Source organism: Rattus norvegicus, chromosome 3, assembly GCF_036323735.1.
Source record: "Rattus norvegicus strain BN/NHsdMcwi chromosome 3, GRCr8, whole genome shotgun sequence".
Taxonomy (NCBI): domain Eukaryota; kingdom Metazoa; phylum Chordata; class Mammalia; order Rodentia; family Muridae; genus Rattus; species Rattus norvegicus.
This window is the reverse complement of record NC_086021.1, coordinates 25,655,745-25,716,692: the sequence shown is the minus strand read 5'-3', so window position 1 is coordinate 25,716,692 and position 60,948 is coordinate 25,655,745. Positions and strand designations below refer to the sequence as shown.

Here is a 60,948-nt window from a genome sequence, read left to right as displayed (position 1 = left end):
CTCAACTGTCAAAGATAATGTAAAGCGGAAAAAGCTACTGGTCCAAAACATACAGGAAATCCAGGACTCAATGAGAAGATCAAACCTAAGGATAATAGGTATAAAAGAGAGTGAAGACTCCCAGCTCAAAGGACCAGTAAATATCTTCAACAAAATCATAGAAGAAAACTTCCCTAACCTAAAAAAAGAGATACCCATAGGCATACAAGAAGCCTACAGAACTCCAAATAGATTGGACCAGAAACGAAACACCTCCAAACACATAATAGTCAAAACACCAAATGCACAAAATAAAGAAAGAATATTAAAAGCAGTAAGGGAAAAAGATCAAGTAACATATAAAGGCAGACCTATCAGAATCACACCAGACTTCTCGCCAGAAACTATGAAGGCCAGAAGATCCTGGACTGATGTCATACAGACCCTAAGAGAACACAAATGCCAGCCCAGGTTACTGTATCCTGCAAAACTCCCAATTAACATAGATGGAGAAACCAAGATATTCCATGACAAAACCAAATTTACACAATATCTTTCAACAAATCCAGCACTACAAAGGATAATAAATGGTAAAGCCCAACATAAGGAGGCAAGCTATACCCTAGAAGAAGCAAGAAACTAATCGTCTTGGCAACAAAACAAAGAGAATGAAAGCACACAAACATAACCTCACATCCAAATATGAATATAACGGGAAGCAATAATCACTATTCCTTAATATCTCTCAACATCAATGGCCTCAACTCCCCAATAAAAAGACATAGATTAACAAACTGGATATGCAACGAGGACCCTGCATTCTGCTGCCTACAGGAAACACACCTCAGAGACAAAGACAGACATTACCTCAGAGTGAAAGGCTGGAAAACAACTTTCCAAGCAAATGGTCAGAAGAAGCAAGCTGGAGTAGCCATTCTAATATCAAATAAAATCAATTTCCAACTAAAAGTCATCAAAAAAGATAAGGAAGGACACTTCATATTCATCAAAGGAAAAATCCACCAAGATGAACTCTCAATCCTAAATATCTATGCCCCAAGTACAAGGGCACCTACATATGTAAAAGAAACCTTACTAAAGCTCAAAACACACATTGCACCTCACACAATAATAGTGGGAGATTTCAACACCCCACTCTCATCAATGGACAGATCATGGAAACAGTAATTAAACAGAGATGTAGACAGACTAAGAGAAGTCATGAGCCAAATGGACTTAACGGATATTTATAGAACATTCTATCCTAAAGCAAAAGGATATACCTTCTTCTCAGCTCCTCATGGTACTTTCTCCAAAATTTATAATATAATTGGTCAAAAAACAGGCCTCAACAGGTACAGAAAGATAGAAATAATCCCATGCGTGCTATCGGACCACCACGGCCTAAAACTGGTCTTCAATAACAATCAAGGAAGAATGCCCACATATACGTGGAAATTGAACATTGCTCTACTCAATGATAACCTGGTCAAGGAAGAAATAAAGAAAGAAATTAAAAACTTTTTAGAATTTAATGAAAATGAAGGTACAACATACCCAAACTTATGGGACACAATGAAAGCTGTGCTAAGAGGAAAACTCATAGCGCTGAGTGCTTGCAGAAAGAAACAGGAAAGAGCATATGTCAGCAGCTTGACAGCACAACTAAAACCTCTAGAACAAAAAGAAGCAAATACACCCAGGAGGAGTAGAAGGCAGGAAATAATCAAGCTCACAGCGGAAATCAAACAAGTAGAAACAAAAAGGACCATAGAAAGAATCAACAGAACCAAAAGTTGGTTCTTTGAGAAAATCAACAAGATAGATAAACCCTTAGCCAGACTAACGAGAGGACACAGAGAGTGCGTCCAAATTAACAATATCAGAAATGAAAAGGGAGACATAACAACAGATTCAGAGGAAATTCAAAAAATCATCAGATCTTACTATAAAAACCTATATTCAACAAAACTTGAAAATCTTCAGGAAATGGACAATTTCCTAGACAGATACCAGGTACCGAAGTTAAATCAGGAACAGATAAACCAGTTAAACAACCCCATAACTCCTAAGGAAATAGAAGCAGTCATTAAAGGTCTCCCAACCAAAAAGAGCCCAGGTCCAGGCGGGTTTAGTGCAGAATTCTATCAAATTTTCATAGAAGACTTCGTACCAATATTATCCAAACTATTCCACAAAATTGAAACGGATGGATCACTACCGAATTCCTTCTACGAAGCCACAATTACTCTTATACCTAAACCACACAAAGACACAACAAAGAAAGAGAACTTCAGACCAATTTCCCTTAGGAATATCGACGCAAAAATACTCAATAAAATTCTGGCAAACCGAATCCAAGAGCACATCAAAACAATCATCCACCATGACCAAGTAGGCTTCATCCCAGGCATGCAGGGATGGTTTAATATACGGAAAACCATCAACGTGATCCATTATATAAACAAACTGAAAGAACAGAACCACATGATCCTTTCATTAGATGCTGAGAAAGCATTTGACAAAATTCAACACCCCTTCATGATAAAAGTCCTGGAAAGAATAGGAACTCAAGGCCCATACCTGAACATAGTAAACGCCATATACAGCAAACCAGTTGCTAACATTAAACTAAATGGAGAGAAACTTGAAACAATCCCACTAAAATCAGGGACTAGACAAGGCTGCCCACTCTCTCCCTACTTATTCAATATAGTTCTTGAGGTTTTAGTCAGAGCAATCAGACAACAAAAGGAGGTCAAGGGTATACAGATCGGAAAAGAGGAAGTCAAAATATCACTATTTGCAGATGATATGATAGTATATTTAAGTGATCCCAAAAGTTCCACCAGAGAACTACTAAAGCTGATAAACAACTTCAGCAAAGTGGCTGGGTATAAAATTAACTCAAATAAATCAGTTGCCTTCCTCTATACAAAAGAGAAAGAAGCTGAGAAAGAAATTAGGGAAACGACACCCTTCATAATAGACCCAAATAATATAAAGTACCTCGGTGTGATTTTAACAAAGCAAGTAAAAGATCTGTACAATAAGAACTTCAAGACACTGAAGAAGGAAATTGAAGAAGACCTCAGAAGATGGAAAGATTTCCCATGCTCATGGATTGGCAGGATTAATATAGTAAAAATGGCCATTTTACCAAAAGCAATCTACAGATTCAATGCAATCCCCATCAAAATACCAATCCAATTCTTCAAAGAGTTAGACAGAACAATTTGCAAATTCATCTGGAATAGCAAAAAACCCAGGATAGCTAAAGCTATCCTCAACAATAAAAGGACTTCAGGGGGAATCATTATCCCTGAACTCAAGCAGTATTACAGAGCAATAGTGATAAAAACTGCATGGTATTGGTACAGAGACAGTCAGATAGACCAATGTAATAGAATTGAAGACCCAGAAATGAACCCACACACCTGTGGTCACTTGATTTTTGACAAAGGAGCCAAACCATCCAATGGAAAAAAGATAGCATTTTCAGGAAATGGTGCTGGTTCAACTGGAGGTCAACATGTAGAAGAATGCAGATCGATCCATGCTTATCACCCTGTACAAAGCTTAAGTCCAAGTGGATCAAGGACCTCCACATCAAACCAGACACACTCAAACTAATAGAAGAAAAACTAGGGAAGCATCTGGAACACATGGGCCTTGGAAAAAATTTCCTAAACAAAACACCAATGGCTTACGCTCTAAGATCAAGAATCGACAAATGGGATCTCATAAAACTGCAAAGCGTCTGTAAGGCAAAGGACACTGTGGTTAGGACAAAATGGCAACCAACAGATTGGGAAAAGATCTTTACCAATCCTACAACAGATAGAGGCCTTATATCCAAAATATACAAAGAACTCAAGAAGTTAGACCGCAGGGAGTCAAATAACCCTATTAAAAATGGGGTTCAGAGCTAAACAAAGAATTCACAGCTGAGGAATGCCGAATGGCTGAGAAACACCTAAAGAAATGTTCAACATCTTTAGTCATAAGGGAAATGCCAATCAAAACAACCCTGAGATTTCACCTCACACCAGTGAGAATGGCTAAGATCAAAAACTCAGGGGACAACAGATCCTGGCGAGGATGTGGAGAAAGAGGAACACTCCTCCATTGTTGGTGGGATTGCATACTGGTACAACCATTCTGGAAATCAGTCTGGAGGATCCTCAGAAAATTGGACATTGAACTGCCTGAGGATCCAGCTATACCTCTCTTGGGCATATACCCAAAAGATGCCCCAAAAAGACACGTGCTCCACTATGTTCATTGCAGCCTTATTTATAATCGCCAGAAGCTGGAAAGAACCCAGATGCCCTTCAACAGAGCAATGGATACAGAAAATGTGGTACATCTACACAATGGAATATTACTCAGCTATCAAAAACAATGACTTTATGAAATTCGTAGGCAAATGGTTGGAACTGGAAAATATCATCCCGAGTGAGCTAACCCAATCACAGAAAGACATACATGGTATGCACTCATTGATAAGTGGCTATTAGCCCAAATGCTTGAATTACCCTAGATGCCTAGAGCAAATTAAACTCAAGACGGATGATCAAAATGTGAATGCTTCACTCCTTCTTTAAAAGGGGAACAAGAATACCCTTGGCAGGGAATAGAGAGGCAAAGATTAAAACAAACACAGGAGAAACACCCATTCAGAGCCTGCCCCACATGTGGCCCATACATATACAGCCACCCAATTAGACAAGATGGATGAAGCAAAGAAGTGCAGATCAACAGGAGCCGGATGTAGATCGCTCCTGAGAGACACAGCCAGAATACAGCAAATACAGAGGCGAATGCCAGCAGGAAACCACTGAACTGAGAATAGGACCCGCATTGAAGGAATCAGAGAAAGAACTGGAAGAGCTTGAAGGGGCTCGAGACCCCATATGTACAACAATGCCAAGCAACCAGAGCTTCCAGGGACTAAGCCACTACCTAAAGACTATACATGGACTGACCCTGGACTCTGACCTCATAATTAGCAATGAATATCCTAGTAAGAGCACCAGTGGAAGGGGTAGCCCTGGGTCCTGCTAAGACTGAACCCCCAGTGAACTAGACTGGTTGGGGGAGGGCGGCAATGGGGGGAGGGTGGGGAGGGGAACACCCATAAGGAAGGGGAAGGGGGAGGGGGATGTTTGCCCGGATACCGGGAAAGGGAATAACACTCGAAGAGTATATAAGAAATACTCAAGTTAAGAAAAAAAAATGTAAAAAAAAAAAGAAATAAAACACGACATCATGCAAAAAAAAATGTGTATGCTGGTCTTGTATTTCTTCTGTTTTTTTTTTTCTTTTTTTTTTTAACTGTGTTTTGTTTTAAAAAAAAAAAAAACTTGACTAAGACCAAACAAATTGGGTATAAGTTCAAATACTTTGAGTTATTTAGTAATAATAATTTAACTAATTTAATAGGTAACAATTTTAATTTACAAATTAATTAGATTAATCTAGGCTTTACTCTATAAAACTTACTATATATTGATAGCTGTGTGTCCTCCTCTGTATCCTTCAAAGATGTCTGGCTTCACAGAAGTGTGTGAAGGTTTCTGATTCTATGTCAGGAAAGCACATTACAATTTAAAGTTCCTTGTGATTTTGTGTCTATTCAGTTCTAAGGTTCTCAGTGTTAAAGAAGTCTCCATGCTACCTTTTTCATAAGGAACCTTATGTTGAAAAAATAAAAATTGACAATTTTTAGAGATTCATATGCATTTCACAATATTTTAAACCAATATCTTCTTATACACATGTCTGTCTATCCATCTATCTGCCTATCTATCTGTCCATCCATCCGTCCATCCATCCATCCCTCTCTATCTATCTTTCTATCGATCTATCTATCTGTCTGTCTGTCTGTCTTCTATCTCATCTATATCATATAGGCATATTTACATCTATATGTATATTTATATTTGTGAAAATGTTATTCAATACAAACACTTGTGGTTCTACCTGTGTACAAAAATTATGTTTTAAAGCCACAAGGAGAGTAAATGAAATGCATGTGTTACTTTGCCAGATGACATGTGCCTTAGAATATTCACATCACAATAGTCCTTCAGCCTGATAACTACAGAATCCTCAGACTTCAGTAGTTTTCTAGCCACTGTAGTCACCAGTTTGGTGTCTAGAGGCAGGAAGGCAAACGAAAATTTCACATTGTTTGATAAGTTCTTCATCACAGGCTCTACTAAAAAGGTATATATTTATATAATTTGATTCTCATGATAGACTTATGGTATCATGAAGTGTTCTGTCTTGATTATTCAAGATCATATGAGATAACTCAACTCATCAGTGGTTTCTTGATAGGGTAATCATTGTAGCAATATTCAGTACCAATCTTCTACAGAAACAAAGTTATCACATGGAGAGGGGTATATTTTGTACTACACAGGAGAATAATTTCTGTAAAGTTTTAAAAACTGTACAAGTTAGAAGTGAGGATTATTTTATGCTCAATCCAATTACTTTCCCCCCATGGCTGTAGATTTTTATTTTAAGAAACTGGTAAATCTAACCCACAATCTAAGAATTCTCTGGTTTTTAAGAAATTGTTATTGTTTCCAACACACATTGTGCCCTTTGGAATCAAATGCTCAGAATTTAACACTGACTCAGATGAGACATGCACAACTTTCATGATATGGTCATTAACTTAAAATTTTGTTCATGAAGCTGAGGTACTACTATTTTTTAAACATATCTTTACAATACTGCTTGATGTGTGTGTGATGGCAACTATTGTCTGCTCTCCTTTTGATTCATGTGAGTCTTAAGTCCTTTCTAAGTGAAAGCTATGACATTTCTGTACATATTCTTTGAAAGATGTAACATATATTGTGGGATGAATTATAGTCACTTGAGTAACTATATATTTTAAATATCCAAACTGAAAGAGCAGGGCACAAAAAAGAAACCACCAAAACAGAAGCCACTCCCTTATTATAGGGAACAATTTTATTATGAATAAGAGAGAAAAATGTTCAGAGGCACATGGAAAATTTCAGAATATAGAAAATAGAAACAGGCCTGACCAAGTCTGGAAAAAACAAGGAAGACTATCAGAAGAGAGAATGGAGATAGCTTGGTCACGGAAAAGGACTCAGAAAGAGAGGAAGGGGATTCTAGCACATGTTAGGAGTTAGTATAATGAAGAAGGGGATGAGGATGTTGGAAAATGTCTGTAACCTAGATGTGGGATTTTAAATTTATACCAAGTATGATTACCCCCTTCAAGGATAAAGGTCAGAATGGAAATTGATATCCTAATATGAGCAAGTCAATGGAGAGCCATATGTCATATTTTGCCACAGTCAGGGGAAATGTCTACCTTTTTCTAGACAAGACCAATTTCACAAAATTTTTGATGAATGCTTGTATTTTTTCATTTTTCCTTTTATTGTTCTTGTTGTTTTTTTGTTTGTAACTATCAGGAATCTTTCTTTCTTGTACCTTGAACTGGACCAAGCCTGGCAATTGAGATAACCTGATTATTTTCAGCACATCTACTGTTGGGAGCTGCTAAAGATGGCACTGACATCTAGTGGTCGTTTGTGGTATACAACCATTATAGCCGTGTCCCTCCCTGGCCTTCCTCTGGCATTTACAAGGCCAGGGTGATATGCATGCTAATAAGGTATCTCATACTCCACCAATCCGAAGAAGGATAAGTTTACAGCCACTGTCTGTCTTGTATTTAAGGCGAGTGCCTTTGTTCCTCGGGGTCTCCATATCAACAATTAGGTGTTCCTGCAATAAAGGCTGCTGAGAAAAATCCGACGGTGTTGCGTCTTCCTTGCTGGTCAGGGTGGGTGCAACAATCTACAATGTTAGCTCACAAAGGTTTAGTTATAGCATTTTCTCAGAGTATCATATCTGATATGTGACATAATATATATCTACATTAGGATTTATAAAAGTTTCAAAAAATCAGTTATAAAGTAGCAATGCAATAATTTTATTGGAGGGTATCACTACAAGTTTAGGAACTGCATTAAAGTGTTGTAGCATTTAGAGTTTGAGAACCATTGCTCTATATCCTACCAACTACACTTCTTCAAACTATTCCCATGACACTTCTGAAAAGGGTCCCACTTCTGAAAAGATCCTGCTTCTTCAATACGTTCCCAATAGTTCCCTTCATCCATGACATAGTTTCTGTTACATTTTAAAGCTGTCTATAGCTTAACAGAATCATGCTTGGAAAACTGAGTCTACATTTTAACTCCGTTCACCCTTTGAAATACAGTATGAACATTGGTTTTTAACTTATCCACTGAACACTTGTTCTCTAGGTGGAGCTCTGCATCAGGAGAATTGTTTCTTTCTTTCTTTTTTTTTCCAATATGGACACGACTAAGGAAGAAGATGGAGGAGAAGAAAATCGAACCGTGGTTTGCCAAGGTGCTGCGGTTATCCGACGAGGGTGGAAAAGAAAGAAACGATATCTCACCTTGTTCAATGACATTTTGGTGGTATCCAGTAAACTGTAAGTATACGCATCATGCTTTCTTTACTGTAAGAGGCTACTCAGTGGAAAGGCCTTAAGGTACAAAACTGTTTATAACTTCCTTTATTTTTGAGATTATAATTACTTTACATTCTCCTTCTTTTTCCTCTTCCATGTCCTTCCACATCCTTCCATATACCCCTCCTTGTTCTCTTTTGAAATCATGGCTTTCTGGTTTTTTTTTTTTTATTACTCATTCTTACTCATTATTTTATATGTAAGCTAACATAAGATACACATATATAATAGATATTCATGGATACATATATATGTACAGTTTCTAAGTACGTAAATATAACCTACTCAGTCAGTATAATATTGCTTGTATTTGTGTTTTCAGGAATGTGTATTTGGTATTAGATAGGCAATCTAATTGACAATCCTAGGGGAGATTTCTCTTACTCTCGTTTCCTTAGTGGCATATACTTCTTTGAGTAGGGTTGATGCTTACTGGGCTACTCCTATATATTTCTCAATTTGTTTTGACACATTCTTTGGGCACATTTAAAAAATTAATTAATTAAGGTACCACTCTGCTGTTTGAATCTGGTGAAAGATTAGCGACAAGCTACCAAGGACATAGTTATGCAGGCATGTGCCCACATTTCTAGCATTTTTTTAAAACTAACTTAGGAGTATTACAACTGGTAATGAGAGCCCTGTGAACTATATAGTGACACATTTCTCTAAATAAAATATTAAACTCCTGATAAGCAGGAGCCTTCTTGATTGGTATTTACAAATAGATTACAGAAGCAAGATTGTTGGTCATAAGGAGCTACACATGTAAGCCTCCTGACCTCATAGCTTCCAGATTAGCTGAAGAGACAGGAAGCATCTTCTATCTCTCCACTATCAAGGGAAACTGCTGGCACTAAGTCTTCCTTGGTGATTCTGCATACACTAGAGAAAACTGTTGTGATTGAATGAAACTGTGTACTTGGTTATATTAGAATTTAAGGCCATAGAGATGTTTTCTGGGACCACATCATATATAATCTCCACTACTTATGATCACAGCCTTCTAGAATATGTGATGCTGGTATTGATACTATCAAGTAAATATCTTAAGTGGTGTTCTCATTAGTACATAAATTTATCAGACAGACATCAATAAAATAGTCTATTCCATTTTTTGGGGGGCAGGGGTTAAATTTTTCTGATCATCAGTGAATCATTTTCCAGAAGATCCATCACAGATTGTGAGAAAAATAAAATATTCAGGTGAGAGTTCTTCTATACATTATAAACACACCAACTGGGTATGTTTTTCTTGCAACCCTGATCAGTCATGTAAGCTCCTTCACAGAAAATGGTAATTAGTGTCTGAGGCAGGCTGAAAATAAAAGAATGGACTGGGTGTCTGTCAATCTGTCCATCTTTCTTGTTTTTTTTTTTTTTTGGTACAGAGCTCCCTTTCTTTTCACAGTGGGAAATCTTCACATTTTATATTAAAAGATAGTAATCAACTCATCAGAAATGTAAAAAGAAATAAACTGATCATTTGCCATATAAGTGTAGTTGATGGAAGGAAGTAAACTTAACTTTGTGCTGAGAATAAAGGAAACGGAAATGGTTGGTTTCTTAAAGGCAGTACATATGGTCCCTTCTGTCATGTTGCAATTGTAATTAAAACTATTTTTAGATTCTCATTCACATTATGGAAAGAAGTTTATCAAGTTTATAAGGAGTGATTATTGTTATTTCCATTTTCAAGGAAGATTATCTGTTATCAGACATTGGAATTAGAAGTTTCAGGTTCAAGCATTTCTAGGGAATTTTATATATATGTTTAAATGGTGAATATAAAATGTAAATATAAATATCTCATTATTGAGACATGTGTGTATGTATATCTTGAAGTACATGTTGCATGATGGCTTGTATTTTAACTATAGTATGTTACATTAGATTATATGAGGACTTTTTCTTTGTAGTGCAATTAGTCTTCCCATGTTTTAAATATTAAAGGTTTACATACAGGATTTTTGAACCATGATTTATTCTTGTGATATTCTGTCCCCTGAATTTGAGAGGGAGTCATTATCTTCAGTTATCTAGCCACATATTAGCTTACGAGTATCAGAAGGAAAGTCCAATACCTAGGTTTACACAGCAAATGCATCATCCATCATTAAAAAAATACAAAAAAAAATCATGAGTGTGGGGAGGAGATCTGTCAGGAGATAGAATGGAAGGAGAAAGTGACAAAAACAATCATCAAATGCATTGTATTTTAATGTAGAATTCTCGAAGAGCAAATTACTCAGAAAAAGAATGACAAAAGGAGAAAATTTATGCTTCAAAGATTATTGTTTCTTAAAAACACTTCTAATAATACCAGAATGCTTGATAGGAAGACATTATTCTAATTATTTGGCTAAATTATTGGAAAAAAGGATCGCCTTTTTGGTTACTTGTGTGATATATAATTTGCGGGTTTTCTACAGGAGCTACTAGAATGAGGTTATTGAATATTTTAGTACAGGGAGATAGACAACAGAAAATTTTACTAAGTCAAACAATATTTTTGTTTATATTCTGGAAAGATTTTTCCATGTAATTAATTAAAATAAAAAATCTTGAAATAATTTCCTTTGTGTATTATGGGAAAAAAACAAAGCAAAATAGTTACTCCTTAACTAAATCCAGGTAAGAATTATTGATACAGGTGGCTTTCTGTAAGTGCCGCTGTGCTTAGATTTAGCAATGGATGTGTCCTTTTTTGCTCTGGGGCAGGAAGAACTTGGTTTTACCACAACACTAACTACAATGCAAATTAAACTAACAGATATTTGATTCTTTATAAAAATAAGAAATTTAAGATAAAACATGTCATTCCATTGGCTACCCTGTGGATTGGTGATGAACTGGACGCATTCAGGTCAGACAACACTGCTGCTTCCAAGTCCATTTACCTATACTGGCCGATGGGACATGTTGTTGCCACCTTTCGGTAAGACCTAGAGTTCGGACCTGTGATCACAAGATGATAACTTCAGAAATTGTGGGTCAAATTAATGGAGTGTAATTCACTTCCCAGTGAATGAGTATACTCATTCTAATATTCTCCAATTAGAAAACAAAAATCAGGCTATGGTTATTGGTGACCATTGAAGAGTGTGTATCTATCTAGTAACTCCTTTCACCAAATGCTTTCATCATCCCAAAATGTTTGCAAAAATAGAGTCAATTTTAGTCTAATTGTACACAGGATGCCAACTCAAATTTCCCCCTTCTATGATGATCCTAGATTTTTCTATACTCTTCATTATATCTATTTCCACATGTACGTAGGTGCTTTATGGTTTTTTGTTTTGTTTTTGTTTTTTGTTTTGTTGTTTGTTTGGGGTTTTTTCTTCTCCTTATATTTTTATTTGTTCAGGTTAGAGATTGCAGTTTAATTTCTGCTTGTCATTTCCTTAAGATCTACAAATTCTGCTCCCATATTAGTCCAGAACCTATCATCGTCTCCCACCAGATAAGAGAGCATTCTTCTTCAAAAGGAGGGAGGGCAAGGCCAGGCAGTTCCCCAGAAAGCAAGAGCGGATAACTTCCCACAAGGGAGAGGGCATGAGGACTAGCTTGATGGTTCTACTCCAAGGAAAACCCAGATAAACACTGGCAAATGCAGGACGCTGGGGTATTCTCAAGTTGTCCCCACTTCCTGTTTAGCATTCTAGGGTTTGGAAACCTGCAGGATATACAGAACCAGTACAGCACTGAACAGAATCTGATGGCAGCATGAAGAAGCCAAGGAAGGCGCTGCCTGGCAGTCCTCAGGCCTCCTTGACTCCCGCACAACAGGTTCTGTGTCCAGGTGTGCCTCCATGATCACACAGGTTATGCAGAAGGTTGCTAAGCATCAAAAGGAGAGCCATTTGCATCACAGGACTGCAGAACAAGGTTCCCAAGAACAATATGACTAAAATACGAGGACCTGTTGTGCTCAAGCAGGTCCTAAGAGGCGGACCCCAAGGTCTGCAAGCTGTCTTGGACATCAGTGCTATCTTTGCCATCACTGCCACTGTCACCTCTAGCCAGGTTCTCCTGCTGATAGGCCTCTTCGGAACCAGGAAGTGTGCTATCCTGATTCTCCTTGGAACCAAAAACGACATATCCGCCTTTCTTCAGCTCCAGTTGCCTTCTCAGCTCATCTGCCATCTGTGAGAGATCTCGCTTCAGAGCATATGCATCTTCGCCATCTGCATAGTACTTGGGCTCCACCTCACTAACCTGGAAGTTCAGGGTGCTGGAACAGAGGTGCAAGGCTGCTCAGTTGCTCTTCCTGGCATGCAGGGAGACATACTTTGCACTGAAGTTCTCTATCATGGCCTGAGAGGCCTGGTCCATTAGCTTCTTAGCCAGGGCAAAGCGTAGGTGGGAGCGCTTCACAGCCAGTGGGGTGATGTGTCCATGAGGGACGCTATCAGGATCCTCTTCCATTTTGGCCAGAACATAACCCACAATCTTCCCAACCTCATCCTCAGCAATGTAGGAGAGCTGGGCCACGAGAAGCCATGATAGTAGTACTTCATCTGGTAGTTCTCGGGCAGGCAGAGCAGGTTGCAGTGTTGTATGTTTATCAGGTCATATGGCCGAGCCCAGCAGATGCTCATATTGGCGGCAGAAAAGCCTATCAGACTCGGGAGAATCAGAGAGGATGCCACAGAGCACAAGCGACACCAGCACCATTTGCTTTAAGACACCTGGGTTATCCAAACGGAACTCATACGAGATGAGGAAGATCTCTCACTATCTTCCATTTCGTTTCGGCGATGCTGTACAGAACTTTGTATATCTTCATGCAAGTCCTAGTCGTGTCCGAAGTAAATGATGACCACGCAGTCCTCCTCTGAAAGGATTGGCCGGTCTACCTGCCAGCCATTGTGTAGATGCGGAAGCATGTACAACATTTTGGACGCGCTTGCACAGCATGACCTCGCGAGCTACCTCTAACCTCGTGTGAGCCCACAGGGCCGGACCAATGGGCCCTCCATCCAGCACCAGTGTGCTTTGTGTTTTGATCTGCGATGTTCAAGACTCCACAAGATCCATGGGGCAGGACAGAGGTGCATTGTCCTAGAAGAATGTGGACAAGACAAGATCTTATTTATCCTAGACATTCTTCTTCCCAAAATGATCTGATTTTATCTGTGTCTTAAAAGTACACAGATCTATCTCTTCCCAATAATATTGTGTAGTATAATTAAATTTGAAAAATACTTTATATACTCCCACATTTTCTTAAAAATTAGTATTTAATTGAATGATGAAAAGTTACTCATGCAATACTCAAGTATTTGAATGTCTCTGTAGAAGAATATCACTGGTTTTTATAGTCAATTAAAAAGGACTGGTGTCATTAGACCATCAGAGTCAGGTATAATTTTCAGAGTTCAGGAAAATTTCAAATTTGCATTCTAATCTTTCATGAGAAGATGTGCTCATGGCATATTGATATTATATTGAGTGTAGTTGATGGAATCACAGGGATTGTGTAGCATGTGCCTTCTGCTCTAATCAAACATACACCAAAATTCAAATTTTTTTCCACATGAAAAGTTCATGCATACTCCATATTTGGGCTCTTTTCATTCTTCTATTCAAATTCTTAGTGTCATCACACAGTTGACTCAAATAACACAAACACAAGTTTTATGAGCATTCTAGGCTCTGTGACTTTGCTCTTTACATGGAAAAGCATTTGTCATAGACTCTGACAAAGAGAAGATCACCTTTTGTTCTCTGAATGTTTTCTATTCCTCCAGTAAAATCTCAAAAGTTTGTTATTTAATACTTAGGGTTTCTCTCTTATCAAATATGAGAAATATTATATTTACGGATGGTAAAGTGTCACATGACAGCACGGCAGTACAAAAATTAGGTCATTTAGAGGTGGAATCATGTAGAGACTGCCAAATATACCTATACCATAATTGATGACCACAGACGTAAGATATTTTTATGCATAATAACCTTAAAAATCTTACCATTTATCATGACTCTAATATTTTTCAATTTCACAGTTCCATGGAACAGACCATTTGGTGGTATTTCTTTGTACAAAGGTATTTTACTTTTGTTAATATTTTAATTCCTTGGTGATATAGGAATGGTAGTATGTGCTTTGATATATATGTATATATATATATATACACATTTGATAATCTGTCTCGAAATCAGTTGTTAATTAGATGGTCAATGGAAAATGCTTTGCATTCTCCTGTCCATTCCTTATTTTATTTAATTTGGTGGAAGTTCTGCATTTATTATTTCCTCTTTGTATTAGAGTACACAGTACTCTCAAGTCTTATTTTAAGTTCCACTAAGTAGATGTCACTCTATCATACACATTCCAACCATCTGCTGCTTCCTCCTTTGAGGTCAAGCAAATTTCTATCCTTCTGTTTGTTTCAGGCACATCATTTTGAGGACTGGCTATACTACTTAGGTCAATGTGTTATTACCTGACTATATCTGTTTCTGAAACATTTTTGACTATTCACCAGTCAAATAATGAATATTGCTGAACTTATTTTCTTATATTGAAAGCTAAGATGATTCTGAAAAAAATATTAGCAGGGATTAGCTTGAAATATGCTCCTAATTAATCTTGCTGTATTGTATATTTTTGTTGCATTTCATAGATCCATTCGTGAAGCCAAGAAACACAACAAAATGGAACTTCCCATGCGGATATTCACTGAGAACATTGCAGGCTGTGACACTGTATGTGAATACAAAACCAAAATAATATTCCATGTTCATGACTAGGAGAGAGACAGTTTGTAAAGTAATGGAAGATGGAGACATAAGAAGAGCATGGATGGGGAGAGCGGGACAGAGGGAGAGAGGACAGAGGGACAGAGAGACTGAGGGAGAGAATTTAGACAGTATTGTGTGGAACTAATTAAATTATTTTACATTAAATTATATTAAATTATATCTGTAGTCAATGCAGACATAGGACTCTCATATGTGATGTGTAGAGAGCAACATGAAACAAGACTGATTCATGTACTAGAGATCCAAAAAGAGGAAATACTTTTTGTTAAATCACTGAAAATTGAACCAAATATTTCCAACAGCATATATTTCCAAGTGGAGTATTATTAGTACAATTAAACTGCCCCCTCCTTAGTCCTTATTGCTTATATATAAACTTGTGTGTTGTTTCCTCTATTCCTTATTCATTTTAAAATATTTATGTCTAGAAAACAATTTTTATTATATAATATTATCATAAAGCATTATTGATATACCTAAGTGTTATAACCATAACACTCCATACCTAAGTGTTCAATGATATATTAGCTCTTTATCTCCATTCTGTGCTCTCTCTCTAAGTCTCTTACTATGCATCCTTATACCTTCCTCTGAATACCAGCTACAAAGTCATGGCTTTCATCCTCATGTTTATTTGAATAATCTAGTCATAAGGGTATCTTTGCATGTGACTTCTGTTCAGAAATTACCTTTATAAATTTAACAGTGGTGTGTGTGTGTGTGTGTGTGTGTGTGTGTGTGTGTGTGTGTGTGTGTGTGTCTGTTCATCTTTGTGTATGGTGTTTAGGATAAAACTCACAACCTCACAATACTATACAGTAGTTCTATCATTGAGATAAACATAAATATCTATTGAATAATTGTCTATTTTTCTCAGGCTTATATTATTGTTCACTTTCCAGTATTGGGTTTAGTGCAGATCAAAAATTTAACTACTATGTAACATGTAGAGCATTGCAGACATTTCCTACTGTAAAGCAGAATAGACTGTGACTCAGGGATCACCACCTCTCTGCCTTTCATAAATGCTAATGGGTACACCTAGAGTCAGTGTTCTAACATGTCACTGTGGACACTGCACTAGACTTACAAAGGGCACTATAATGAAGATATTTTAGATCACCAAACAATTTCTTACTCATACCAGGTCCACGTTACACAAAACAGTAACTAAAAATAGTATAAAATAGATTTTGAGTCAGTGACATAAATCAGGGAACACTCATTAGCTTGGCTGAACCATATATGTCCTCAGGACAGAGAAGAGCAGAAGAGCAGAACGTCCCATAGGGAAATGGTCTCTTGCCTCTGCTGTTTGACTTCAGCTGTGGCAAATGCTCAGCGTTGTACACTTTTGTGACTTAGATCCATTTGCTTTAACATGAACATTTTTACTAATTCTCTCCCATAACTCTAGTGCTTTAATATTTTATCCTACCATAATTATTAAAAACCTTTTGTGTAGTTCAGAAGATTGGTAATAGATAATTATAACTTTTATTCACGTTATATGTTTATATCCTTTTTGTCTTTGAAGAGATATTATCAGATCATCAAAACATTCTTCTACCTTTCTTAGATATCTTCCCTTATTTTCTTTCTTCATATTCTCTAGTCAGTATTCAGAAATAATTCTTCATATATATATTTTATATATATACATCAATTTTTTAGTAGTTTTCATTGATTTTTTTGTTTATACTTTAGCCTCTTCTTTTATCGTTTGAAAATTCTTTGAATCATCAATGTATTTCATTACACTTAAGATAAACCTGTAAAGTTTTTCTATGGATAAATTAGGAAAATGTTTTAATCCTATTTTTATATTAGGATTTTTCCCGCCTAATTTTTGTTTTTTCTTTACTCTTAAGATTGAATGTAGATCTCTCAGATACTGCTTATATTTTAAAATAGATAGATGCAGATGATTTTAGAATTATCTTTATTCGATAATTTCATGTAAGTATAGAAATGCCAAATCACCTGCACAATCACAAGACATCCCCAAACCTTTCCCTATATTCATGTTCTTTCCTTTCTTGACTTTAATAATTACCAATGTATAAAATATTGACTTTTGGTCTTAGCATTGTATAGAAAACAACTGCACTGTCCTCATGAGTCAATGCTTATGCCATGGCTGGGGGACAGCATTTTACTACATGCCTCCATGATTTTAGTAATCTGTTTTAAAATTCATACCTTGTTAGTGATAGTATCACCTCACTGTTGCACATTTAGTCTATTAATATGTAATTTCAATATTTACAGTTATTATTTCTATCTGAAGATATAGGCAAACATATTTACGTTAAACTTTTTTTATTTGTCTTTGAACAATTAAAACATTTTATTCCTCATAGAAGGAGCATGTGAACTATCCCATGGCTTCTCAGTCACCCTTTATCATACACAACCTGTTACAGTTATGTTTGATTTTTCAGTACCCAAGAGCTAAATTCTAATATAAATATGTTAGACTGAGTATCTTCCAGACTTAGCCTATGGGAAGAAAATGAGTTCTACATTAGAGGAGTTGTTACAGATTATAAATTGTAAATAATGATTAGATCATATTAATTTTGTATTCATGAGCTTTCAGGTTATTTTATAGCATTTTTCTCTCTGTGCATTCTATAGCCTCTGTATGTAACAGCAACAAACTTTGAAATGGTGAATGACATAATCAGCAAGTTACTACCAATGATAAGAAAGCATGTAAGTTACTTTCAATCTATTTTGAGTTAAAATTGAATTTTGCTTTTGAGATTCACATATGTGGAAATGTGTAAATACAGATGAAATTTGATCATGATACATTTACAAATCATATTATACAAATGGCTCCTTTTTTATTTGTTAGGTATAAATTTCTTTCTTTCTTTCTTTTTTTATTAACTTGAGTATTTCTTATTTATATTTCGAGTGTTATTCCTTTTCCCGGTTTATGGGCCAACATCCCCCTAACCCCTCCCACTCACCTTCTTTATGGGTGTTCCCCTCCCAATCCTCCCCCCATTGCCACCCTCCCCCCAACAATCACCTTCACTGGGGGTTCAGTCTAAGCAGGACCCAGGGCTTCCCCCTACACTAGTGATCTTACTAGGATATTCGATGCTACCTATGAGGTCAGAGTCCAGGGTCAGTCCATGTATAGTCTTTAGGTAGGGGCTTAGTCCCTGGAAGCTCTGGTTGCTTGGCATTGTTGTTCATATGGGGTCTCGAGCCCCTTCAAGCTCTTCCAGTTCTTTCTCTGATTCCTTCAACGGGGGTCCTGTTCTCAGTTCAGTGGTTTGCTGCTGGCATTCGACTATGTATTTGCTGTATTCTGGCAGTGTCTCTCAGGAGAGATCTACATCCAGCTCCTGTCGGCCTGCACTTCTTTGCATCATCCATCTTGTCTAATTGGGTGGCTATGTATGGGCCACATGTGGGGCAGGATCTGAATGGGTGTTCCTTCTGTCTCTGTTTTAATCTTTGCCTCTATATTCCCTGCCAAGGGTATTCTTGTTCCCCTTTTAAAGAAGGAGTGAAGCATTCACATTTTGATCATCCATCTTGAGTTTCATTTGTTCTAGGCATCTAGGGTAATTCAAGCATTTAGGCTAATAGCCACTTATCAATGAGTGCACACCATGTGTGTTTTTCTGTGATTGGGTTACCTCACTCAGGATGATATTTTCCAGTTCCAACCATTTGCCTACGAATTTCATAAAGTCATTGTTTTTGATAGCTGAGTAATATTCCATTGTGTAGATGTACCACATTTTCTGTATCCATTCCTATGTTGAAGGGCATCTGGGTTCCTTCCAGCTTCTGGCTCTTATAAATAAGGCTGCAATGAACATAGTGGAGCACGTGTCTTTTTTATATGTTGGGGCATCTTTTGGGTATATGCCCAAGAGAGGTATAGCTGGATCCTCAGGCAGTTCAATGTCCAATTTTCTGAGGAACCTCCAGACTGATTTCCAGAATGGTTTTACCAGTCTGCAATCCCACCAACAATGGAGGAGTGTTCCTCTTTCTCCACATCCTCGCCAGCATTTGCTGTCACCTGAGTTTTTGTACTTAGCCATTCTCACTGGTTTGAGGTGAAATCTCAGGGTTGTTTTGATTTGCATTTCCCTTATGACTAAAGATGTTGAACATTTCTTTAGGTGTTTCTCAGCCATTCGGCATTCCTCACCTGTGAATTCTTTGTTTAGCTCTGAACCCCATTTTTTAATAGGGTTATTTGTCTCCCTGCAGTCTAACTTCTTGAGTTCTTTGTATATTTTGGATATAAGGCCTCTATCTGTTGTAGGATTGGTAAAGATCTTTTCCCAATCTGTTGGTTGCCGTTTTGTCCTAACCACAGTGTCCTTTGCCTTTCAGAAGCTTTGCAGTTTTATGAGATCCCATTTGTCAATTCTTGATCGTAGAGCATAAGCCATTGGTGTTTTGTTCAGGAAATTTTTTCCAGTGCCCATGTGTTTGAGATGCTGCCCTAGTATTTCTTCTATTAGTTTGAGTGTATCTGGTTTGATGTGGAGGTCCTTGAAACACTTGGACTTAAGCTTTGTACAGGGTGATAAGCATGGATCGATCTGCATTCTTCTACATGTTGACCTCCAGTTGAACCAGCACCGTTTCCTGAAAATGCTATCTTTTTTCCATTGGATGGTTTTGGCTCCTTTGTCAAAAATCAAGTGACCATAGGTGTGTGGGTTCATTTCTGGGTCTTCAGTTCTGTTCCATTGGTCTATCTGTCTGTCTCTGTACTAATACCATGCAGTTTTTATCACTATTGCTTTGTAATACTGCTTGAGTTCAGGGATAGTGATTCCCCCTGAAGTCCTTTTATTGTTGAGGATAGCTTTAGCTATCCTGGGTTTTCTGTTATTCCAGATGAATTTGCAAATTGTTCTGTGTAACTCTTTGAAGAAATGGATTGGTATTTTGATGGGGATTGCACTGAATCGGTAGATCGCTTTTGGTAAAATGGCCATTTTTACTATATTAAACCTGCTAATCCATGAGCATGGGAGATCTTTCAATCTTCTGAGGTCTTCCTCAATTTCTTTCTTCAGAGGCTTGGAGTTCTTATTGTACAGATCTTTTACTTGCTTGGTTAAAGTCACACCGAGGTACTTTATATTATTTGGGTCTATTATGAAGGTTGTCGTTTCCCTAATTTCTTTCTCGGTTTGTTTCTCTTTTGTGTAGAGGAAGGCTACTGATTTATTTGAGTTAATTTTATACCCAGCCACTTTCATGAAGTTGTTTATCAGCTTAGTAGTTCTCTGTTGGAACTTTGGGATCACTTAAATATACTATCATATCATCTGCAATTAGTGATATTTTGACTTCTTCTTTTCCGATCTGTATACCCTTGACCTCCTTTTGTTGTCTGATTGCTCTGACTAGAACTTCAAGAACTATATTGAATAAGTAGGGAGAGAGTAGGCAGCCTTGTCTAGTCCCTGATTTTAGTGGGATTGCTTCAAGTTTCTCTCCTTTTAGTTTAATGTTAGCAACTGGTTTGCTATATATGGCTTTTACTATGTTTAGGTATGGGCCTTGAATTCCTATTCTTTCCAGGACTTTTATCATGAAGGGGTGTTGAATTTTGTCAAATGCTTTCTCAGCATCTAATGAAATGATCATGTGGTTTTGTTCTTTCGGTTTGTTTATATAATGGATCACGTTGATGGTTTTCCGTATATTAAACCATCCCTGCATGCCTGAGATGAAGCCTACTTGATCATGCAGGGTGATTGTTTTGATGTGCTCTTGGATTCGGTTTGCCAAAATTTTATTGAGTATTTTTGCGTCGATATTTATAAGGGAAATTGGTCTGAAGTTCTCTTTCTTTGTTGGGTCTTTGGGTGGCTTAGGTATAAGAGTAATTGTGGCTTCATAGAAGGAATTCGGTAGTGCTCCATCTGTTTCAATTTTGTGGAATAGTTTGGATATTATTGGTATGAGGTCTTCTATGAAGGTCTGATAGAATTCTGCACAAAACCCATCTGGACCTGGGCTCTTTTTGGTTGGGAGACCTTTAATGACTGCTTCTATTTCCTTAGGAGTTATGGGGTTGTTTAACTGGTTTATATGTTCCTGATTTAACTTCTGTACCTGGTATCTGTCTAGGAAACTGTCCATTTCCTGCAGATTTTCAAGTTTTGTTGAATATAGGCTTTTATAGTAAGATCTGATGATTTTTTGAATTTCCTCTGATTCTGTAGTTATGTCTCCCTTTTCATTTCTTATTTTGTTAATTTGGACGCACTCTCTGTGTCCTCTCGTTAGTCTGGCTAAGGGTTTATCTGTCTTGTTGAATTTCTCAAAGAACCAACTTTTGGTTCTGTTGATTTTTTTCTATGGTCCTTTTTTTTCTACTTGGTTGATTTCAGCTCTGAGTTTGATTATTTCCTGCCTTCTACTCCTCCAGGGTGTATTTGCTTCTTTTTGTTCTAGAGCTTTTAGGTGTGCTGTCAAGCTGCTGACATATGCTCTTTCCTGTTTCTTTCTGCAGGCACTCAGAGGTATGAGTTTTCCTCTTAGCACAGCTTTCATTGTGTCCCATAAGTTTGGGTATGTTGTACCTTCATTTTCATTAAATTCTAAAAAGTTTTTAATTTCTTTCTTTATTTCTTCCTTGACCAGGTTATCGTTGAGCAGAGCATTGTTCAACTTCCACATATATGTGGGCGTTCTTCCCTTATTGTTATTGAAGACCAGCTTTAGGCCGTTGTGGTCTATAACACGCATGGGATTATTTCTATCTTTCTGTACCTGTTGAGGCCCGTTTTTTACCAATTAAATGGTCAATTTTGGAGAAAGTACGATGAGGAGCTGAGAAGAAGGTATATCCTTTTGCTTTAGGATAGAATGTTCTGTGAATATCTGTTAAGTCCATTTGGTTCATGAATTCTCTTAGTCTGTCTATGTCTCTGTTTAATTTCTGTTTCCATGATCTGTCCATTGATGAGAGTGGGGTGTTGAAATCTCCTATTATCGTGTGAGGTGCATTGTGTGTTTTGAGCTGTAGTAATGTTTCTTTTATGTATGTAGGTGCCCTTGTATTTGGGGCATAAATATTTAGGATTGAGAGTTCATCTTGGTGAACTTTGATGAATATGAAGTGTCCTTCCTTATCTTTTTTGATGACTTTTAGTTGGAAATTGATTTTATTTGATATTAGAATGGCTACTCCAGCTTGCTTCTTCTGACCATTTGCTTGGAAAGTTGTTTTCCAGCCTTTCACTCTGATGTAGTGTCTGTCTTTGTCTCTGAGGTGTGTTTCCTGTAGGCAGCAGAATGCAGGGTCCTCGTTGCGTATCCAGTTTGTTAATCTATATCTTTTTATTGGGGAGTTGAGGCCATTGATGTTGAGAGATATTAAGGAATAGTGATTATTGCTTCCTGTTACATTGATATTTGGATGTGAGGTTATGTTTGTGAGCTTTTCTTCTCTTTGTTTTGTTGCCAAGACGATTAGTTTCTTGCTTCTTCTAGGGTGTAGCTTGACTCCTTATGTTGGGCTTTGCCATTTATTATCCTTTGTAGTGCTGGATTTGTTGAAAGATATTGTGTAAATTTGGTTTTGTCATGGGATATCTTGGTTTCTCCATCTATGTTAATTGAGACTTTAGCAGGATACAGTAACCTGGGCTGGCATTTGTGTTCTCTTAGGGTCTGTATGACATCTGTCCAGGATCTTCTGGCTTTCATAGTCTCTGGCGAAAAGTCTGGTGTGATTCTGATAGGTCTGCCTTTATATGTTACTTGACCTTTTTCCCTTACTGCTTTTAATATTCTTTCTTTATTTTGTGCATTTGGTGTTTTGACTATTATGTCAAGGAGGAGTTTCTTTTCTGGTCCAATCTATTTGGAGTTCTGTAGGCTTCTTGTAGCTTATGGGTATCCCTTTCTTTAGGTTAGGGAAGTTTTCTTCTATGATTTTGTTGAAGATATTTACTGGTCCTTTGAGCTGGGAGTCTTCACTCTGTCCTATACGTATTATCCTTAGCTTTGATCTTCTCATTGAGTCCTGGATTTCCTGTATGTTTTGGACCAGTAGCTTTTTCCGCTTTACATTATCTGTGACAGTTGAGTCCATGATTTCTATGGAATCTTCTGCTCTTGAGATTCTCTCTTCTATCTCTTGTATTCTGTTGGTGAAGCTTGTATCTACAAGCTTCTTTTGGTTTTCTATATCCAGGGTTGTGTCCATGTGTTCTTTCTTGATTGCTTCTATTTCCATTTTTAATTCCTTCAACTGTTTGATTGTGTTTTCCTGGAATTCTTTCAGGGATTTTTGTGATTCCTCTCTGTAGGCTTCTACTTGTTTATTTACGTTTTCCTGTGTTTCTCTAAGGGAGTTCTTCACGTCTTTCTTGAAGTCCTCCAGCATCATGATCAAATATGATTTTGAAACTAGATCTTGCTTTTCAGGTGTGTTTGGATATTCCATGTTTGCTTTGGTGGGAGAATTGGGCTCTCATGATGCCATGTAGTCTTGGTTTCTGTTGTTTGGATTCCTGCATTTGCCTCTCGCCATCAGATTATCTCTAGTGTTACTTTCTTCTTCTATTTCTGACAGTGGCTATACTGTCCTGTAAGCCTGTGTGTCAGGAGTGCTGTAGACCAGTTTTCCTGTTTTCTTTCAGCCAGTTATGGGGACAGAGTGTTCTGCTTTCGGGCGTGTAGTTTTTCCTATCTACAGGTCTTCAGCTGTTCCTGTGGGCCTGTGTCCTGAGTTCACTAGTCAGGTAGCTTGGAGTAGGAATTTTTGTCTTACCTGTGGTACCGAGGCTCAAGTTTGCTCGTGGGGTGTTGCTTATGAGCTCTCCGTGGGGGCAGCAACCAGGAAGATCTGCTCTGCCCTTTCTGGTAGCTTCCGTGCACCAGGGTTCCAGATGGCGCTTGGTGTTTTCCTCTGCAATCAGTAATGTGGGCAGAGTGTAGTCTCTTCTGGTTTCCCAGGCGTGTCTGCCTCTCTGAAGGTTTAGCTCTCCCTCCCACGGGATTTGGGTGCAGAGAACTGTTTATCTGGTCGGTCCCTTCAGGTTCCTGCGGTGTCTCAAATGCAGGGGACCTGCTGTTGTTGTGCCCTTATCCAAGGGAACCCAGAGGCCTTATACAATTTCCTCTTGGGCCAGGGATGTGGGCAGGGGTGAGCAATGTTGGTGGTCTCTTCTGCTCTGCAGTCTCAGGAGTGCCCACCTGTCCAGGCTGTGAGGTCTCTCTCCCACGGGGTTTGGGGGCAGCGAGCTGCTGCGGGCAGGGATCCGCGGGTTTGGGAATCCTGCTAAAACCAAATGGCTCCTTTTTAATCAGAAGTTATTGAAGACATAATAATAGTCCTTTGAGTGACAGTTTTTCTTGAATTCGCGTCTAGTTTTATGTGAAATGAAAGTCATAGCCCAATGGTTTGAGTTGTATGTGTAGTTTCACTAGATAATACATATCCACTGTAATAAATTGTGATTAATTTGTCATATGCTGACAACTAATTTAAAGGATGCCAATGTTAGAGGGAATATATTTCTTTCTTTCTTTTTTTTAAAATTAGACTATACTGCCTATTTGGTATGTAATTCTGTAGTCTTTCCCATTTCTTCTTGTTTTTATTTCTCTTGTGTGGATGTGTAAGTGTACATGTTCTAGTGTATTTACTTTTAACTTTTAATAAATCTTTAATGAATGAGTCTACATTTCTGTCTTTTCTGCATACATATCTGTGTATATATTGTCTTTCTATTTTTAAATGTGCATGTGTATCTCTTTGTAACTGTGTGTGTGTGTTTCTCTGTGTTTATGCATCCCTGTCTATCGCTTTCTGTGAGTTTGTACAATGAGAATCCACATGTCAGTCTGCCTCTCTAACTTTATGCCCCTACCTCTGTCTGCCTCTCTCTCTCACTCTCTTTCTCTTTCTGTTTCATTATCACCTCTCCATGTATGTTTGGGTGTAAATGGGTATTTGGTGGGGTGTCTGCTTGAGTGCTTTTTGTCTGCTAGTTTAACACTGAAAAACTCTATGGGACAATGACATTGGTTTTCAATAGGAGTCTACAAGAAAATAAAATTAATAATAATTCCAGTTAGAGCCACTCCTGGAGGGTGCTCAATATTTCAACAGAATGTTCTATTTAGATGATCATTTCAAATGGATCCATAACACTGTGTGCAGTAATTATGTTCTAGAACTTCTTTTCAGCATCAGGCCTATTTTCCAGGATAGACACATGTCCTTCATCTCCACAGACTGGACATCTCTGAATGAAAGCCAAAGGCTGTTTTTACTTCTAGGCACCCTCAAAGACTCTCTGTTTTTGACTCTTGTGTTCACTGTTGTCGAAGTTATCATATCTTTTGAATGTTAACTTTGCTAAACTCATCATAGCCACCATGAGTATATGCCTCTGTGGACACTAGGTTCTGTGCTCATGTTAAGTCGAAATTCAATATGCCACACACAGTCTGCACAGATGTAAGAAATTTCATAATACTATTTGTCTTGGTTAATGGTAATGGCTGAATGCAACTTCTTATTTTATTGTGGATCAGTAGATCAAGGTTCCCTCCAAGAGGAAAGGCAAGTACCCATAGATTTTCTCCTGAAATCAGTCCTGTTTACTCAAACCTGTGGTCAGAAGAAATATCATTAATACTGGTTTAAATAATTTCCCTGCTAAAGAGCTAGAAATGGTAAGTAAAGGAAATTGCTAGACTCTTCAAGACTCTGATGTCAGTTTATTTGTGATGGTTGGTTCTTTTTGCCTCCTAGAACATTGAAGATTACCAACTGTGGTTCTGTACTGGCCCTGGGAAAGCTCCAAGAGTACTCTAGGGTAATAACAGGGAAATCTAAGGAGGGACGAGCTGAGTTTGGTGAATCCTCACTATTTTCATTATTTAGTCTTAAACTTGAAAAAACACTAAAGCAAAATGACTTAAGTATAATTTCATTTATTTAAATCATAATTAATTAGTAATATAACATTCAGAAACAATTTATTACCTCATAAGCAACAGCCTTAGAATGAGAGGAATTTTTCTGTGCTTTCTGTTTCAGAAACAGAATTTTCCTGATAAGGCAAACAAAACAAAACTCTAGACATATTGTTTCTGGAGAAAACCATTTAAAAAAGTCATTTGGTGATCATTACAGAAACTCTTCCTAGCTATATATCTCAAGGGATTCCATCACTCACATGGTAGCTCACAACCATCTATAACTCCAGTTTCAGGGGTTCTAATTCCCACATCTGACCTGCACAGACACCAAGTCTAACATGGTGATCAGGTATATATGTGAGTGAATGAGTTACACAGAGAAACAAGTTTAAATCTAAAATGTAAAATCTTCAGTTTTTTATTTATTCCAAATTATGTAGATTGTTTTGTAATGAATATTAGAAATATAGCCCTTTCTCCGAATCCATGTAAAATATTCAGTTCATATCTCCTATGACCAATAATTCTGCAACTGAATATGAAATCATATTCTGATTTCTGGAGACAATCTGACTTAATTACAGCTATACTGTTTGTTGCCTTCTTTTATTTCTCACCAGATTATTACCAAATAAATAATAGTAATAAAATTATCAGAAAAGTTTGAATAAGAAATAAAATTTGAGATCACCAAGTATTCTTGCAAAGCTGATCTTTTAAAAGCTACTGAAAATTTGAAGTTCTAACCCATAAAGTTGACCTTCATACCAGTGACGTAAGTCTCTGCAGATTTAAGGGCACGCTCTCCCACTAATGCCAGATAAGAAAACATTCTCGTACATAGGTGCCTGTGGCCTCTGAACATCCCATGTATGCTCTTTAGTTGGTGACTCAGTCTCTGATAGCTCCCAGGGGTCCAGGTTGATATTGCTGGTCTTTCTATGATGTTTCCAATCCTTCCAGTTCTTTTAATTCTCCCAACTTTTCCATAGGGCTTGTTGACCTCAGTCCAATGGTTAGATGTAATATCTATATCTGTTTTAGTCAGCTGCTTGCAGGGCCTCTCAGAGGACAGCCATGCTAGGCTACTGGCTGCAAGTACAACATTGCATCAGTAATAATATTTGGGATTGGTGCCTAATAATGGGATGGATCCCAAGTTGAGCCTGTCACTGACTGGTCACTGCTTCAGACTCTATTCCGTTTTTGTCCTGAATTTCTTTTAGACAGGAGCAATTTGAGGTTGAAAGTTTTGTAGGTGTGTTAGTGTCCCTATCCATCCACAGGTGTCCTGTCTGATTTAAAAAGGTGGTCCCTTCAAATTTTACATCTGTGTGATTTTGTGTTTGGGCAAAATTTCCTACCTTGACTCTTTTTTGGGGGGGGGGTTTAATTTTTTTTTATTAACTTGAGTATATCTTATTTACATTTCGGATGTTATTCCCTTTCCCGGTTTCCAGGCAAACATCCCCCTAATCCCTCCCCCTCCCCTTCTTTATGGGTGTTCCCCTCCCCATCCTCCCCCCATTGCTGCCCTACCCCCAACAATCACGTTCACTCCTACCTTGACTCTTGGGAGCACCCCTACCCCATGACTCTGGGATATTCTAGAGGTTCCCACCAACTCCGAGAGCTGTATATTTCCATTCATTCTCTTGGGTCCCTTGTCCTCTCTCATGTCTCTCCCATACCTGATCCTGACCTGTTCTCTTCCCATTCCACTCTCACACATATCTCTCCTTCCCTCTGCCTCCCATGTTTATTTACTTCCCTTTGCTAAGTGGGATTGAAGCATCCTTACTTAGGCTTTCCTTATGGTTTAACTTTTAGTGTCATGGATATTCTGTATATTTTGTGTAGTGTCACTGATTAATGAATATATACTATTCATGTCCTTTGGAGTCTGGGTTAGCTCACTCAGAATACTTTCTAGATCCATGCAATTGCCTGCAAATTTCACGATGTCCTTTGTTTTTAGTAGCTGAATAGTATTCTGTTGTGTAAATAAACCATATTTTCTGTACCCATTCTTTGGTTGAAGAACATCAGGGTTGCTTATTACAAATAAGGCTGCTATTAACATAGTGGACTTGCGTCTTTGTGGTACTGTGGAACATCTTTTGGCTATATGCCCAGGACCAGTGTATCAGCGTCTTCAGGTACAACTAGTTCCTGTTTGCTGAGGAACAGCCAAATTGATTTCCAGAGTGGTGGTGGTAGTTTGCCATCCCACCAGCATTCCCGTTTTTCTACAATCTCACAGCAAGTTCTGTAGTTCTGTTTCTCTTTTGAGAATAGTTTAAGGAGTTTTAGTATTAGCTCTTATTTGAAAGTCTGATAGAATTATGCACTGAATTATGCATCATGCCCTAGTCTTTTTGTTACTGTTATTGTTGTTGGTTGTTTTTAATGAATTCTTCTAGTTCCTTAGGGGTTATGGGATTGATTAGTTTATCTGATCTTGATTTAACTTTGGTATGTGGTATCTCTCTAGAAAATCATTCATTTCATATAGATTTTCAAGCTTTGTCAAGTTAGTTTTTGTAGTAAAACCTGATGATTTTTTTTAATTTCTTCAATTTCCATTTCATTTCTGATTTTCTTAATTTGCATACTATTTCTGAGACTTTTAGTTAGTTTAGGTTTATGTGTCTTGTTGATTTTCTCAAAGAACAGGATCTTGGTTTTATGGATTCTGTTTCTAATTGATTTCAGACTTAATATTATTTCCTGTTGTCTGCTTCTCTTTAGTGTATTTTCTTATTTTTGATCTGGGTTTTTCATTGTGCTTTTAAGTTGCTAGTATAGGATATCACAATTATCTTTGTGAAGACAATTAGTGCTCATATTTTATTTTATGTATGCAATGTGAAATATTTAAATTGCTTAATATGAAGCTAGAGGAGTGAAGTAGGATTTTTTTTTCTTTTTTTTTGGAGCTGGGGACCGAACCCAGGGCCTTGTGCTTGCTAGGCAAGCACTTTACCACTGAGCTAAATCCCCAACCCTGGTGAAATAGGATTCTTATGATGTAAAAATATTATTGGTATTAATACTCCAACAGGCCTGTCTTAAAAGGGTTAGAGAAGAATACAGCAAAAGTCCCCCTACACAGTGCATTCTTGGTCTATATTCTCTAAACAAAGTGATACACTGAAAATTTTCTCCTCATTATTTTTAGAGTTCTCAGCTTAATTTATTATAGTATCCCTGTAAGGGATCTAATGTTCTAGTATGTACAGTCTACATTATCCTGAAAAAGGAGAAGGAGGAGGAGGAGGAGGGGAGGGGCAGAGAAAGGGAAGGGGGAGGAGGAGGAGGAGGAGGAGGAGGAGGAGGAGGAGGAGGAGGACAAGGAGAAGAAATGCAGCAAAGCATTCTAAATTGTATCAGAAGGGTTGCCTATATTCAGTTACAGTAGTTACAATTCATGATTTTTTTCTCATAAGGCATGAGTGTCCGCATGACTTTAGAATGATAAATATTCAAAAGAACTTCAGTTCACGGGACTTAAGAAATTTTACAGCTTTTCCTTCCCTACCTGGGGTAATCATGAAATATCTAAACGCTGATGTACATGGGAAATTCATCTTGAAGCCCAGAAACTCAGCAAGAAGCCAGTAGCAAAAGAGTGAGTCTGCCATCTTCCTTCAGGTGGCTTTTCTTAGTTACCATTTTAATTTGTTATAAAATATCGTAGCATACTATCATTTTCTTCTTTAGGAAAGGGGCACTGTAAAAAACAAACAAACAAACAAACAAACAAAAAACAAACCACACTAAAGCAGTATGTTTCAGGTCCATATTAAGAGAACTCTAAGTTCCGATGTAAAGACTAATCTTGGGTATAGGGAGAACATTTCATTTTTCCCAGGCAGATATTTGCCATAAACTGGCATGTCAAAACACTGTGTACACACATTTCTGTCCCATTAGAATAAGCACGTCTAAGACATGGATCATGATATGTTCCCATTAAGTGGTTTCGTGATTAGAGCACAAAATTACTCATGAACTATATTTTGACAATCTATTGCAATGAAATCTACATAGAAAAACAAGATTTATGGTATTGCAGATAATCTGTTGCAGGCTTGACTAGAAATCACCTTAGGCTTGTAGCCGAGTCTCTAATCTCATTTCAAATCGTACAACAAATATCTTTTAGACCTATATCTAGATTCGAAATGGCCCTAACAGTGATAGACTGGGGCTTTTTTAATTATTTTTTCAAATGATAGAATACTATTATTATTTCTCCTTATTCTCCTTTCTTGAAAACATCCCACTTATACCCCTGATTTCTTTTAAACTTTTCTTTTTTATTTTTATTACTTTTATTTACATTTGAAATGTCCCATTCCTGGTCCCCCTACCAAGAATACCCCACCACATCCCTCTTCCCCTTTGCCTCAAAGAGGGTGCTCCCCCACCAACCTACCTACTCCCACCTTACCCCTCTAGTGTCCTGCTTCTTTGGGGCATCAAGCCTCCACAGCAACAAGAACATCCGCTCCCACTGAGGCTAGACAAGACAGCCATCTCTTTACATATGTAACAGGGACTGCGGACTGGCAATGTATGCTCTTGGGTTGTTGGCTAAGACCCTGGGAGCTCTGAGGGGTCAAGTTAATTAATATTATTGTTCTTCCTATGGGGTTGCTATCCCTCTCTCCTCCTTCATTCCTTCCCCTAACTTTTTCACTGGGTCCCAGTACTCAGTCATGTGATTGGCTGAGAGAATCTACATCTGTCTCAGTCAGAAGCTGGTAGACTCTCTCAGAGGACAACCCTGTCAGGTTCATGTCTGCAAGCATATCATTTCATCATCACCACTGTCATGGTTTGGTGTCTATGGATGGGATAGATCAGATGTTGAGGCAATCTCTGGATGGCCTTTCCTTCAGTCTCTGCTCCAGTTTTTGTCCCTGCATTTTCTTTAGTCAGAAACAATTCCGAATCAAAAATTTTGATAGGTGTTTTGGTACACATATATATAAACACACACACACACACATACACGCATGCACACACATACACACACACACACACACACACACACACACACTCAAACATCTTTGTCCATCTATCTAATATTACTTGTGATTTCAGCCCTCATAATTTTGCATTAGATAGCCAGGCAAACAATATGTTTTTCAGTGAAGAAGACTATTTTATATTGTGTTATATGACTCATTTGTTTACTTTTAATTTATTTGTTTTAAGTAACATGTTTAAAATTGTATTATAGTCCAATATTCTAAAAGAAAACTCAGCAGCAAAAAAGAAACTTAATTTCAGCTCTGAACTGACACTATAGTGTACAGTCATGTATATTTTCACATGAGGGGGACATGCTGCTGCTGAAATAAACTTAACAATGGTTCTTCAAAATGCTGAACAAGAAAAGTAAGGATGAAAAGAGCTTCACTATGACATTTGAAAAAATAGAAAAATTTTAAATGAGAATAAAAGTAAGGGTGGCTATGAAAATGGATGTAATTATTGAAGCAACAGCCTATACATAGTACAGGGAGCTCGTTCAACCAATGTATCTAGTATTTCATGATACAGTATGGAGTTAGACATCATCATGTTGTGAGAATTCCCACTACAGAACACAAGACCATGTCTTAGAGACATCACTAAGATTAACAACAGTGTAAGGCATATGAGAAGAAGGCTACATAAGCACAACAGGATGATTAATCCATTATAATAGGGACATTTTGCAATTGAAATTTGGTTTTGTAAAAGAGCTTTATAAATTATACTACCCCATGTAATGATCTCAACTCCTGCTCAGATATGAAGGAAAAAACTTTTAAGAAACGAAGAACTTCTATAACATCGCAGTTGGACAAGGGCTCTGTGCCCCACAGGACCAAGTATGCACCACCCCACCATTTAAAAAGGGAAGAAAACTGTTTGGAAGAGAACTCAGTTCCATTTGTCAGGATGGCATCCTGCCTGCAGCAATTCTGGTATGTCTCATATGGTGTTTCTCTGGCTATCCTAAGACAAAATCCTGCTTCTTAAATACCTGACCCCTTCACTTCTACCACCATGTGGAGCAAGAATTGTTTCTCAAATCATTGGCTTTCCAGTAGGAAGATGAGAGAGGGCTATTCAGAAACCATCTATTGGAAAAGTTGGATTTAATCCCTTAACTATTTTGGAAAATCTGATATAAAGAAATGTTGCCTGATCCTTAATGGATAATATTAGGGTGGGAAGTGTACAACAAAAGATTGAGGCACAAAACCAGCGTGAGGTCATCTGTGTCCATGCCAGCACGTGCACTGCACCTGTGCACACCATTGGTCTGGTTCTCAAGGAACAAATAGTAGTCTGTGGTGTGTGAAGCCTGACAGGTATTTCTCTATCTTCTTCTCAGGACATGCTGTATCTACTAAAAAAGAACGGGCTCACAACCACGGGTGTCTTTTTAGAACCTCCGAGTACAACTTTGTGCCAAACAGTAAAGGACAAATTGGATTCGGAAGAGGAGGTGGATATAAACAAGCAATCAGTTAATGTAGTGGCGTGGATCTTTAAGGTAGGGAATGTCCTTCCATTATCCACCTCAGGATTCCTCTGAGTCTATGAGAGTAGTTGTCTTCTTTTTCCATTCCCCTGAGTGACAGTAGATATGTATGAGAGAAATCTAATATGCTCAAAGTCTCCTCTGTTAGTGTTAATAACATGGATGATGTTTTGTTCAGAAATTGTTTAAGCAATGTGATTGTTGAACTATCAAAAGTGAACCCTCCCCTCATTTCTAGGAGACCAAATCTCAAAGCAAATGACCCTATCCTCTGGTGTACAATTTTTCTGACTGTCTCAACCTATGCTCAGAGCCAACAGTTCAGGAGTTATTATGTATATATATAAACTGGCACTCAGAGTCACAGGATAGTTTGTTCTTTGTATCTTGACTAGCTGTGGTTTTCAGTAATGGTCTCCATCCATTTCAAAGAGAACCTTTTTTGATGGGTAAGGGTATGTTATCTGTGAACATTAAGTTAAATATTTATAATAGAGTTCGGAGTTACACTTGTTTAGTGAAATAAGGGCAGGGCATTCTCTAAGAACCATGACCACGTGTGCCTCCATGCTTCCAGTACCAGACGTGGATTTCTGCTCCTGAGAAATCTGACAATAACTTCCTATGGTTGTCTTTATTGTGGGTACCATAATTGTATGTTTCTATCATTTAAAAATAGTATTCGAACTGTATATTAATCACTTATATGTGCTAGTTTGCTCAGCTGTCCACTAGAGGCATGCTGAGCTAAGGAAAGATTTTTCTATAGTCCAAGTAAATCTGAAAATTTACTCTTTGGTCTCTAGCTTAAATAGATGAAACTTACTGGGCCCACATATCATGGAACGTTCTAACTAGGGGAAATTTGGGGAACTGTGAAGAAAGTTGGAACTAAACTGAAATTTACAGGTGAATGTACTTTGAATAATTTCCATGTTTAATTTTTTCCACAAAAATATTTTCCTCTCTTTATAAGGACTTCCTCCAAAACCTCAAGGGAAGTCTGATGGCTTCAAAACTATATGATGAGTGGATTGCTGTACCCGAAACGGTCAATATGAAGAGAAATTAGCTGCAGTGCAGAGGTAATCATTGGAAACTGTGAACAACCTCAACAAAATAGAAGTAACATTTGCTTACACACATTAGAGATTATATATCACAGAAACATTTACTAAGAACACTGACAGACAGCAAAAGCTTTCAATTGTTCACAAACATGGAAGACACTTTTAAAAGAGTATGAGTTACAGTGGGAAATACAGTAGCCCAGGCTTATAATCTTACTTTCATATTCCAATTAGATTTGTCTTTTTTCTGAATTGGGTAAATATTTCAAGCAATAATTTGAGTACAAACTCTTTCATTTTATTTACAGTGCATCCTGCATACGATATGATTACTCCGTTCCCTTCCTTCATATTTACAAATTGAGTATACTTGTTTTAAAATAACTGTCTCTGTGTTCAGTCTTTTAGATAAAATGCCACCTGAAAATGCAGCTCTTCTGAGGCAACTTTTTTGTATATTATAAGAAATTAAAAGTAACTGTTCTGTTAATGAAATGTCTTCAGACCACCTATCTGTTGGGTTAGCCCCATGTCTCTTATTTGTGCCCAGCTCCTGCAATAATGGAGTGACAAATGATATTGGCAAAAGGGTAATTAGATAAGAACTTTGTGCCTAGCATTGATAAGCCTTTACAATGAGACAGGAAAACAGGATTACCCTGAGAATCTTGGTTATTTTGTTGTTGTTGTTGTTGATGATGATTGTTTTGGTTTTTGTTTTGTTTCATTTTGTAAAGTAAGTACACTTTAAAGGTGTTCTTCTGGAGGGAAGGAGTCATTGGTGCATTTTAAGTAAAATATAAATGGGTATTTGAGCTCAGTGACTCAGTCTTTTGTCTTTGTCATTTAGAATATCCTTACACTAACCCATAGAGAACAAATGCTGTGAAATGATACAAAAAAAAAAATCCTAGGTACTGGGTTCAGCAATCAAGACTTAATTCTGACATATTCAGTGTAGAATGTGTGAAATTCTACTTGTTTTCAAGGTGGTTTCCCCAACAAAAAAATGGCAATGCAATTTGGATTTTTTTTATCAGATATGATCCTTAAGAATTCCTGATTAATGTGAGTAAAATACCATTGGCCTCAGGATGCTGGTTATGATTGGTTTAGAGAAATTATTGTGTATACTTTTCTATGCTAGCCATCTTTCAAGTACTATAATAAACTAACAAACCTTATGCAGTACAGTGATCAAATGGTTGTTTTGACTCTAAGTATTTGAGTTTCTGATCCATTATTAATTGACCAATTGTCCTTGGACCTGTAAGGAACATACTGTAAAACAACTCAACTGAGAAACAATAATATTCCTCATATTGTGTAGAAGAATCAAAGATCAGGAGAAGACAGGGTTCCAAAGTACCGGCCATTGAAGATACATAATTATCCCATTTCCTCCCAGCAGATCTTATTTCAAATACCTCCCAATATAATGAATCATAAAATCAAGATGTTACCATTGCATCTGCACTGAGTCATCACTGTATTAAGATTAAGTAATTAATTAATATGTGAAGAAATGGCACCTACAGTGATATATTGATGCAGCTGTTACCATTGCACTGCACTGAGACACATGAATTTCACTGCTCAGATGGGTTTGCCTGTCTCTTACTTTTTAGACAGCCCGTGTGAATTTTCAATAGGATGGTACCCACATTCAGAGGTCATCTTCCCTCCTTAGCTCTGCCTTTCTATAAGCATCCTTAAAATCAGGCTCACACATATATTATAAAATGTAACCAAAGCTATTTCAGTGTACAGTATGTATCACATACTGGCCATCACAATGTAAAAACTGGAAATCATTCTCTTATGTAACATTGCACTGTGATGATCACACTTGAACATCTGATCTCACAATCTTTTAAATTTCTGACAAAAGCCTGCCCCTATTTCTAACAGCTAAATTTTTCTCAGAATTTTGAACGGCATATTTTTAGCCTCCATGACTAAGAAGTAAAATGTTATTTTGCAACCATTCAAAATGACAGATACCCTCTGTGTTTGCCCTGTTTTTTCATAGATTTCTCTAGTAGAATTTATGATTGAAAATTCTCCAAAAGTTTTTGGAGAGGCCTTGGCTGCAATGTGGCATGGAATATCACTATATCATCCTCCTGGAGGAAAGTCCTCATGTTCCCAGAATAATGGAACAAATATTGGAAACATTAAGGAAACCGAACATGGACTCAGCAGCTTCCTCATTGGGAGGACATGCACTACTGGCTATAATACAATGCCGAAAAGTCCAGCTGCTCCTCTTCTCTATGAGGGCCTTATAGGTTGTTCTACTCCCAGAACTTAAAGTTAAATCATTGAGCACTGAAAATATGATTTATAACAAACAGTAATGAAGGATTTACCATGTGAGAGAAAATTTCACCTGTGCATTATAGATATTATCCTATTGTTAGAATTTGCTTCCAAATTTTAGTACCTCTTTCCACTGGTCCTGAGTTTATGCTAGAGGTTAAACACAGAAATGAGATTAAGAAAGTAAGACTATGTAAAGAAATGATACTTACAATGATATATTGATTCTTAACATTTTGTCCATCTTTATTAACTTGAGTATTTCTTATTTACATTTCTTTTTCATTTTATTAACTTGAGTGTTTCTTATTTACATTTCGGATGTTATTCCCTTTCCTGGTTTCTGGGCCAACATCCTCCTAACCCCTCCCACTCCCCTTCTATATGGGTGTTCCCCTCCCCATCATCCCCCGATTAAAACCCTCCCCCCAACAATCTAGTTCACTGGGGGTTCAGTCTTAGCAGGAACAAGGGCTTCCCCTTCTACTGGTGATCTTACTAGGATACTCATTGCTACCTATGAGGTCAGAGTCCAGGGTCAGTCCATGTATAGTCTTTAGGTAGTGGCTTAGTCCCTGGAAGCTCTGGTTGCTTGGCATTGTTGTTCATATGGGGTCTCGAGCCCCTTCAAGCTTTCCAGTTCTTTCTCTGATTCCTTCAACGGGGGTCCTATTATCAGTTCAGTGGTTTGGTGCTGGCATTCGCCTCTGTATTTGCTGTATTCTGGCTGTGTCTCTCAGGAGACATCTACATCTGGCTCCTGTCAGCCTGCACTTCTTTGCTTCATCCATCTTGTCTAATTGGGTGGCTGTATATGTATGGGCCACATGTGGGGCAGGCTCTGAATGGGTGTTCCTTCTGTCTCTGTTTTAATCTTTGCCTCTCTATTCCCTGCCAAGGGTATTCTTCTTCCCCTTTAAAGAAGGAGTGAAGCATTCACATGTTGGTCATCCATCTTGAGTTTCATGTGTTCTGTGTATCTAGGGTAATTCAAGAATTTGGGCTAATAGCCACTTATCAATGAGTGCATACCATGTGTGTTTTTGTGTGATTGGGTTACCTCGCTCAGGACGATATTTCCCAGTTCGCTCCATTTGCCTATGAATTTCATAAAGTCATTGTTTTTGACAGTTGAGTAATATTCCATTGTGTAGATGTACCACATTTTCTGTATCCATTCCTCTGTTGAAGGGCATCTGGGTTCTTTCCAGCTTCTGGCTACTATAAATAAGGCTGCTATGAACATAGTGGAGCATGTGTCTTTGTTGTATGTTGGAGCATCTTTTTGATATATGCCTAAGAGTGGTATAGCTGGGTCCTTAGGTAGTTCAATGTCCAATTTTCTGAGGAACCTCCAGACTGATTTCCAGAATGGTTGTACCAGTCTGCAATCCCACCAACAATGGAGTAATGTTCCTCTTTCTCCACATCCTCGCCAGTATTTGCTGTCACCTGAGTTTTTGTTCTTAGCCATTCTTACTAGTGTGAGGTGGAATCTCATAGATTTATATAAGAAAGAAAATAGCAACTCAATAGCAAATTGGATCTTCTCTTTGTAACAGTTCTGGCTGTCATGATCAGTGAACCAAATTGAAATCAAATTTACAGAGATCCTCTTGGCTCTGCTTCCTGAGATCTAGAAATAAAGGCATGTGCCACCATCCTAGTCTCTTATGAAAATCTATAAATATAGCATAATAAACCCATATGGTTGACATAGACACTATGATCTCAGATTTGAGCTCACAAATCAGTGGAGAAAGCCAAGGAATATAACAAAAGTGCAGTTAGGCAAATTGTGTTGTGAAGTACAGATACTGCTGGTACTTTACTGTTGTCCACGGCAGTCAGAAAGTCAAACAATAGGATGAAAAGATTGGTACTATATGACTGTTTGATTCTAATACCTATTAGCATAGCTTTCAAGGCAAACACGATAACTTACTTTTTATACATGAAGAATGGGCCATATAGAACTATATATCGAGTGCCTTATGAAGCAAGATCATTATAAATGTTATGATATTAATTAGTTATTTTCTGTGTGTTTGTGATATTGCATAAGGCATGCAGGTGGTAAAAGGAAAAGGGCATGTATCCTAGGGCTAAATGAGGACTAAATGAGTTCATTTACAGCAAAGATTTCCCTTCTTTCTTAGATTCACAAAAACACAAATGCAATATATATACTAACCCAAGAGTAACATCTATTAATCCATGACAAGCAAAACAGAAATGTTTGTTTGGCAAATCTCTTTAGGGTCTTTTAGAAGACAAAAAGTTGCCTACTCCAAAACTTGTGAATATCATTTTGGGTTTCTACAGCACATTCGTTCTAAGGAATTATTTAATCAAACAGATTAATGTTTAGATAACCTATACATGAAGGTAAGATCATTGTAAAATAGAAATTATTTGCACTGAAGCTTGAGTCACGTAATTGAAAGAAATCAAAAATACAAAATAAAAAGAAATAGTATTCCCACGTTTTACCCTGTTTGCATCAAAGATCCTAACCCACCAGCTTCTTGGAGGAAATGGGTCTAGGGAAGTACACCGCTGATAACCCCGACTGTAAAGTCCTCCACCTTCTCTATGACTCCATATTATTCTAGAGTTGATCCCTTAATAGCATTGCCTCTGAGAGTACTCAATCTTTTATAATTAATATCTATAGACTGTTACTTTACTTTATCAATGTACACATTATTTTTTTGCTATATAGTAACATCTTTCATTATAGTGGACTAGATTACATGCTGCCTAATATGGCTTAATCTATTTTAAACTACTTACTAAACTTCTTTGGAAATACATATTTACTGTTCACATCTATTTTAGCACTATAGCTGAGCTAGGAATTTATGCTTTGTGTGAACCAATTTATCTTGTCAGACACATGAGCATTCCTGCCCATTTCTTAGGTATTATAGAGCAGAGTTTTCTGGTAACCATGTTTTTAATCATGTAATCAATTGAAAATAGAGAAAATGTGGAATAAATCTGTGTATGGTAGTCATTTTTACAGAGTAAAATTATGGAAGAATAATTGACAAATACTTGGGTTCTTAAATGTGACAGCATCTTTAGACATAGCTAAAAATAAGAAGTTACAGAAAGGGTTGGGGATTTAGCTTAGTGGTAGAGGGCTTGCCAGCAAGTGCAAAGCCCTGGGTTCGGTTCCCAGCTCCGCAAAAAAGAAAAAAGAAAAAAAAAAGAAGTCAGAGAAAAGGAAATTAAAGTCTTAGAAGTAGGGAAATAATATTTATAAAAATAAAAAACTTAGGATACATAATAGAGGCCAGGAGAGACAGGAAGTAAAATACTGATTTGATCTCTAGAAGGGAAATATCCTAATATTTACTTAGAATGCCATGCTTGAGAAAGATATTCATAGAAGGAAACAGAAAGTAATAAAGGACCATTCACCAAAATGCTTTGGGGAACAGGAGTCCAAATGAAACTATGATGTTACAAATTGGGGAAAAATGGATTAGGGAAGAAAATGTATTTGGAAGCTAAAATAGAAAAAAGTTCAATGACTTCTTTATTCCTCTCAGTTATTGCTGTGCACCCAAAACTGTCCTTGCTCAGGATCACAATAAAAGACATATTTGTGCTTCAGATGTGGCTCTCTATTAATACAAGCTTATCCTTATCCCACACAGGATATGTTATCCATAATTGCAGAGAAAGGACCAGAATCAGATCACATATTCGAAATTCTACCTAAAGAATCACACTGGTCCCTGAGGTGTAGGCTTGACAGTGAACAACACAGTGACTGGAGTGAAGAATACATGCTTATAACAGCATCTGTCTTAAAGGTAAGGAAGGTTTTTACATCACCAACATTAACATCCCTCTAGAGATGCATATGTACTTTCTGTCCTTGAGATTACATGACGATGTCTGTTTCCTGGAGCTATGGACACATGACGTCTTGATAAGAGGCATAACATTTAAAAGTCTGACAACCTCAAAGACTCATCACAAAGACACAGGTGAAGTTAACATCCTCATATATCAAATGGGCTTTAGTTTGGCATTAAAAAAGTTCCTACTGATTTCACCTCTGACCATACCATGTGAAGTAATAGTGAAACAAGTTACAATAGTGGTAAAAGTGTGTTTCACAAAACACATGTTTCAATAACACTTACCAAAAAATGTCCTTCAGAAATAACAGCTCAAAATGGCTAGTCCACCACTGATCAAGAAACAGTAAACAGGCAAAGGCTGGGCGGGGTGGGAATGGGGTTCCTGCATCCGGCCAGGGGGACAGCACAGGAGGCAGCGGCTTCATCAGAGCAGATGACCCTCGGCTGCAGGCACTGGTGGAATGGATCGGTAACAGAAGACCACTTCCCTTCCTCCTCAGGGCTTCAGCTCCTTCCTGCCCCCCACCAGCAGCCCTAGTGAACACTGCCAGGCCAAGCAAGGCGTGGGGCTGACCTGGACTCCCAGCTCTGAGGAGATCAGCCCTACAAAATTTCCTGGATTGTACCAGACAGGTGAGCCTTCACCTCCCCATGACATCCTCCACGAGCCTCCTGATACCGTGTCAGATGATGAGAAAGACCATGGAAAGGAAAAAGGAAAATTTAAGAAAAAGGAGAAAAGGACTGAATGCTAAGCTGCGTTCTAGGAAGACAGCTCTGGAGATGAAGCTGAAAGTCCTTCCAAGATGAAGAGGTCCAAGGGAATCCATGTGTTCAAAAAGCCCAGCTTCTCTAAAAAGAAGGAAAACGATTTTAAAATCAAAGAAAAGCCCAAAGAAGAAAAGCATAAAGAGGAAAAGCACAAATAGGAAAAGCATAAAGAAAAGAAATGTAAAGACTTGACAGAAGCCAATGTTGTTAAAGAGTGGAAGGAAAAGAAGAAAAAGAAGAAGCCAACTCAGGAGTCAGAGGTGCCTCAGACGGACGTCCCAAGTCTCAGACTCATTTTCGGCGTTGCCTTGGCTGACGCAGTAGAGAGGACCATGATGTATGACGGCATCCGGCTGCCAGCTGTCTTCCGAGAGTGCGTGGACTACATGGAGCAGCATGGCATGAAGTGTGAAGGCATCTACCGAGGGTCAGGAGTCAAATCAAAGGTAGATGAGCAGCCTGTGACCCAGAGGAGTCTCCAAACTTGGAAGAATATGACCCTAACACTGTAGCCAGCTTGCTGAAGCAGTATTTGCGAGACCTTCCAGAGAATTTGCTTACCAGAGAGCTTATGCTCCGATTTGAAGAGGCTGGTCAGCAGAGGACCACAGAGACGGAGAAAGTGCAGGAGTTCCCTAACTGCCGGAGTATAACCATCTTCTGCTTTCCTGGCTCATTGTGCACATGGACCACATCATTGCGAAGGAGATAGAAACCAAGATGAACGTCCAGAACATCTCTCTAGTGCTGAGCCCAACTGTCCAAACCAACAATCGGGTCCTGTATGTGCTTTTCACACACGTGCAAGAGCTCTTTAGCACCGTAGTCCTGAAGCAAGTAACAAGACCTCTGTGTTGGTCCAACATGGCCACAATGCTTACACTGCCAGAGACCCAAACAGGTATCAAGGAAGAGATCAGGAGACAGGAGTTCCTTTTGAACTGTTTACATCGAGATCTGCAGCACGGGATATAGGACTCATCTAAAGAATCCTCTGTACTATGGGAAGTACAGAGGATTCTGACTGCCCTCAAGAGAAAGCCGAAGGAAGCTAAAAGACAAGAGTGTGAGACCAAGATTTCCCAGGACATAGCCAGCCTTTTGAACGAGGATGTTGCCAAAGAAGAAATGGACGAAAATGAGGAGGTCAAAAATATCCTCCCTGCCCAGGAGAATGAGATCCTGACTGAGCAGGAGGAGGTCCTGGCCATGGAGCAGTTTCTGCGCAGTCAGATCGCCTCGGAGAAAGAAAAGATCCACTGCCTCCGAGCTGAGATTGCGGAGATCCAGTCACCAGCATGGCTGCAGCGAGACAGAGAAGCCCTCTTCTGACAGCGAGTGAGAAAGCAAGGATGAGGAGGAGCTGCAGATCATTCTGGAAGACTTAGAGAGGCAGAATGAAGAGTTAGAAATAAAGAACAATAAATCACTTGAACCAAGCGGTCGGTGAAGAACGGGAGGCCATCGTTGAGCTCTGAGTGCAGCTCCAGTTGCTCCAGAGGCAGCGAGCCAAGTCTGAGCAACAGCTCCAGGAGGAGGAGGAGGAGCCTGAGAGGTGAGGGGCACAGGCCCACTGCCCTGTGAAGGTGTCCTTGAGGTGATAGCAGCCAAGGAGCAGGTGAAACCCTCGCCCAGCAAAGACCCGAAGGAGACGCATCTGAACTGCCCCGGCCCTGTGCATCATAGTGTAAGCGAGAGTCCACTGCCTGTCCTGCCCGGCAGCGTTCTGTAAAGGCTCTCAGAGACGCTCACTCTTGCACACGTCTGACTCCGTGTCAGGCTCAGGTCCTGGGAGGGTGAAGCGGTGGACACTCGGGGGTGGAGGGCTTGCAGGGAACACAGGCATTTCCAGATAGTGTCAGCTTATTTGAAAATTAATTGTCTTTGATAAAAATAACTATTTTCACCCTTGAGTGGCTTCTTTTTAAACCAAAAAACTTTTTGCTTTTTTTTTTTTGTTTTGTTTTGTTTTTTGTTGTTGTTGTTGTTGTTTAAATCACAGTAGAATCAGGATCTCTTTCTTATCAAAGGGTATGAACCAAACTAGGTCACTTCTGTGCCTGCCTTGTGGACGCTCGTGGTGTCACCAGCCCTGCAGGGTCCCTGGCCACTCTTGCTCGTGCCTTCCACACCTTTTGGTGCAGATTGTTCAATGGGGAGCTGCCTCATATTCTCTGACTGGCCAAAAAGGCTTTCGCTGGGATTCCCTGTACCTGCCCTGTGTGTACCACTTTGCTTTTCCAGCTCGGGGTCTGTCAGTGTGAGTCAGGATAACCCAGTTTGGTTGCAGATGGAGGTTATCATGCAGCCTGCCACCAGCCTGGGCAGCGCAGGCCACCCACTCACTGCCAGGGAGCAGCAAGGGCCTCTTCTCAGAGGTGGCCCTGAGGTTGCACAGGACGCTTCTCACACCAGAGTCCTTTTCCACACTGACCTTCCAGGAAAGTCACCTTCCACAGTGACTTCAGTTGCTAGCTTGGGCTGGGATACCCACACCTCTGCCAGGAAAAGCAATGTAGATGCTCTCATGCACAACTTTCACCTGTCCATGTCATCTCAAGGGGCTGCTTAAGGACTCTGACAGAACTGAGCGGAAGGAAGGAAAGCATAACTGTAATTGACCCGACCTGGTGTTTGCCTCTAGCCCAGACAACTGGTCCCAGCGGTCTGGGAGGCCTGACTCTTAGGCAACCGGATTTCACTGTCAGATGAGTGGCCCCCAGGGAGGTCCCCTGTGGCTCTGAAGACAGATCCCACACTCTAAAGTGAGCAACAAACCCACAGGAGGGCTCCAGTCTACTCCTAGTTAGTATTTATTTCAGCACCTGTTTTGTGCGATTTTTCATTAGCCTCTACCTGTTGCACTGTGGTGACTTGTTGGCCATTATTTGATTTCTCTATGAAAAAAAAGATTTGTTATAGAAATCAGCATACTATTTTTTTAAATCTGGAGAGAAGATGTTATGGAGACTGGAAACATGATCAGGTGTCAAATGAAAATGTATAAATGCATTGCTGCACCTGTTAGATGTGCGACACTCATTCTCTATTTGCTGGCAATATCGAAGAATTCTTTTTGTTTGTGTAAACTCTAATTTCTATCAACGTGTCATGGGTTTTTAAAATTTCATTACAAATGTCTCAGTGTTGGTTAACTAATTTTTGCCAGGACCATTATTGATTAAGGAAATAAATTCAGCAGCCATTTGAGAAAAAAAAAAAAGAATTGGTGTTTGATGTTGGATATTGCCCTCCCTGCATGGAATTGTTTTCATTCCCAATGAAAAAACTAACCAGCAATTTCACTTTATCTGAATATTCACACTGGTCCCTGAGGGATAAGATAGACACCTAACGATATATTAATTGGAATGAAGAATGGGTGCTTGTTATACCATCTCTCTTTCCTGGAACCATGGACTCATGATCTCTTGATAAGAAGCATGGCAGGTAAAAGTCTGACAAAGATTAGAATGTCACAAGATTGATCCCAAAGACATAGGTGAACAGCTTCTGTTGGAAGGTAAAATAATCATATAATAGATCGGCTTTAGTTTGGCTTTACATATATTCCTACTGATTCACCTCGGGCTGTATATTGTAAAGTAATAGCAGAAAAGTAGTAATAGTGACAAAAGTGTGTTTTACAAAATTCATGTCTTAAATAATACTACCAAAAATTATCCCTCACAAATAACAGTTCAAAATGGCTAGTCCACCACTGACCCACAATAGGCTGTCAATGTTTGATATTGCCCTCTGCCCAGTAGATAAACAAAATTGTTTTCCTTGTCAATCAAAAAACAATCCAGCATTTTCACTTTTGCCTGATATTGACATTCTAATTCCATGTCAAGTAGTCAAGAATTAACCTAAGCTACATTTAACCTGTCTAGCACTCTTAATTTGTCAGGGAGCTGCAGTGACTCTACAGCAAATATCCTTGTTTTATTTCTGTTTGGGCCTTGATCTGAATTCACCTCTCAGAAGACTGTGGACCTATGGCCCAGACATCAAGAGAAAACATAATGTTCTGCCATTAACTATGTTTAGTAACATTGGGCAAAAGTACACAATGATTCCTCCTTGGCTCTTGAGCTTGCCAAGTGTGTCTGGTTAAAATTGCCAGAAACTTAGGACCACATCATGGGGAGAAAGTTAAGATCAGTGACTGAAGGTAGCCATGTGCATTCAAAGAAATTTACAGGTACAAGAGCACCTGGGATTCTTCCAATTTTATGACTTGTTACCCTTAGTACAACACGAAAGTTATTTGTGGTATTTTATGAACAAAGACAGTTTCTGTTCTTTAAACAAACTGATGCTTACAACAATTTATATTGTTGAATATTTACCAATTTTAAGAAAAAGATATGAAACTGAGATGTTCTCACTTGGAAAACATATAAGAAACTTCATCACTATTCCAGGTGGTCTGTAAGTAGAGGTCTACATGTATATTACAGCTTTACTCTGTGTGTACTCTACACATTCACCAAATTATACAATTAGGATCAGGTAATTTCTGGTGCTGCCATTTTTTGACAGTTGCCTATTTCCAAGAAGAGGACTATGGTCTTTGTTTCTTTGTTTTGTTCATTTATTTTATTAGTTACTATCATCATCATTATTATAAACATTATTATTATTATTTTACATTTATTTATTTGTTAATTTTATGTCTCCTGTGCTGAAAACCCCCACCCCAATCTTTCCTCACAAAGTCTTTTTCCTTCTCTGAGCCAGTTATGGGCCCCTGGTTTATCCTACTACCTTGGCACCTCAACTCTGTTCAGGGTTAGACCATCTTCTCCCCTAAGGCCAGTTGAGGAGGAGTTTCACGTCAAGAGCTTGCAGATAGCCCTGATCCACATGTTGGGGGACACACATGGAGACTAAGCTTTACGTTTGGTATAAATGTGCAGTAGGTCATGGTACAGCTTCTGTAGGTTTTTTAGATGGTAATGCAGCCTTTGGTAGCCCCTAGTGGTCCTGAGTAGTTGATTCTGTAGCTCTTCCTATGGAGTTCCTATCTCTTTAGGGTGTGGAACCCTTCCCCCATTTCCTCCTTACAAGTCCCTGATTGATCCATAAAATCCAATGATTGGCTATGGCTCTTCATATCCTATTCCAGTCAGCTGCTGGATGGAGCCTCTCAGAGGGCACTTATGATAGGCTCCTGCCTGGATATTCCATGTAGGAGCTGGTTTCCTTTAGGCAGAGAGAGCTTTGAGCTGGGAAGTGGAGTGGAGATCTATGATCGCAAGGAGTGGTGTAGTCTAGAAGCCAGGAGAGGCAATTTGAACAGAGGTAGGTTTACTTCATTGCTATAGCAACTAGGACTCTGCTTCATTGATTCTAGTCTTAGGGAAGAAAAAAAATAAGATGCTGCATATATAGGTTCCACTTTTGAGCCAAGATTCTGGAGCCAGGGCAGTTTGGGAATCTTTTAGGGAAGTGCACTCTCAACCAATGATTCTCAGCCTCCCTAATCCTGTAACACTAATATATTTTCTCATGGCTTTGTGACTCTTAACCATTACTTCATTTTGCTTCTCTTCATAATTCAAAGTTTGCTCCTGATGTGATTATAAAGAAAAATGGATGGAATATCTGATATGGAAAATATATGTGACCCTGTAATGATTATGACCCACAAGTTGAGAATCACTGGTCTAAACTGCTAATTTTAAACAAAAATGTTTTTCAAGTACTTTCTACAATGTATAATGACCATTACTATTTTTGTTTTATTTTCAATAAAAAAAAGGATTTTATTATTACCATCGATGGAAGCTTACTAACCTTGGATTTTTATGAAAATTGGCGTAGCATCCCAGATGAAGGAACTCTGGCTGGAAAAATTAATGCCATTCAAAGGTAATGATACAGTAAACACTTGGGGAACTGCACCAATATAGAAGCAATGCTTTTGTAAGGTACATAGGCTTGTGTTTATAGGATTATAAGCTGGAATGATGTTCTATGCCAAGAGGTTTCCTTAACTTAACCAGAACTTTGAGCTCCCATTGCAACCCAGGAGCCCTGCATCTCTGTCTTGCTGTAGCGAAGCTTTTATGATTGCATTTTGTAGGGTCACTAGTGTGCTTTCTGCTCCTTATGTTCTAGAGTGTCACAAGTGTGTTACATGGATTCATACTACATTAGATATTAAATGTGTCTCCACTCCATGATGGATGGAAAGATAGTTTGCTGTCTAATAACACTGGATGTTTTCATACACAGAACACACATGGTCTTCAAAAATCTTCATTCATTCTAATACCAGGGCATTGAGTAGAGTCATGAGTGTGATTTTGCTCCTTATGTTCTAGATTGTTATAAGGGTGTGTCATCGATTCATAATACATTAGATATTAAATGTGTCCCCATGGTGGCAAGAAAGATGGCTTGCTGTTTGATAACACTGGATGTTTTCACACACAGAACATACATGGTTTGCAACAATATTCACTCATTCTGTTACCAGGGATCCTGACATGTTCCTCTGGCTTCCGTAGGTAGCAGTCATACATCTAGTACACTGAAATTCCTAAATAATTTGAAAAATGTTTTTTCCATGATTCTGTACAGAAAAGTGATTTGCAGAAAATAGTTTATGTAATATTCTAGGTATATATTCTTACTTCTTTTGAATTCTGATTATACTATAAGTTGGTCTACAAAACATATACCCTATTTGTTCTTTGTAGTTAGATTTCTAACTTATTATTTTCAAGATGGTCTAACCTAATATTCTCCTTTTTCTTTGTTTAGCCTTTTGCAACAGATCCCAGAACCAAACTTTATACTATTAAAACATCTCATATGTCTATTAGTAATAATAAAAGATTCTTCTATGAATAATTTAGACAGTTACATGTTGTCTCTGCGCATAGCTCCACATGTACTGTGGGGTCAGACTTCGAGAGATTCATTATGTGGGAGTGACGTTTTAAGAAATGTAAGGGGATCTGAAATTTGCCTTTGGGAACAAAAGTCTAATTTTTATCATTCAGTAATTGGGAATACTTTACAAAGATGATTTCTCTAACAGGAAACCCTAGGATTGCATTCTTATGGAGTGGAGTAGAATATGTATTGATCTATATCAGGAAGATTTGGGAAGGGAGATTTTTAATGTAGTTTAAAGTAAGTTAATCGTTTCTTTCTACTGTTCTTTCCTTCTTTATTCTTAAATATTGATTTAGATATTGACGTTTTAGCCAATAATAATCTGTAATCCAAGAAGACTAGAGTGAAATTTTAAAAGATCCGGATTACCTAGGTTTTGTTTGTTTTTTCCATTGTAGCCCTACTTTTGGAGTTTAGAACAGTTGTGTTTCACAGTGGTGAGACCATGATATTACTAAATATTCACATCATGTGAATTGCTGGTCATATTAAAGCATATTGCAAATATATATGTATATATATATGTATGTGTGTATACATATATGTGTGTGAGTGTGTGTCTGAGGGTGAGTTTGTTTGTGTACATATACGTGTAATGTGTACTTGTACATGTGCATCTATTTGTATATGTATATGTATATACATATGTAATGATGAATAATTGGTGTATATTATTTTGTATTCTTTCCATTATTTTAGCACTAACCTATTTCAGGTAGAGTTTTATGATCCTCAGGTATACTGTAGCTGTTAATTTTATTATAAACACACATACATCAATATCCTTCACTAATTTATTTACTTTATATCCTGATTGCAGTCCCTTCCTCCAAGTCCCATCTTTGCAACCTGTTTTCCCCTCCATTCTTCTTTATCTCAGTAGTGTAGATCTTCCATTGACACCAACCCACTCTCATACATCAATTCACAACAGGAATAAGTGAATCACCTTCCCCTGAAGCCATACAAAGCAGCCCAGATAAAAGAAAGCAATCCAGTTGTAGACTACAAAGTCAGAGCCAGTCTGCATACAAACTGGTAGGGGACATACCTGAAGATCAAGCTGCATATCTCCTACATATATATAGGGGCCCTAGATCCTGCTGCTGGAGCATATGATGGGGGAGATCCTGCAGATTCAAAGCTGAAGGATCACAATGACTAAAGGCTACAGCAAGATACCAGGATATAGAAGGAGAGGCATCTCCAGGAGATTCCAGTATTGAGAGTATAGAAAAACACAGAGAGCTTAAACCAGACTTATTTCATTATACATTTGCAAGAAAATCTGTTTGGACAAGAGGGTATAATGTGTGACCACTTATGGCACAACACATCTCACACACTGTATTTTTAATTTTTTAAATTTTAGTTTGATTTTTTAAAATTAAATTTAAATTTTTATTTAATTTTAATTTTTAAAATTTAGTGAGGGGGGATTGTTTCCAAGGGATATATGGAAGGATTGAAAAATGAAATGAGAGTTACTTGGTAGCATGATTAGAAATTTCAGAGAATTAATAAAGGACACATATTTTGAAAAGGAAAAAAATAAAGAAAATATAAATATGGCAGAAAGCAAGGTACATGTTAACTAGTAGCTCCCAGGTATTAGGTCCACTGGAAAGAAGATATCATGATGTTACTCACAATGGAGGATAATAGCCCAAGGGATAGTTTGAATAAGATTCTTGCTCAGGACTGGACTTGGCTTGAACTAGAAACGTAGGTTTTTTAGTTAGTTTCTAATTACCAAGGTACTGGAAACCTAAAATCCAAGACTATATCAAACTGCATGTTTAGTCCAAATGAAACAATAAAATGTATTTTTAGTCTTAATAACTATTAAAGATTCTTCCTTTATGGACAGTTCTTTTCAAATATATTCTTTTGTATGGTCAGGTATGAAAACAAAGAAGCAAAACTATCCTGTACAATCTGCATGTAAAATAAGACTATCCTGCGCAGGACTGCTCAAAAATAAACTTAGGTGCATGCTGAGAAGAAACATATGTGATGAATAGAGTTTGCTTAACCTAAGTCATCATCTCAGGAGAGAAGTAACTTACCAGTGTTGTTCAATTTAGGAAGTGCCATAATTTTCTACAATTGCTGTGACAAAACACTGATGAAAAGCAACTAATGGAAGACAGGTTACACTCCACAATATACTTGCAGTTACCAGTTAAATACTGAGAAATGTCAGAGCCAAAAATAAAACAGGGAGGCAAGAAGTGAGGCAGAAGCCTAGTAGGAGCACTGCCTCCTGCCTTGTATCTCATATCTTTCTTTTTCTGACCAATAACTCAAGGATGGCACCATCCTGGAGATCTGGGCCCTACAAATTCCAAGGTTAATCAGGACAATATCCCTTAGGCTTCACTATACAATAGGTCCATCTGATGGAGGCATTTTCTCAATTAAGACTCCCTCTTCTCACCAACTTCTCTCAGTCACATTTCTATTGCCTTAATAAAACATCAGGATTTAAAAGACCAAGCAAAGAGTGCACATGGGGGAACCATGGCTCCAGCTGGATATGTAGCAGAGGATTGTCTTATTTGGCATCACTAGGAAGGGAGCCGCTTAGTCCTGAGGGGCTTGATGGCCTAGGGTAGGGAAATGCTAGGTTGTTGAGGCAGGAGTGTGTGGTCAAGTGAGAGAAAACTGCAATAGAGGCAGGGGAGGAGATATAGGATTTGTGGAAGGGATCTGTGAAGGGGGATAACATTTGAAATGTAAATGAATGAAATAAACAATAAAAAATAAAACAACATGACCAGGGAAACGTATTGAAGTAGGTGGTTATTTGGGACCTACAAATGCTGAGCGAGTATAGCACTTTGGTGTCATGACAGAGGAGCACGACTACAGAAAAGAAGAAAAAACAAACAGGAAGCTGAGACCTGATGGTTCTTATCTTGGGAAGCAAAAATGTAGCAGAGAAAGTACATTGAAAATGGGCACCTACCTTTTGTAATTACAAATTCTAAGCCGTCGCACTCTTTACCAGGCAGACCAAGGCACCAGGAAGTTGTGAACGAGAGGGTATTGCGATGCCTGGAACTAGAGAGGCATCCCATTCAAAACATCACAATAAACAGCTACCCCCACCCACACACAAAAAATTAACACACAACAGTCATTAATTTGGTACACTCACAGTTTTTTGCAGCATATCAGTTCTGAAATGTTGCTTTGGTTAAGTAGTTCTGTTCTTTGCAATATGCATGAAATTTTAACAAGTTGTGTAAAGATGCAAAAGACTTAGAGTCTCCATTTCAGAGACTTCATTTCATGGATTCTTATCTGTAATTTTCCTCCTGGTATTTTTTTTCATTTTTAAATTTGTTTTGCAAACTATGTGAAATGACAATCTTGTTTTTGCCTTGTGGTGTTACAGAAGTCTCTTATACAAATCATGATTGACAACTATGATCAAATATTTGGAAATGATGATATATTTAGTAAACACATTGACAAAAGTTCTGAAGACTTAAAGACATACAAAGAATCAATAAATTATTCTGGAAAATCTCCTATTATGACAAAAGCCATAGCTGGACACAACTGGAAAACCAATGATATTGATGAAAAATTTAATATTTCATATGCTGCACTGCAGGAAGAAGGTCCTACAGGTAAGACAAGATTTATTTATTCATCAAATGAATGGAATCATTTGATCAAATCATTTCATGATGTCATAAATTTGTGTATACCAGAGAAGCTTTGGGACACAAAATGATTATTACAGTATGGGAAATGTTTTTAAACATCATATATATATATATATATTTATTTATATACACACACATATATATACTCATATACTGAAATACATCTGGATACATTCAGGTATGTATGACACATTCTTTATTTAGAGAATCCACCAATATTGTCTGCTATATTTTCCCCCCTTTCTTCCCATGGTCCTTAAGTTAGAGAATTCCTTGCATATGAAATTATTATGTTTGATAAGATCATTTAGAAACAATGACTTGATTTAAAAATTGATTAAACATTCTGCAAGATTAATCCCTGCACCACTGTCAACATGCTTTGGTTTCGTAGCACAAAAATACTGTTTGTTTAATTTACTATGAGAAACAATATTTGTCAAAATCTTATCATTGGTAAAAATATTTGCACAGGATCCACTACAAAACCTATGAGAGGTATGATAAAGAGGTGAAATTCACCTGATTATCAGGTGGTAGCACACAAATTCAAATACATTTTTAACTGAACTAATTCTTTCTATAGCGTTAAAAAATATACCCAAATATTACCCTTATTTTAAGTGATGTGAATCTATCATCTGAGAATATTTGTCTGATGATGACATTTTATGTTTCATTTAGCAGGACAAAACAGAGCAGCTACCACATATAAGTGGTAGTGGATGAATTAAGAAGGTCTAAGGGCATCGTATTTTAATGTTCCCTTCTACCTCCCATTTAGTCATATTAGAAGAATTATTCTAAGATCCTATGTTAGTTTTATATTTCACCGTATTAGTTACAAATAATTTTCACTCATTGTACTTATTTTATGCTGCATATTTCATATTGTTTGCTATTATAACAAATCTTATTAAATTGGGTTATTGCTTACACTCCAATGTGCCTTGTTCATGGTCCTACACAGTCTTTGGAAAAATTTTCAGTCTCTGCCTCTACAGCCCAGTTATATTACTAGTTTTCCCACCTCAGTTACCAATGTGTGGCCAGAAGCTAATGACACTGAATAATCCCTCAGAATTCTGCATAGAATCACATGCCATAGAAAGTTAAAAATAAAATTCCATTAACAATCAAAATTAATCATCACACAGGATGAACGTAGAGGTGGATCATGGTTTTAAAATATAAAAAATGACCTGAAAAGATAATCCAGTGTCTAAAGCAATTGAGATTTAGACTTTGTAACATGAATTCGGGTCATCAAAACATACATTAAAAAGCAAACAAAACTAGGCATTGCAGCACAATCATCTCTAAACGAGAAGTTTCTACCTGAATAATAATGGCAGTCAGAGACAGTAACAGAAGCTTATTGGACAGATATTTCTGACATATTGTTCAGTAATGATCAAAAGAGCCCCCCCCCAAAAAAAGAGACAGAGAGAAAGACAAATACTAGAGGCTCCTCATATGTTAATAAGCTCAAAGCTCTAATTAAGCTCTAAATATATATCACCAGTGTTGTGATCTGCACGTGCTTTACACACACACACACACACACACACACACACACACACACACACGCATGCATGCATTACGTACACTGATGAATGCACAGAAGCACACAGCATATTGTTATATCTCGCTTCATCACCTGAGGCCTCAACATGAAATATTCTTTATTCATGGTTTGTCTATCTCAAAAGTGTCTGTAATACAAATTTTAGAAATGGAAATCTTAGAGAAAACCTCCAGTAAAGAAATTGATAATTTCCATATTTACTGTTCTTGGTCTTTCCTGAACTCCCGTTACTATAAGTTTACAATGTTTTCATTTATTACTAGTATTTTAAATTTTTATCAAAAATTGAATTATAGCACTGTAGCCTGACTTTTCTCCCTTAAGGCCATCACAGTCACTGCACTTTCATACTCATTCAAATATTGCTTTGTACATGTTTATATATATATATATGTTTATATCTTTACAAATATGAATACTACTTGAGATCATTCTGTTCTGTTTGTGAATATGGTTTCCATGATATACAGTGTGTATTAGATAATCCATATGCAGGTCATTTCTGGAAAAATTAATATTCTGTCAGTCATAATTAGCTGCCTATAACTTTTGACAAGTGAAATTTTGACCATTGCCTTAACACTGCATTGACGTTGCTATTATTGTGATTTTGCACCTATTTTTATGAGAGGCAATTTCAAAACAGACTTTCAAGTATGCTGGGTCTTACAGTATTTGTAAGCCCTTTTCTACAATGGTCCCTCAGCTACAGAGCATTTAGCTCTAATGTACATGTATTCACTGGTGCTGGATTTTTCATAATGCAATTATCTCTTCATTGTGTCCAAGTTTTTGTTTTCTGTAATGGTTTCCATTTTCTATACAAAGAGGCTTCTTCGATGTAGGATGATGGCCCCACTTGTTGGTACATATAAGACTAATCTGTAAATGCTTTAAGAAACGTCGCTAATTTATTAAATTAATGTCATCAATTTTAAAGTTTATGACCAAACTAGCTACATAAATCGGACTAGATTTCTAGCTCCAGCCATGATTTCAATCCTGGTGAGAGAAATTCTACCAATTGTTAAAGTATTTCCTGTGGCTTTCCCCCAAAATATGGATTTGTCAGGTAGCACTTGGATTTCTCTCAAGGTTGGTGACTTGAGTGCCAGTTGCCAAATAAATCTTACAAGGAATCTCAGCAATCTACCTGGATATATCTTAGAAGCCTCTAGGTTTAAGTCAAAGTTAAGGTAGATAGAACAGTAGGCAAGTTGACACGTTAGGGAAGCAATTGATAGTTGTACCCACCTGTAATACCTATAAAGTACGATGATAACCAGTATGGCAAGATAGCAGAATAGGTTCAATAAGTGACACTAACAGCTCAATTCAAAACAACTGTTCTTTGATTAGACTTAAATGTATTTTCTTTACCATAGAATTGAACATGGTTCTGGGTCTTTCATTTGGTTTCTCAGAAAAAAAAAGTTATTCCTAAGTATGCTTTTAAAGTTCAACATTTGGTATCTTGTTATTTCTCTTTAGGATCATCCGTGCAGGTCCTTTGACTTGTCCAAGTCACACATTTTCACTCCTCTCTGACAAGATAAATTCATTTTCCTAAAGTAATATGATATAAATGTTATATAAATATACAATTCCTTCTTTTTGATTACTTTAGTTTTCTTCTTTCCACATCTACAATTAGCCTTAATTGACAATAGTCTAAAACATCAAAAGTTGAAATTTCTAGCAATAAGAATGCTTACCATATTGAGTTAATTGAAGAATATTTAACAGTGAGTGCCTTATGTCTGCAAGAATGATAATGATTCTATCACCTAGAATTTCCTTATACTGTGTGCTGCCCCTCATCAAGTTATTTGTGAAATATTATGGTACCAATGGCTTCCTTTGCTGATCTTTGGTCATCCTCAATTTACTCTTGTTTCATACAGCATATGTAAACAATTAAGATAATATTAAGACTGCATGTGACCAAGGGGACATATATTAGAAATGAAGAATTCAAAGTATGTCTTTCTGAAAATCATATGATAGTAAACATAAGTGAGCCTAAATATAACATAAGAATAATCAGATATCTTGTAAATTCTTTCAAAAGTAGCAACATACAAAATTAACACACAAAGTGAGTACTCCTTCTTTGTAAAAATCACTGAATTACTGAAAAGTAAATCAATGAAAACATGTCATTAACAGTAACTTTTAAAAGTATTAAGTTTCTTGGGAAAATTCTAACCGAGAAATAAAAGGCTTTTATGATTAAAAAAACAAAACCAAAAACAAAAGAAAAAAATGAAAAAAAATTCAACCCAAAACAAAACAAAATGTCTTATAAATTGAACAGATATCAGATAATGGAAAGATTCCCACATGTTCATGAATCAGTGACATTTAAACAGTAAAAATTCTAGATGATCCTGTAGTAACATTTTCATTCTATCCTTTGAAAGCTTGATAAAATTTATAACACTCTTGATGTTATTAGGAGAAACAATATTGTAGAAGTGATTTTTTTAAACTTCTTTCCTCCCAGTCTTCTGCCATGTTCCCTTGACTTCACCCGTAAAGCCTCACCAACATCACTTCCTAAACATTAACTGAGCAAGGCAACACCAATGAACATGGAAAACTAAATGGGCCCTGAAACCTAGACAAAGAAATATAGTCAATTGCATCATAAACACGAGTATGCGATTTTATCTAAAACAAGTGTATTTTTTGGATGCAGGAGATAGATGAAACCTGCTTTCTGACCCAAACTGATAGTCTGTATAGTATTGGTGTGAGACAGTTAATGCTTAGAGTTATTAATGAGCAGTATTTATTGGTCTTTGTTATTTTTTGTTGACACATACTTTTCCCCCTCTTTTTTGAATGACTACAGGGTTATTTATCATTTCTGTCCTCTTGTATATATGTACGTTATCTTCAGCCTGCTGTTTGCATTTTGTAGACCAAGATTGATGATGAGAAATGGCTTAGTGGTGCTTAAACTATGTAACGTTTCTCCTCTTTTGTTGATATGAATGATGCTTTTGCTCAGTAATAAAGTCTAGGCTAGTATCTGTATTCTCTGAAAGCATGGAGAACGTTGATGCAGGCCCACTATATTTTAGAATATCCATTGAAAATTCAGGTATTAGTCTAATGTAGTTAACATTGTGTGACTTTGTCTATTTCATTCATACCGTTTTGTATTTTTATTTCTATGTTCAGTTAGCCTTTGACTATTATGTGTCTACTTGATGTTTTCCTAGAATTCTTTTTTTTTCCAGAGCTGGGGACCGAACCCAGGGCCTTGCGGTTCCTAGGCAAGCACTCTACCACTGAGCTAAATCCCCAACCCTACTTGATGTTTTCTATGCTTCTAGTGCTTTAACACATATCTCTTTTTGATTTGGTGTGATAAATGCAAAGCATATACAAGGTTAAAGAGAGTTCAGTTTCAAAAATGATTTCCCTTCTTTCTTATATGCAGAAAAACAGAAAGGATATACATATATATATATATATATATATATATATATATATATATATATATATATATGCCAAGCCACCAGTATATTCTGATCCAACACCACCAAGAAAGAAATGCTTATTTGGCAACAATCTTACAAGCATTTATGTCAACAGAAAGCTGCCTGCTCCAATACGTGTGAGTATCATTTTGGCTCTCTGTAGCACCTTTGTTCTCAGTAAGCTATTTAATCGAACTGAGGAATGTTTAGATAACCGATCTATGAGAGTAAGATCATTTTAAAACACAAATAAGTTCTACCGTATTTTGAATAATGTAATTGAAAGAAAAAGAGAAGAAATACCATTCCCATGTTTGCACTGACTGCATCAAAGATTCAAACCCACCAGCATGTTGGAGGAAATAATTCTATGGAAGTGCCCCACTAATTACCCAACTGTAAAGTCTTGCAGCTTCTTTATGACTCCACATTTCTCTGGAATCTCCCTTAATATCATTGCCCCTGAAATTACTCAATACTTAAAAATATCTGTAGGCTTTTCTTTTAAATTATCAATGAATTAGATGAGCACACTGTTTTTTATATATATTAACATCATTTCTCCTAGTGGACTATATTTAAATGCCATCTAATATGGCTTAATCTATTTTAAATGAGTTATTAAACTTCTTTGTAAACATATCTTTAGTATCCAACATCTCTTTTAGCACTATAGCTGTGATAAGAATTTATGCTGTTTGTGAACAAATTTATCCTGTCAGACACATGAGCATTACTGCCAATTTCTTAGGTATTTTAGAGCAGAATTTTCTGGTAACCTTGTTTGTATTTGTGTAATCAAATTAAAGTGGTGTAAACCTATGCATGGTAGTCATGTTTACAGAGTAAATTATGGAAGAATGATAGAAATATGCTTGGGTTTTTGTGAAAGCATCTGTAGACATAGTTGAAAATGAGAAGTCACAGAATAAGGATATAAAAGTCTCAGAAATATGGTGAAAAAATATTTCTTCAAAACACAAAAGTTAGGATTCATAATACAGGCCAGCACAAACAGTAAGTAAAATAGTGAGTTTATCTCTGGAAGGGAAATGTCCCAATATTTAGTTAAGATGCCAGGCTTGAGAAAGATATTGATAGAAGGAAACACAAAGTAGTAGAAGACCATTCACCAAAATGCTTTGGGTAACAGAAGTCCAACAAAATCATGATGTTACAAATTGGGGAAAAATGGATTAGGGAAGAAAATGTATTTGGAAGCTAAAACAGAAAAAAGTTCAATGACTACTTTATTCCTCTCAGTTATAGCTGTGCAGCCAAAACTATCCTTGCTCAGGTTCACAATAAAAGACATATTTGTGCTTCAGGTGTGGATCTCCAATACTACATCCTTATCCCACACAGGACATGTTATCCATAATTGCAGGGAAAGGACGAGAATCAGAACACATATTCGAAATTCTACCTGAAAATTCACACTGGTGCCTCAGAGAGAGGATTGACAATGAACAACTCATTGAATGGATTAAAGAATGTGTGCTTGTAATAGCATCTGTCTTGAAGGTATGGAAGGTTTTCATGTCACCAACATTAATCATCCCTCTAGAGATGCATATGTGCTTTCTGTCCTTAAGATTACATGATGATGACCTTTTCCTAGAACTATGGACACGTGACCTCTTGATAAGAGGCATGGCAGGTAAAATTCTGACAAACCCAAAGATTCATCATAAAGACACAGGTGAAGAGCTTCTGTTGGAAGTTAACATCCTCATATATGAGATGGACTTTAGTTGGGCATTACAAATATTCCCACTGATTTAACCTCTGAACATACCCTGTGAATTAATAGCTGAACAAGTTATAATGGTGGTAAAATGTGCTTTATCAAATGAATGTATTAAATAATACTTACCAAAAGATATCCTTCACAAATAACAGTTCAAATTGACAAGTCCAACACTCACCTACAATAGGCTATCCATGTTGAATATTAGCCTCTGTCTTGTATATACAAGAAATCGTTTTCCTTCTCAATCAAAAAATAATCCAGCACTCTCACTTTCACCAGATATTGCCATTCTAATTCCATGTCAAATATTCAAGTATTAGCCTAACCTACTTTTAACTTGTCTAACACACTAACACTCCTAAATTGCCAGGGAGCTGCAGTGACTCTAGAGCAAATATCATTGTTTTATTTTTACTTGGGCCATGATCTGATTTCACCTTTCAGAAGTCTGTGGAGCTATGGCCCAGACATAAATAGTAAAAATAATGCTCTGGGATTAACTATGCTTACTAACATTAGGCAAAGGTACTGAATGATCCTTCCTTGGCCTTTGAGCTTGCCAAGTGTGTCTGATTCTCATTGCCAGAAACTTAAGACCTTACTGAAGTTAGCCGTGCATATTCGAAGCAATTTACATGTACAAGGGCACCTATGTTTCTTCCATTTTTATGGCTTGCTCTCCTTAGTACAACATCAAAGTTCATTGTTGTATTTCATGCAAAAGACAGCTTCTGTTCTTCAAACAATCTGATGCTTACAACTAAATTTAAATAGTTGAATATTTACAAATTTTAAGAAAAAGGCATGAAACTGTGAGATCTTCTCACATGGAAAATAAGTAAGCTTCACCACTATTCCTGCTGGGTCTGTAAGCAAGGTGTACGTGTATACAACAGGTTTATGCTGTGTGAGCCTAAAGTACAGATTCAACAATTATACAGTCAGGATGAGTTAATTTTGGGTGCTGTCATTTTTTGATAGTTGCCTATTCCAAGAAGAGGACTTTGATTTTGGTTTGATTGTTTTGGTGGATTTTTAAACCATCATCATCATCGTCATCATCATCCTCTTCATCATTTTTTTTGTTTGTTCATTTTATGTCTTCTATGCTGCCCCCTACCTATTCTGCCCTCACAGAGTCTCTCTCCTTCCCTGAGCTGAATTGGGACCCTTGGGTTGTCCTCCTACCCAGGCACATCAACTCTCTTCAGGTTTAGCACATCTTCTCCCCCTAAGGCCAGGTGGGGACAGGTTTTCACAGTCAACAGCTTACAGATAGCCCCTGTTCCACATGTTGGGGGACCCACAAGGAGACTAAGCTTTACATTTGCTAGAAATTGTGCTGTAGGTCATGCTGCAGTTTCTGCAGGATTTTTAGATGTTAATTCAGCCTTTGATAGCTCCCAGTGGTGCTGCTTACTTGATTCTGTAGCTCTTCCTGTGGAATTCCTATCTTCTAGAGGTCATGGAATCTCTCCCCCATTTCTTCCATACAAGTCCTTGATTGATCCATAAGATCCAATGATTGGCTGTGGCTCTACATAGCCTATTTCAGTCAGCTGCTGGGTGGAGCCTCTCAGAGGGCAGTTATGATAGGTTCCTGTCTGGATATTCCACATAGCATCTGGCGTTTTTCAAGGCAGAGAGAGCTTTGGGCTGCGAAGTGGAGTGCAGATCTATGATTGCAAGTCATAGTGTGGACTAGAAGTCAGGAGAGGCAATTTGAACAGACCATAGGTTTATTTCGTTGCTATAGCAACTAGGACACTGCTTCATTGATTCTAGTCTTAGGGAAGAAAACACAAGATCCTGCATATAGGTTCCCCATTTGATCCAAGATTCTGGGGAGATAGAAGTTTGGGAGTCTTTTATGTTATATGCTCTCAAAAATGGAGAGAATATCTGACATGGAAGATATAATATATGTGAACCCCTAATGGATTATGACTCCCAAGTTGAGAATCACTGGTCTAAACTGCTAATTTTAAACAAAAATGCTTTTCATGTTCTTCCTAAAACGTACATTGACCATAACTTTTCTATTTTCATTTAAAAAAAAGACTTCATTCCAAACATTGAAGCAAGTTTACTTACTTCTGACTTATAAGAGAATTGGCTTAGCGTCCCAGATGAAGGAACTCTGGTTGGAAAAATTAATGCGATCCAAAAGTAATGATACAGAAAGCACTTGCGGAACTGTACCAATATAGAAGCAGTGTTTTTGTAAGGTACATAGGCTTGTGTTTACAGTATTATAAGCTGGAGTGAAGTCCCATGCCAAGAGGTTCCTTAGCAAAGACACGTATTGTCACTTTTTAAACATGTTCATTTCTCAAACTAGAGTGTTGAAGCATGTCTGTAATCACACCTTGGTGTCTTCTTCTTTATAACTGTCACAGTTCAGAAGACAGCCTATGCAACACCTTGTGTGCAGGTCAGCCTAGAGTATTGGTTTAGTTCCTGTGTGAAACAAATTAAAAGAAAGAGGTGTGTATAATACCTGTGGATTATTTGCATCCTATTATTATTGCCATGTTATGTGAATATACCACATGCTAAATATATGTCATTGATTAGAACATGAAGCTATTATGAATACTTCTTTCTCAAATATAACTACCTCGAACAGTCTAGGTCAGGTATAGCTTTGACTTCTTTGAATCTTTTTTC

At 37.6% G+C, this 60,948-nt stretch overlaps 1 protein-coding gene, 1 long non-coding RNA gene and 1 pseudogene across 2 annotated transcripts in view; 2 read left to right on the top strand and 1 right to left on the bottom strand.

The window, feature by feature from the left end:
* Positions 1 to 12,409: 12,409 nt before the first annotated feature.
* Positions 12,410 to 13,307, bottom strand: Naa11-ps20 (N(alpha)-acetyltransferase 11, NatA catalytic subunit, pseudogene 20; annotated as a pseudogene).
* Positions 13,308 to 14,553: 1,246 nt separating this feature from the next.
* On the top strand, positions 14,554 to 44,077 carry Tgap1l7 (GTPase activating protein testicular GAP1 like 7). Its single transcript, XR_008934198.2, has 12 exons — positions 14,554 to 14,595; positions 15,175 to 15,256; positions 17,954 to 18,031; positions 26,091 to 26,154; positions 29,709 to 29,891; positions 32,067 to 32,244; positions 32,658 to 32,819; positions 33,784 to 33,892; positions 34,278 to 34,467; positions 35,910 to 36,168; positions 38,359 to 38,498; positions 40,581 to 44,077. It is a non-coding gene; the product is annotated as a GTPase activating protein testicular GAP1 like 7 (long non-coding RNA).
* Positions 44,078 to 56,505: 12,428 nt separating this feature from the next.
* The window catches only part of Arhgap20-ps4 (Rho GTPase activating protein 20, pseudogene 4), an 11,081-nt gene continuing 6,638 nt past the window's right edge, over positions 56,506 to 60,948 (top strand). The window contains exons 1-2 of the mRNA XM_063284807.1: positions 56,506 to 56,662; positions 57,854 to 58,049. Of these exons, the coding sequence (XP_063140877.1) occupies positions 56,553 to 56,662; positions 57,854 to 58,049 (306 nt within the window). The 5' untranslated portion in view covers positions 56,506 to 56,552. The remainder of the gene's footprint in view (positions 56,663 to 57,853; positions 58,050 to 60,948) is intronic.